The following is a 61600-nucleotide window of genomic DNA, read 5'->3' as shown; positions in this document are numbered from 1 at the left end:
GGAATGGCAGAGGACAGGGCTCGGTCAGAGCTGAAATTCTTCCTTCCCTTATAAAAAAGGGTGGGTGGGTGGGCGGGGGCAGTTCCTTGTACTGGGCCAAGCAAGAAAAGGGTCGTAGAAGGAAAGCTGAAAATGCCAGTTGAGAGAACCAGCTACTGGACACAGGTGGGATTACTCTGAGCAAACACCTTCCACCAGAGGCAGAAAAAGCGGCTACCTGGCCAAAAACCGGTTCATCCTTGAGTGGAAAGAAGAGCTTACAGGCAGAGGGGCTTCAAGCAGGGCTTTGATTTCCTCCTGGCTTGACCCTTCCTGCCCCCTTCACCCGGCTTGTTTCGTGGTTCCCCCCCTCCCAGAATGCTCTGTGGTGAGCCAGCTGCCTCCCCCCCCCCCCCAATTCAGCACTCTTTCTGGCGAGAGCAGGCTTTCTTAAGCAGGGCTTTGTGAATCCCTGGGGTTTCCCCGAATGAACGGGAATTCATTTTTATATATATTTTAAATTTGTTAAGCATTTATCGGGTGATATGGCCACATGTGGTCACGTTGACCCCTCCCTATGGCCCACGAAGGGCCTGGAAGGGGGTGAGGAGGGGAGGGGCCCAGATGGGCGCATCCACAGCTCTGCTTCCCAACCGTATTGTGCAGGATCATGGCCCTTCTGGGGTTTCTCGAAGCCTGAGGAATGTTTCGGGGCTTTCTCGAGGGTAATAAAATGGAGAAGGCTTGGCCACAGGGTTCCCCTCCGCTTCAACTGAGAGTCAGCGCCCACCCTGCCAGAACCAGGCTCTCCTCCTCAGTCCTGCCTCTAACTCCTCCGCCACGGTGGACGCCCCAGGTGCCCTTCCAGGGACAGCGATTTAGGAGGCTCCCTGCCTTCCGCCAAAACCAGCCCACCGGCTCAGGACATGGATGCTTTAGGATGCTTAGGCTGATCCTGCGTAGAGCAGGGGGTGGGACTAGATGGCCTGTGTGGCCCCTTCCAACTCTAGGATTCTATGATGTGGCGCTGCAGGGTCTCCCCTTCCCTAAACTGGGCCCGAGCTCTTTGACTTGGGAGCCCCTCCAGGCAAGCGTGTGCCCTGCGACTGTGCTGGCCCATAACAGAGAAAACCCATGGAGCAGCCTCCTTAGGGTACATCCCTGCAGCCTTCTCAACACACAACCAACCCTGCCCTGGCTGCCAAAAAGGGCTCAGAGGACAGCAGGGGTTGAGCAGACAGACCACGGAAACACTCGCCTCCTGACAACCGGTGCCTCCCATTTATGCTGCTTTTGAATTTAGATCCTGCTTTTTCTTCTTTAGAGATTTTTAAGCCGAGGCTGGATAGCCATCTGGCGGAGGCTGATTCTGGGAGGGCTCAGGGGGGTGGCAGGTGACAGTGGATGAGCGAGAGGGTTAGAATCATAGAATTGCAGAGTTGGAAGGGGCCTCCTGGGTCATAGGAGGGTTGTGAGTGTCCTGCATAGTGCAGGGGGTTGGACTAGATGACTCAGGAGGTACCTTCCAACTCTATTTCCTCATCTGGAACTCAGAGTCACTTTTCACATGGTTCCTCCCCCCCCCCCCCCCTTCACTGAATGCTCACCTCAGTCACCTGATGAGGGTACTTAGGCTGTGAGATGGTGCTGGGCCCAGTGGTATGCATGGGATTTCCAGGGTGGAGTGAGGGATTTGAACCTGGCCATTCCAGGCCCTGCCCCGTGCTGCCCCAGAGAGCCAGTTTGGTGCAGTGGTTAGGAGTGCGGACTTCTAATCTGGCGAGCCGGGTTCAATTCTGCACTCCCCCACATGCAGCCAGCTGGGTGACCTTGGGCTTGCCACGGCACTGATAAAACTGTTCTGACTGAGCAGTTCTATCAGGGCTCTCTGAGCCCCACCTACATTGCAGGGTGTCTGTTGTGGGGAGAGGAATGGTAAGCCGCTTTGAGCCTCCTTCGGGTAGGGAAAAGCGGCATATAAGAACCAACTCTTCTTCTTCTTTTCTCAAACACAAGCAGGGGAACAGCTCTCCCCCCCCCCCCCCAGCTGCCGAGAGAACACCAAGAATCGGAGACAAGAACGAGGCAGGCTCAGGGGCCGTTTTTTAAACTTTTTATCAGTTTTTATTTCTTTTTTTTTTGTATGTGTGTGTGTGTGTGTGTGTGTGTGTTTTCTCTCTCCTTGTTCTCGAGATGGCTACAACACCAGACGGAACAGCACCCCTTCCTGTCTCGACATCTGCGCAGGGCCCGTGACTCTCCCCCCCCCCAACCCCCCTCCCGAGTCGCAGCCGGATCGGTTTGGCAAAGCAGCCCGCCATCCCAGTCCTCTCCACAGTCCTCCCGCCCCCGCCCCCGGTTTTAGGGAAAAAAAAAACATATTCCAAACAAATTGAAACCAAATTTTCAAAAAACCCAAATCAACTGAAAAAAAAAAAAAGAAAAGAAAAATATATAATATAATATATATTATAACAGTTTCTCGAAGTCAGCTACACAGCAAGGGGGTGAGCCGTAGAGGAGCGGCGCTCCCGTTTTGCAGACCCTCTCTGGGGGGAGGCGGAGAGCGTCACGGCCCCCTTTCCGCCCACGGCCGGGGTGTCGCGCCCCACAGCAGACGCCGGCTTCGAGCCTTCTTTCTGTTTGGACTTGGGGAGGAAGAGGAGGGGCGGGCGGAGCTCTGGGAACCCGGAAGGAGCCTGCAAAGACCAGAGGCGCCCTCGCCCCCTCCTCCCCCCACGTCCCCACCCCCAGGGCAGAATCTGGGATTGCTAGACAGATACGATTTTTAATCCCCACGGATCCTTAAGTAATTGTTTTCATTTCACAGAAAGTTTTCTACTTCGCTTTCTTTTTCCTCTCTTCTCGCTTTGCTGCCAGGCAAATTAGTTTTCTATCGTTTCGTGGTTTGCTCTTTTTTTTTTGTTTTTTTTTTCAAACGTTTTTATTACATTTTTTTCTTTTTCTCTCTCTCTTTTTTTTTTTTTAAAGCAAGTCCATCTGGAAAGCAGCTCCCCTCCCCCCCCGCGATGCCGTGGGTCGGTGGCAGCCATCGATAAGTCGCGGATACGTTGCGCCCCCCCCGTTTTTTTTTTAAGTTTTCCTCTCTCTCTCTTTCACTCACGAGCAGGAACTTCACCGACTCGGATCTCGCAGCGAAGCGTCTCTTCCGGTTTGGCGGGACACCCCAGAGCGAGTCGGAGCCCTCGGCCACAATGCAGTTTGCTGGGTGGGGGACAGAGTCTCGGTTGTGTTTTTATTTCCTCTTCTGAAAATAAGACAGTCCTGGGGAGGGGGCAGAGAAAAGGGTCGGGGGGGAGTCAGCTTCCACATGCAACAGGCCTGGCCAAACTCACAATCCGTTGCCAGTTCAGGGCTGGGTCGCGTGACTCTGTTCCGCTAACAGGGACGCTTCTTCCGCTACCTTCGGGCAGAAAGCCGTTGAACCAGGGGAAACCTCTCCGTTAGCGGAACGGGCTTGTTGGGACCACAGCCCATCAGAAGCCAAAAACACAGATCCCGGAGAGAGAGAGAAGCATTGACAGATCTGGACGTTGACCCAAGATGCCTGTGTAGTGCTGCTAATTGGGAGCATGATGAAGCAGCTGATCACTTGGCCATGGGGGAAGACGAGATGGGGCACAACGTACTGGGAGTCCTGGATCTAAACGTGAGACACTTGAAGGTTTCTAGACTGCCCAGCCACCAGAGGTGTGCAAATGAAGTCAACCCGTCCAGCAAAAAGCATCTCTCTCACATGGTTGTGCAGTATTTCGAGTCCAGTGGCCCCCGAGAGATCAAACAAGATTTTAAGGGCATGACCTTTTGAGAGTCAAAGCTCCCAATTTGGACCTGACCAAAAGAGTTTTGATCCCCCAAAAGCTCACATTGTCAAAACCACCTCAGTCACTAAGTTGGTCCAAGACTTGAACACGGCTGCCCCTTGAAACGGTTGAACACACAAGATGCAAAAGGAAGAGGAAAACCTTCCCCAAATGCGAAAGTGGTTGTGGGTGGTTGGTTTTGCAGGTTGTGGGGCCAATGTGGTGGGGAAGTTTTAGTCCGTGATGTTTCGCCAGAGGTAGGATGTGGCAAGACGGTAAGACACCCACCACACGATCTGTGCTGCCTCCTCCCCCTCCTACATTGGATTTCTGAGGGGCTGGCGGGATAATGACCCCCGTGGTTTCTAATTGTTTAGGCCTCTGTTTTTAGGAGTTTGTATCGATGTATGTCCGGATAGTGTTTTAACGGGGTTTTATTGGGGTTTTTAATGGACTGTGTAACCCGTCACGAGTCTATTACGAGAGTGGCGGCCAATATATCAAAATAATAGTAATAATAGTAATAATAATAATAATATCCACCCTGCAAAGATGCCAGATAGTGAAACATCAGGGCTTTAAACGACCCGACCACCTTGGCCACACAGCCCGGAAAACGCTTAACCACCAGTTGACTTGAGCATTCACAGAATCCTAGAGTGGGAAGGGACCTCCAGGGTCATCTAGTCCAACCCCCTGCGGAATGGAGGATATTCACAACTACCTGCCCACCCACCATGATCTCAATTCCATGCTCAGATGTAGCCCCCCAGAAACCAGAATCCCCGACCAGTCCGGCCTGGGGGAAATTTGCCTCCTGACACCTAAGTGGTGATGGGCATTTCCCTGGGCCTGCAAGGAAGGGCCACAAGAGCCAAGCTCAGACCCAGTCCCTTCTGCCCCCCCACTCACCACCTTGCATGCCTAAGTTCACAGAATCAACATTTCTGCCAGATGACGAAGGAAGGAGAACCCACCACCTCACGAGGAAGCCTGTTCCAGTGCGGAACCGCTCTGTCATTCATTACGCATGGAAGTCTTTGTCAGGTGTTGTACCCCCCCCCCCCGCCCCCGGCCCCCGCCCAATCCCAAGCCCAGGACCCTGAAAACGGAGAGGGCCGGGAGCTCACCTGGGAGACAGGCAGACCAAAGGCGGCACAGGCTACCGGAAGAGCCTGGTGAAGTCCCTCAGAGCCCAGCAAACCTGTTTGCACTCCTCCGCGCTAGAGATGGAGGGGGGAGAGAAAAAGGGGTCTCAGTTTGGGGAGGGAGGACATTGCCCAGTCTCCGGTGCTCAGGGCTGGCAGGAGCCCAAGAGAAGGGAAGGAGGACATCGTGGGGTAGAGGACACCTGGGGAAATAACCTGGTCAGCAGGCACTTTGGAGTTAGAAAGTGTCATTCCAATGCGCTTCACCTTGTGCAAAGAGGCAACCCTCCCTGAGCCAACCGGGAAGGGCAGGCTATAAAAATATAAAATAATATTTGTTCCCCCTCCAGGACAACCGATTGGCCACCAGGTGAAACCACCCAGGAGAATCCGGGCTCCGAAAGCAGGGAGCAGGGCCTCCCTTCCCCAGGCAGGCCTCCGGAAGCCGCTCCGCACAGCCCAGGTCCGTATCAGCTGGGGAGCGAAGCCCCAGCTGTCAAGGGGGGAAGGGCAGGCTGCCTGCCTGCGAAGGTGGCTTCTGGGCGTGAGCCTGTCAGCACGGAGCAGAGAGGCAGGCCGGGGCTTGCCCCAGACCCGCCGGCGAAGGGACTCCCCACCCGCAGGTGGCTGACACAGCCACAGGTACGAAGAGGGACCTGGCCAGGTGCCGACATGCCCCAGTCAGCTGGGCTGTGCCGGCAGAGGCTGCAAAGCAGGCCCAAGCATCCCTCGTGGCTTTCCCCTCCCAGAAGCCAGGCGTAAGCAAGACCAGAAAAACCAGATTGGTGGCGGAGAAGAGGGGAAAGCCAGACCCCCAGGAAGAGCCGGGTGGACCGGGAACCCTCAGGTCTCTGGACGTTCTACCCCGGTCCTCTGCCCTGGAATTTCCTGTGCCCAACAGGCTTTGGTTTCCAGCAAGTGTCAGGCAGGCCCAGACGGAGGGGCACGACCCAGTCCCTTCTGCGCATGTGCAGGGCGCCGCTCCCCAGGAAGTCCTTCTGTACAAGCCTCTTGGAAAGGAACCAGAATTTTGCAGCACACCACGGCCATCCCTTCCAGTGAGCCTGGCCTGGGAGAACTCCTCCTGGGTGGGAGGAAGTGGGGCGTGGGGGCTGCTCACACACACACACACCCCTATCATGCTGCCTCGTTGGGGAGCTGGCTTTGCCCACGAGGGCACTGTTTGACCAACAATCTGGCCAGAGCCTGTTAAAAACACTTCCCCGCCCTGGTTTTCAGGAGGCTCAGAGGGGAATGCCGGCTTTTCCTGTTTCCCCAGAAGAGGGGGAGGCCTGGAGGAGGCCTTCAGGGGGTGTGAACTGCCCAGCCCTGTTCCCTGGACCATCCCCCAGACCCCCGCCCTGAAACTCCCAACCCCCCCAGCGCAGCCGCAGCTGACCTCGTGACCTGCTTGTGGAAGTCCGTCAGCTGTTTGTGGGTCACCTGCATGGCTCCCCCGGTCGTTTCCTTTGGTAAGCCCTTCAGCGAGTTCTCCAGCCAGCGGCAGAAGGTCTGGGGGGGGGGAGGCAGGGGGGGGGAGGACCAAAAGGACAAAAATAAAAATTCAACAAAGAGAGAGGGGTTCTCCCGCTATTTCCCAGAAGCTTGTCCCAGGCTGAAAACAAGGACGCCATCCCTTCTGAATTGGCTTTGTGGATGCCGAGTTTCCCACAGGCCCCCGGATATTCAGCGCAGCTTTGAACTTAATGATAAGAGCTTAGTTCCAGCACTCCCCCAAACCATGTGTGTAGCCAGTGCCGTCAAGTCACTTCGGGCTCAAGATGGCCCCATACATTGACATGCAATTTAGCACCCTCCCATTCCAGTAGCTGTTTCATTGCAAAGGAATTTCAAAAACAGACTGGAACAAGAGATTGCTGAAACACTCAGGACAACGGAACCCCCTGGCCTTAACAGAGATCTCGGCTTCTTATCTCACGACACCCGCTAAATTACTCCGTTCTAACTTATACCCAGAAACTCAAACTTTGTTGGGACTCAAACTTTGTTGGTTTGTTGGTTTTCAAGGAGCCATGGGACTCAAACTTCATTCTTACATTCTCAAGACACCTGTATGCTAATTTACTGCCATTCACAGATCAGTATGCTAATTTGCTGCCATTCAAAGATCTTAACTGCCTTAATCCAATCTCAACTATAATCACCCGGTTTCCTATGCATGCAACTCACCCTCTCTGGCAGTTAACACACACACACACCCATCTACCTATATGTAATGGTTGAGGAAATTTTGCTTCATTGTCTCTGAAGAAGTTTGTGTGCATACACCCTGAATAAATCTTTGTTCTGCTGCTTCAGCCCCACCTGAATCTGTGACCAAAATTTAGTCATTTTAGCTTCCAGGGAGAGTTTCTGCTTAATATGATCTAGATCTATCTTTTTGACAGGCCACAGTATCCCTTAAAGTTCTCCTCCAGCACCACATTCGAAATGCATCCACTTTCTTCCGGTCGTAGTCGTGGGGAACACTACAGTATGCATCAGGCCCCTTTTATGGCACAGCCTAAAACTCACTCAGCACTTCTCTCCTCTCCCAGGGCCAACTCTGGACTGGAGCCCAGAAAGCCTCTCAAGCATTTCCAAACAGGGCCAGAAGCTTGTTTCAAGTCCACTTTTTAAATATTGTATTCCCCTCAACTGTTTCCATATCTGCTTTGGTCTTTCTCTCTTGCTCGCTGCTGGCTTTATGGTATTCAACCTACAGACAGGTCCCTGCCTTCGTATTTCTCCACTCTGACCAACCCACGTCTTAGGTGCTGCTTCATCTAGCAAGGCTAAATTCTCTGCCGTTGGCCTGGAGGAGAGGAAGGCATCCAAACGTTCCCTGTCCTGAGTGCTCTTGTCCTTGCCAGACTAATCAATCTGCAACAGCAAAACATCCCGGCTCCCCTGCCCCATTCATGCGGCTGTCCGGGCACCCCGTCTCATTCCGAGGTTGTGCAGAAGACCCGGCTGCACTGGTGAAGCTCAGGCCCACCCCCTTCTAGAAGAAGGAGACCCAGCGATTTCAGCCCGTTGTGGTTGCGATTCCCATGTCAAGCCCTTTCTTGCCCCCAAACTGGAGAGCCCCTCTTGATCCATTTCATCTAATATTCGTTCCTTATTAACAGGCTGTTTTTTTCTGGTCAGTTAGTCCTTTTGCAGATTATGCCATTAAAGGATTATTGATTTTTCTCCTTTTTTAAATGGTGGTCATAACCTGTCTGTGGCTATTTGGGAGGGGGGGGGGAGTCTGATTTTAATGGCTTTAAAATGCCTGAAATCATGAGCCACCTTGGTGGCCGTCATAAGGGCAGAGAGACGGGAGGCAAGTTTTGGAAATGAAATAAAAGGGAGGCCATTCCGAACACATGTTATTATTGTGCGGTGAAAAGAGTGTGCCCATTTCCAGAAACGCTGGCGATGCCAGCCCACGGTGAGACTAGAGGTCTCCGTTTGCCAGCGATGACCCTGGAAGCCTCAGACTGCCAGTGATGTTCCGTGTCCGGACTGAGGCCGGCTGGGCGCCCAGCCATTCCGGGGCCAGCACCCACCATTCCCCCGGCCGGACTTCCACCCCTGCCACCTGCTCTGCCCCAGACCCCAGACCCATTCCGTACCGGCCTGTCGACCTGCATGATCTCCCACAGCACCTCGGCCACGTCGGGCAGGGTGTAAGGCGGCAGGCAGAAGCAGCTGGTGTGCAGGAGTTGGTTCACGAGCTGCTGCCCAAGCTGGGTCATCACCTGACCAATGAGCTCCTTCCGGGCCTCAAAGTCCTCTTCATGCTGGGGGGGGGGGGGGAGAGATGCAGGTGTGACCAACAGTGGGAAAGCAAGCAGGCCTGTTCCCAACTCCCCCCCCACCCCCACCCCACACACAGAGGACTACCTCTGAACCTTGGAAACTCTCTTTTAATTAACATGATTATTAGTGGCAACCAGATAAAATCCACCTTCTGTCCTCCGAACCCCTGGGTCTCTTCTTTCTTCTCTGCCTTAAGGGGAGGGGGGTGCCATTCCTGGGGCCTTGGCTCCCCTCTGTTTTAGGGTTCCATTTTTAAAACACCTCCCTGCCCAGTTCCCGCCCCCATGCTGCTCCACGTCTCGGTGGCTAGGTCAATGCTTACAAAGCAGCAAGGCACAAGACCCCCAAGGAAGCCTTCTGGCATGCTTATGCCTGCAATGAGCTATCGGAGCTCTCCAAAGACCCTCGGCCCCTGGAACATGCGAAGAGCTCCCCTGGGCAGACACAGAGTGCATTTCCCCCTCGCCACTGAAGAACCACAAGGCTGCCTCCCACGGAATCAGACACTTGGTCCATCCAAGTCATTACTGTCTGCACAGACTGGCAGCAGTTCACCCGGGTCTCAGGTAAAGGTCTTTCCATCACCTTTTCACTAGAGATGTCACAGCAAGGGCTGGTATACAAATAAATTAGAAGAGGAAGAAGGGTTCGTCGTTCTTAGATGCCGCTTTTCTCTACCCGAAGGAGGCTCAAAGCGGCTTCCAGTCGCCTTCCCTTTCCTCTCCCCACAACAGACACCCTGTGAGGTGGGTGAGGCTGAGAGAGCCCTGATATCGCTGAAGAAAAAGAAGAGTTGGTTCTTTTATGCCACTTTTCTCTACCCAAAGGAGGCTCAAAGGGGCTTACAGTCGCCTTCCCTTTCCTCTCCCCACAACAGACACCCTGTGAGGAGCCCTGATATTCCTGCTCGGTCAGAACAGCTTTATCAGTGCTGTGGTGAGCCCAAGGTCACCCAGCTGGCTGCATGTGGAGGAGGAGCGGGGAATCAAACCCGTCGCACCAGATTAGAGGTCAGCGCTCCTAACCACTACAACAAGCTCACTCTCAATTACATAAATGACCTGAATAAAGATGCCACTGGGGATTGAACCTGGGACCTTCTGCCTGCCAAGCAGACGCTCTCTGCCACTGAGCCACAGCCAGACCCTACAAGCTAAACTTCCAGAGTTGGACAGCTGACTTCCATGCAGGCTGGTGGCTGAGCAGTCTGCCAGTTGCCTGTTGGCTGGAGCTGGGGAGCTTCCCACTCATCCTCAGCCCCTGGAGCCACTTCCTTAGACTTTATCTATTCTATTTATTATATTTCTATATACCGCCCTCTCCAAAAGCTCTTGGGAAAGAGCTCCGAGTCCAGAAGATGGCAGAGTCCCCCCCTCCCCCCCAGGCCCTCCTTCCCCTGCCCCCCACTCACATCATTGGCCACGCCTGTGTGGACAAGATCACGCAGGAACTTCATGACGCTGCAGTTGGCATCGCGGTGGTCCAGGGTGGTGGCAGCAATGGCCCACTGCAGGATGGGGAGGATCACCTGGCTGCGGAGCAACGTGATGGGGCTGCGCTGGATGAACCTGGGCAGAGAGGGCCAATGAGAGCCAGGTTCCCACAGGGCGACAGACAGCCTGCCTGCCTGAACCTCTTTGATTTGGACAGAGGCGGCCACAACAGCATCCTGCTGACTACCAGGCCCAATTCAGAATCCTTGAGTTGGAAAAGGGCCACAGGGACCCTCTATTCCAGCAGTAGCAAAACTTTGGCTCTCCAGATGTCCATGGACTACACTTCCCATGAGCTCCTGCCAGTAAACACTCAGGGGCTCATGGGAATTGTAGTCCATAGACATCTGGAGAGCCACCTCTGATGTAGTCCAACAGCCTGCTCAATGCAGGCTGGCTCCATCTCCTGCAGAAGCCATCTTGTGGCTGCGCTCAGCACATCATGTCGGAATTCCAAAGGAAGGCTCAGCCACTGGGATTAGCTAGGCTGGCACACGCCAGGCCGAGGACTTGGGTACCTGGTTGCCAGCCGGAAGAGGTCATCCACAGTGTCCGGGTGGTTCTGGAGGCCATTTGGTTGCTCAATGAGCCGGAACGTGGGGACGCACAGAGCCTAGGATGAAGGACAGGTGAGAGCATTTAGTTGCCTTGAAACAGAACCCCGTCTCATCTACACAGGCCAGAATCTGCACAGGGAGGCCAGAAGAACAGTATAACCCTGCTGGATCAGATCAGGGGTCCATCTAGGCACAGAAGAGAATCATAGAGTTGGAAGGGACCTCTAGCCCAACCCCCTGCACAATGCAAGAAATGCACAACTACCTGCCCACCTACAGTGACCCCAATTTCATGCCCAAATGATCCCCCCACACAGACACCAAAAATCTCCAGAATCCAGCCTGGCCTGGAGGAAATTCACCCACCATACCACAGTGGTCATCAGCAATTCCCTGGGTGTGCAAGGAAGGGCCACAAGAGACAAACCCTGGCACATCCCTTCCTGCCCACCCACTCACCGTCTGCTTAAGTTCATAAGATCAGCATTTCTGTCAGATGGCCGCATGGCATCAGATCTAGCCTCTGCTAAAAAACTTCCAAAGAAGTCCCACCTCTTTTCTTACCCAGGGGCCAACCAATTCCTCTGGAGTGCAACAAGGCAGAGAGGCCGAGGCCTTCCCCTGAGAAGACCCTCAGGAGAGCCCTGCTGGGTCAGGCCAGGGAGGGTCCCTCCAGTCCAGCCTCCCGTCTCACCCAGGGGCCAGCCAGTTCCTCTGCAGGGCCAGCCACAGGGCAGAGAGGCCAGGGCCTTCCCCTCAGAAGATCCTCAGAAGAGCCCTGCTGGGTCAGGCCAGGGAGGGTCCCTCCAGTCCTGCCTCCCGTCTCACCCAGGGGCCAGCCAGTTCCTCTGCATAGCCAGCCACAGGGCAGAGAGGCCGAGGCCTTCCCCTGAGAAGACCCTCAGAAGAGCCCTGCTGGGTCAGGCCAGGGAGGGTCCCTCCAGTCCAGCCTCCCGTCTCACCCAGGGGCCAGCCAGGTCCTCTGCAGGGCCAGCCACAGGGCAGAGAGGCCGAGGCCTTCCCCTGAGAAGACCCTCAGAAGAGCCCTGCTGGGTCAGGCCAGGGAGGGTCCCTCCAGTCCAGCCTCCCGTCTCACCCAGGGGCCAGCCAGTTCCTCTGCAGGGCCAGCCACAGGGCAGAGAGGCCGAGGCCTTCCCCTGAGAAGACCCTCAGAAAAGCCCTGCTGGGTCAGGCCAGGGAGGGTCCCTCCAGTCCAGCCTCCCGTCTCACCCAGGGGCCAGCCAGTTCCTCTGCAGGGCCAGCCCCAGGGCAGAGAGGCCGAGGCCTTCCCCTGAGAAGACCCTCAGAAGAGCCCTGCTGGGTCAGGCCAGGGAGGATCCCTCCAGTCCAGCCTCCCATCTCACCCAGGGGCCAGCCAGTTCCTCTGCAGGGCCAGCCACAGGGCAGAGAGGCCGAGGCCTTCCCCTGAGAAGACCCTCAGAAAAGCCCTGCTGGGTCAGGCCAGGGAGGGTCCCTCCAGTCCAGCCTCCCGTCTCACCCAGGGGCCAGCCAGTTCCTCTGCAGGGCCAGCCCCAGGGCAGAGAGGCCGAGGCCTTCCCCTGAGAAGACCCTCAGAAGAGCCCTGCTGGGTCAGACCAGGGAGGGTCCCTCCAGTCCAGCCTCCCGTCTCACCCAGGGGCCAGCCAGTTCCTCTGCAGGGCCAGCCACAGAGCAGAGAGGCCGAGGCCTCCCCCTGAGAAGACCCTCAGAAGAGCCCTGCTGTGTCAGGCCAGGGTGGGTCCCTCCAGTCCAGCCTCCCGTCTCACCCAGGGGCCAGCCAGTTCCTCTGCAGGGCCAGCCACAGAGCAGAGAGGCCGAGGCCTCCCCCTGAGAAGACCCTCAGAAGAGCCCTGCTGGGTCAGACCAGGGAGGGTCCCTCCAGTCCAGCTTCCCATCTCAAATAGGAGCCAACCAGTTCCTCTGCAGGGCCAGCCACAGGGCAGAGAGGCCGAGGCCTTCCCCTGAGAAGACCCTCAGAAGAGCCCTGCTGGGTCAGGCCAGGGAGGGTCCCTCCAGTCCAGCCTCCCGTCTCACCCAGGGGCCAGCCAGTTCCTCTGCAGGGCCAGCCACAAGGCAGGGAGGCCAAGGCCTTCCCCTGAGAAGACCCTCAGAAGAGCCCTGCTGGGTCAGCCCAGGGAGGGTCCCTCCAGTCCAGCCTCCCGTCTCACCCAGGGGCCAGCCAGTTCCTCTGCAGGGCCAGCCACAGGGCAGAGAGGCCGAGGCCTTCCCCTGAGAAGACCCTCAGAAGAGCCCTGCTGGGTCAGGCCAGGGAGGGTCCCTCCAGTCCAGCCTCCCGTCTCACCCAGGGGCCAGCCAGTTCCTCTGCAGGGCCAGCCACAGGGCAGAGAGGCCGAGGCCTTCCCCTGATAAGACCTCAGAAGAGCCCTGCTGGGTCAGACCAGGGAGGGTCCCTCCAGTCCAGCCTCCCGTCTCACCCAGGGGCCAGCCAGTTCCTCTGCAGGGCCAGCCACAGGGCAGAGAGGCCGAGGCCTTCCCCTGAGAAGACCCTCAGGAGAGCCCTGCTGGGTCAGACCAGGGGTCCATCTAGTCATTAGACTAACCCTGCTGGATCAGAACAAACTTAGAGTCCAGCAGGGGCACCCTGTTTTGTTTTTTTTTTTAATTCAAGGTATCAGTTTTCGTGTGCATGCCCACTTCCTCAGATACAATGTCATGTGCTGGCAGGGGCTCATGGGAATTGGAGAGCCACAGTTTGGCCAGCCCTGATCCAGACTGAGCTGCTAAGGAAGTGCCCTTCCAGTGCAGTACTAGTTCGACCAGCACTGTGGTCCAGGCTTCCCGAGGTCACCTTGGCCACGTCGCCTGGCATGCCCAGACAGACCCCGGGGCAGCAGAAGGCAGGGCCAGGCCCTGAAGGACAGACTTACCTGCAGCATGTCGAGCAGCCCTTGCCGACAGCCCTCCTCCATCCCGTACTCGTCCACCAGGATGCTGCCCAGGTAGAGGAAACAGGAGTGCTGGTGCTCTTGGTAGACGCCCACCATCTGCCGAGGGAAGCAGGCCGGTCAGGGGAGCCCCAGCACCACTCACTGAGGAGCAGGAGGCTTCCGGTCTAAACAAGTTCAAGGCCCATCAGCACAGGGAATGACGCAGATTTTACAAGTGTTGTTTAAGCAGCAGCTGGTGCCAGAGGCCAAGGGTGACTGAAGGCCAACTGCAGCCTCGGCCACGAACCCTCAGCAGCTTGACACCCCCGATGGCGAACCCCAGATCTGACTGCTAGTTGCTGCGGTTAGAATACCAGGCTACGATCTGGGAGACTCGGGTTTGAATCCCCACTCACTCGGGTGACCCTGGGCCAGCAACCCACTCTGCCCAGCGTCCCTCACAGGGTCGTGGGGAGGATAAAATGGAGGGGAGGAGAACGAGGCAAGCTGCTTTGAGTCCCCACTGGGGAGAAAGGAGGGGTAAGTGAATACAAGAAATGACGGATCTAAATTATGATGGCCTCAACAGAGATACTCTTGCTTTTTGTCTCACTCACTCTCCCCTCCTGCTCCTCTCCCTCCCTCCCCATTCCAGTTCCTTCCTTCCTTCCTTCCCTCCCTTAGCCCTGAGTCTTATTCTCCTTCCTTCCTTCCTTCCTTCCTTCCTTCCACCCTGTCTTATTCTCCTTCCTTCCTTCCTTCCTTCCTTCCTTCCTTCCTTCCTTCCTTCCTTCCTTCCTTCCTTCCTTCCTTCCTTCCTTCCTTCCTTCCTTCCTTCCTTCCTTCCTTCCTTCCTTCCTTCCTTCCTTCCTTCCCTCCCTTCTTTCCATCAATTCTATACCGCCCCTCTTGGTCACCCGTCTCCGGACAGAGAACAGCAAGCATTCCTTGTATATCGTAAAACGAGTAAGCAACAATATCCATAAACTCTAAAATCGCCATGAAAAGGATCCAGGAGGCTACCTGCGTGACCAGCGGCTGCAGCAGTGCCGCTGAACCTTTGCCGACGCAGCGGACGGCGAAACGCAGGCACCGGCAGCAGCGCTCCACGATGCGGTTATCGGCACGGTGTTTGTTCAGGGTCTCTGACAGGACTGGCCAGATCTAGGCGGAAGGACGACAGAGGTTGACCAGCGGGAGAGGACCGGAGGGCCGCAAGCAGGGCACGGCACCCCAAAAAGGCTCCGAGGTGCCAGCCAATCCCACCCCCACCCTCCAGCACTGCCACGCCCTCTTATTCCGTGCTGCAGAGAAGAAGACTGCAAAGCCTGATGCAACAAGAGGGACCCTGCGGGTGAAATCAGCACTAGCAATCTGGAACGAATCCAGCCCCAGTTGACTGGAGACTTTCAAGCGGTGGGCCAGGAAGACGGAGAAACTGGCAAATGGAGGGTGGCTGCCCTGGGAGGGGCACCCCCACTTTTAAGGGCATATATCCCACCATGTAATGAGCCTCTTGTGGTGCAGAGTGGTAAGGCAGCCGTCTGAAAGCTTTGCCCATGAGGTTGGGAGTTCAATCCCAACAGCCGGCTCAAGGTTGACTCAGCCTTCCATCCTTCCAAGGTCGGTAAAATGAGCACCCAGCTTGCTTGCTGGGGGGTAAACGGTAATGACTGGGGAAGGCACTGGCAAACCACCCCGTATTGAGTCTGCCATGAAAACGCTGGAGGGCGTCACCCCAAGGGTCAGACATGACCCGGTGCTTGCACAGGGGATACCTTTACCTTTACCTTATCCCACCATGTGCATCACCAAACCTGACCACGACAGCCCTACGGGGCCTTGGTCTAAACAGCATCAAACGGCAGCCCTCCCCCATCCCGGCCCCCCTCACCTCCTGGATGACTTTTTGGCACGGATGGGTCTGTCCATTTTCTACAATGGGGTTGGTATGCCTGAGGAAAGAGACGGGGACAAAACCCAGTTGGCATCCAGCCTGGCATGGAACCACCTCGCGTGGCCCTTCTGACTCCAGCCTGGTCAGGGAAGAGAGCAGAGCTACTGTTCCTGCTGCCAGGGCATGGTTCAGCCTGGGGCCGGCACACACATCCCTCTTCTTCAACCCCAAATGACCCCTGTCCTCAACCCAAAGGCCATATTTAAGAACACAGCCCCAGGACGCACGCTCCAAAGATGAGAAACCAAGGGACACACCCAGGTGTGGACTAGCCACACCTGAACCAAGACACCTTCTCTCTCTCTCTCTCCCCCAAGCAGAGGCACCCAAATTTAACCCTGTGTTGCTCCAGGGACAGGGGTGGAGAGGGACACAGCCTGAGAAGAATGCTTGAAGTCAGGAGACGGGGCACGATGCAGGGAGCCCAAGGGAATTAGTACACGGAGAGTCAGCTTGGTGTTGTGCTTAAGAGCACCGGCTTAGAATCTGGCAAGCCGGGTTTGAATCCCGCTCCTCCTCCACAGGTAGCTAACCTTGCGCCCATCACAGCCCTAATAGTGCTGTTCTCACAGAGCAGCCCTGTCAGAGCTCTCTCAGCCCACTTACCACACAGGGTGCCTGTTGTGGGGAGAGGAAGGGAAGGCGCTTGGGGACACCTTTGGGCAGTGAAAAGTGGGGTATAAAAACCAACTCTTCTTCTTCTATGCCAAGCCCCAGTGGGAGTCGGAGGGGGCTTTGCTAGATTAGGGGCTGTGACTCAGTGGCAGAACATCTGCTTGGCATGCAGGAGGTCCCAGGTCCAATCCCCAGCAGCTGCAGCTAAAAGGACCGGGCAGAGGGTGACGTGAAGGACCTCTGCCTCAGATCCTAGAGCAGGGGTAGTCAAACTGCGGCCCTCCAGATGTCCATGGACTACAATTCCCAAGAGCCCCCTGCCAGCATTCGCTGGCAGGGGGCTCCTGGGAATTGTAGTCCATGGACATCTGGAGGGCCGCAGTTTGACTACCCCTGTCCTAGAGAGTGGCTGCCAGTCTGAGTAGACAGTACCGGCTTTGATGGACCGAGGGTCTAAGGGAGCTTCCTGTGTTCCTCAGAGACCCAAGAGGGAATTAGCTAAGCAGAGAGGAGTGGGCGCCCAGGGCTCAAGCAGCAGCAGAGCCAAAGGCCGGCAGGGTTTCCCCCACGGAATCCTAAGGAGTGCCCATTTCTGTTACAGGGTCCTCCATTCCCTCCCCCACCTGTTTGCATGTGCAGAACTGAGAGTGAGACAAGGCAGGCCAGCACAGCACATGAATCCAATGGCCACGGTGGTGCGATTCCCAACCCCCCTTACAGGTTTCAACCTTAGAGTTTCCCTCTGCCCGGACAATCAGAAGCAGCAACCCGCCAGCCTTGCAACGCATCAGACGTGTCCCCGAAGACAACCAGCAGCTCCGCGTCTTACCTAAATATAACAGCAAGGCGATCGAGGGGCACGGTGGGATCTGAGGAGAGGCCGTTGCTCGGCTCCTGAGAGAGCAGCTGGGGAAAGAGAAGGGTCGTGGTGGAGGAGGGCCTGGAGACGCCCAGCACAAAGCAGCCGAGAGCCAGCCTTGGTCTCTCTTGGCCGGCGGTAACTTATGGGGGAACGATGGAGAACACGGGGCTGGTGCTGCAAAAGGGGGCCCAGGCCCTCCCACATCCAACAGGAGCGTCATGCTCAGTTCATCCAGGTGCCCTCCCCTGCTCAGCTCCCACCAGAAGCAGCAGGCGAATGGAGGACGGGAAAGGCACCACACCATGATGGCCAGGCCCTGAGCTCTGCTGAGATTCACATGATCGAGAGGATTCAAACCAGAGCTGCAATTTTCTGTGACAGCTTGGAGTTCTCGGGAACATCGGAAAACACAAGTGTTTGTGACGTGCTGGCCTCGCTCTTGGGTGTCGTTCTCTGACTCTTCGGACTTTAATTGATATCCTAAACTTCTTATCAACCCCCACCCCCCTCCCGCCCCGGAAAAACCTGCAGCCACCCAAAACCGCCCGCGTACCTTTTTCAGCGCCATCACCTGAACGGCACAGAGTTCACTAAGACACGCTGAGATCTTCTCCAGCGGAAGCCGGGCCAGCACCAAGGCCGTTCCTGCAGGCCGGGGCAGAAAGAAGGAAAGAAAGAAAAAACTGAATTAAAAGAAGAAACTTTCAAGAGGCCCATGACAGTTTGTTTGTTTATTATTTTATTTATGGGATTTATAGTCTGCCTTATCTTTGGGCGCTCCGGGGAAGGGGAGGTGTGAGATTTTACGATTCGATGCAATCCCTGAATAAAAGTTTAAAGCAGTACAAGTTTGACAATAACATCCAAATATTTATTTTAATATTTACGACTTTCCACCCCAATCAACAGCAGCCCTCAGTGGTCTCAGGCCGGGGAGGGGGGCTTTCCTTGCTCTGCTGTCTACGATCCAGGGGCTGAAAGGAGAGGGGGAGCACCAAAAGCACACGTTCTGGCACTGCCTCAGACCAACCTGCCTGGCCATTAAGGTAAGCTTGGCTGTAATCCCAGGAGAGCTCCAGCCCCCGCCTGGAGGATGGCAACACTTTCAAAGCAGAGGGGCTTGAACATAGCCACACTGCGTCAACTGAACCACCCCCGCTGGTCTGCCAAGGGCAGTCTCGCCGCCTCTGGATGGCCAATGGACTCCCCAGAATTGCAGGCGGGGGTCCCTCTATCCCCTCCTGCCCTGGTTTTATTTAAGGGGTGGGGTTTCATGGCTCAGTGGCACAGCAGCCAGCTGGCCCAGCCACGATGCCTAGCATCTCCCATTAAATAAAACATTTAAAAATATATATATTTTATTGATACAGAACAGATTACAGAACAACGAATACATATAAGGAGAGAGAAAAATAGTAAAAGAAAAAGAAAAAGAAAAAGAAGTATGCTGTGATTTAAAAATGACTCCCAACTCTACTTACAAAGGGGCAGAAGGTACGTCTGCCTGGCTATTGCTGGGAGCCAGAAGGAGCATGCACAAGTCTCCCGTTCAGCAGGCACTTCACCGGCTGCCCATCCCTTTGCCTGTAACCTACCAAGCCCTTCCCGGCCTGGGTCCCTCATATGTGCAGAACGGCCTCTCCTCGTGCTCTGCCACAGGAGCTTCAGCCGTGGGAAACGGCTCCTTGTGGAACGGCTTGCCCGAGGAGAGGAGGAAAGCCCGCACTCTCCTGGCTCCCTGCAAACTATTCAAGAGGTCATTTCTCTGTGGGCAACAGGGCTGCAATGCACAAGAAGTCTTTACAAACTAGGTAAAGGTTAAAGGTCACCCCTGTGCAAGCACCAAGACATGTCTGACCCTTGGGGTGACGCCCTCTAGCGTTTTCATGGCAGACTCAATACGGGGTGGTTTGCCAGTGCCTTCCCCAGTCATTACTGTTGACGCCCCAGCAAGCAAGCTGGGTCCTCATTTTACCGACCTCGGAAGGATGGAAGGCTGAGTCAACCTTGAGCTGGCTGCTGGGATTGAACTCCCAGCCTTATGGGCAGAGCTTTCAAACGGCTGCCTTACCACTCTGCGCCACAAGAGGCTCTTTACAAACTAGCTTGGATAAATGATTACGGACAGCTGCGTGCTATAAGGAGGGCCCTATTTATGTCACTTCTGCACCGCTAAATGTGTCACGTGAACATCTGTGCCCTGCATCCGCTCTTTCAGGTGCATCTGGTGACGGAAGTTCCCATTTTTGGGTGATTGTGTTGACTCGCTCTGTGTAACCCGCCTCGAGACCCCGTGAGAAAGGCCGGCTGCGGACGCTGCAGATACATCAACAGTGCCGGGCAACGTACCTTTGAGGAGCCCGACCGCGGCCTCCGGCGAGAGCATGAAGGAGTCCAGGGAGCGGGCGATTTCCAGCAGGCCGCTGAAGTGCTGGGCCATGTGGTCCCGGCACACGGAGCAGATGTTGTGGATGGCTTTGGCGGCGACCGAGGCCAGCTGCTTCTCACAGAGCCCCTTCATCAGGAAGCCGAGCACCGGATCTTGTTTTGGAGGGGAGGGGGGAGACAGGAAGTGGTTAGCCAGCGGGAATCCCTTTCCACTTTGCATAGATCCAAAGCAGAACAATTCGCCAAGCCAAAAAGCCAGGAACGGACCACCAGTGGCCAACGAAGTGGCGGGAAAAGACCTTTTAGCCCGTTAACCCGCTGGCCTGAACAGGACCATGCCCCTTCTGGCATCAAGCACAGCTGGCATTATTTCAATGCCTCTAAAGCAGGGGTAGTCAAACTGCGGCCCTCCAGATGTCCACGGACTACAATTCCCAGGAGCCCTTGCCAGCATTCGCCAGCGAATGCTGGCAAGGGCTCCTGGGAATTGTAGTCCGTGGACATCCGGAGGGCCGCAGTTTGACTACCCCTGCTCTAAAGTCTAGAAGCCGTGACCGGGATTGGCCCAGGCTAGCCAGGAATTAAGCAGGGGCCACTGTGGTTGGCATTTGGGAGGGAGACTGCAGAGGAATTCCAGCAGAGCTGTGCAGAGGCTGGCAACGGCAAACCACCTCTGCATGGTTCAGGGGCAACCCTTTAATGCTGTGACTGCCGCCAATCAGCCCCTGCTGTGCTATCGGATGACAGCTGGGGGATATATGGAACCTGCTCCTGCTCCTGAAGGTGCTTGCTTGCTAGATCGAAAACCAGGCCCTGCGGGGAGAGGGGGGGGGAAGAGAGAGAGCACGTCCCTTGTGACCACTCACCAAGGAAATGGGGATTTCTGTCCACCACTTCGCTCATCTCGCCGACCAGCTCGATGCTTGTGTAGCGGACAGCCACGTGCACCGTTTCCGGAAGGCGCACCACGCCGTCCAGCACCTCCACCAGCGTCGGATTGTTCTCCCTGGGAGCAGGAGGCAGCGGGTCACTCACAAGAGTCAATGAACAGCACCGAAGGACCAAGGAAACAGCAATATTTACTTGTGAGATTATTTCCCCGCTAAGCTGAGCCCTCTGGAGTCAATGGATTTAGAAGGGTGGAACTCTGTTTAGGATCCAGATTCAAATCCAGGGCACAGACTTTAGGGAAACCAAGCTTCCTTTGTCAGACACAAGTGGAGAGGAAATCCCTCTCTGACAAATGGAGCTTTGACTTTCAGAAGTTATACCCTAGAAATCTTGCTGGTTTCTAAACTGGTACTGGACTCTTCGACTGCAGACCTGTTTAGGGTGGCTCTGTTTGCTTTATACAAAAACCGGCTTTGAGTGTGCTTAATACTAAAGCAAGACTGAGAGGGGATCTGATAACCGTCTAAGTATTTAAAAGGGTGCCATATGGAGGATGGAGCAGAATTGTTCTCTCTTGCCCCGGAGGGACGGACCAGAACGAATGGGATGAAATTAATGCAAAAGAAATTCCACCTAAACCTCCGGAAGGAGTTCCTGACAGAGCAGTTCCTCAGTGGAACAGGCTTCCTCGGGAGGTGGTGTGTTCTCCATCTTTGGAGATTTTTAAACAGAGGCTGGAGAGCCATCTGACAGAGAAGCTGATTCTGGGAAAGGTTCAAGGGGGTGGCAGGTGATCGTGGAGGAGCGATAGAGTTGTGAGTGTCCTGCATAGTGCAGGGGGTTGGACTAGATGACCCAGGAGGTCCCTTCCAACTCTATGATTCTAAGAGAGCTTCAAATTGCAGCACCCAATGAAAACCACGGCAGATGCAGAATATAGTTTCTGCTATCCAAGAGGTAGGGGAAAAGGGACAGGTGAAAAAAGAGCACACACTTTTTTCAAGCAAAAAAGGAAGAACGTGCGTTATCAGCACACAAACTGTTATGCACCCATAACATGGCTAGCAAGAAATGTGAAAACTGATTTAAAGTTTGTAATGCTGGAAACCCTGTTCTTCCCATCGCTCCTATACATTAGGATGCATTATTGGTGGACAAAATTAGTCACACTTGGAACAGAATATCCGTTATTTCTCAGCTCTCTGAAATCCCCATTGCTGCCACGGGAAAAAGTGAGAAGTCTTCAGGGGAAAGAAACCACACACGCTTTTTCCCTACTTTGTCTCCCCGGGCTCCCACCAAGCTTAACTGCAATGCGGGGCGTGTTCTTGGCTGCCCTTACTTGAATGGAAGGGTTTTCCACTGGAGGATCAGGAAAGACTGACAAACACCCAATGTCCTTCAGTCGGTGGGTGGTTCCGTTTCCTCTTCAGGTTTCCCTCTTACCAGGACTTGTCTGGAGGGAGCTAGTCCATTCAGCTCCACCTCCTGCGGCAGCCATTTTGGTTTGGCTCCACCTCCTGCGGCAGCCATTTGAGTTTGATTCCACCACCCCCTCTCAAAATTCCAGAGATGCCTGCAGGCTCAGAACGGGTGGGGGCTCCTGCCTTTGTGTCTACCAGTCCAGTGGGCAGAGTCCCTTCCTCCTTCCCCTCTTCACTTCCACACACATAGTCACAGTGGAAAGAGGCAGAAAGAACCAGACCGGGAGGGAAAGGCCTGAAAAGACAGACCCCACGCACTCCGGGCCACTTCCTCCCTTCCCAAGGCAGATGCAAAAGCAGGATGAAGCACAGTGGTGACCCGGCTGCCGTGGCCTGGCGTGGCGCGTGGGCATGTGCCTCTGGGCTCCCCGGTACTCACTGGTCAACGCTCTTGGCTATGGAGGCCATGATGAAGAGCACAGCTTCCGTTACTTCCCAAGGAGGGTTTCCTTCCTTCAGGGTTGCATAAAGCTGCGGAGAGAAGGGGAGGACAGAGGCTGAGGACCGGGAGGGGTTTCGAGCAGCGAGAAAGGAGAAAGGGAGGCAGGACGGGATCCCGAGCCAGCTGGCCCAGCCCTTCCGCACCTTCGTGGGGACTCCGGATCCGTGGAGTCACGCCCAGGAACAGGGGCTTTTGCACCCGAAGCTTTGGGAGTGCACAGGCAGCCAAGAACAAATGTCCACGTGGCTAGAGAACGGGGCCACTCTGCAGCTGGTCGCCACCAACACGTGCATGCAGGCAAGGGCCGGCTGGAGAGGAGGGCGGGATAAGGAACAAGGACCCTTTGGGATCTCTGCCTGCCCCCAAACCAGAGGAAAGCGCTGGCGCATTCCAGCCACTCAGAACGAATGCGGACCACAGAAGATGGAAATCCCTTCCCCCTTTCCCCACCTGGGCAAAACATTCCACAGAGCCGACCAGGAAGATCAAGTCCTTCACCAGGTCCGACACCCTCATCCGGAACTCTCCAAAGTCGTCCGTCTCCTCGGGAATCCCTTCCTGGCAGAGGAAATTGGGGGGGGGGGGGTTAAAGCAGCATGTGAAACGGGCGGGAATCAAGTCTTAAACCTACTCGGAGGAGGGGGAGCTGCTAGCAAAGAAAGTAACGTAGCCCGGAAGCTGGATTTTATCCCAGGCTCACAGCAACGGTTCTCAGGATATACAGGCATGTCCACACTCATTCCTCCTTACAGTCTCATTTCAAAAAGGAACCCTTACAGATTGCTTCTTCCGAAACTGAAAGCAGCAAAGAATTTAAGTTACAACTGCTGGGTTTTCCCACTGGAATGCATGAATCTGCCCGACACGGAATCAGCTCACTGGCCTGTCAAGGTCAGTATTGTCTACTCAAACTGGCAGCTGCTCTCCTCTTACCTGATCCTTAACTAGGGATTGAACCTGGGACCTTCTGCATGCCCAGCAAAGGTTCTGCCGCTGGGCTATGGTCCTTCTCCATGGCTCTCCAGGGTCTCAGGCGGAGGCCTTTCCCCTCCCTTCCTGCCTGGCCCTTTTAACTGGAGATGCCAGGGATTGAACCTTGTGCCTTCCTGCAGGCCAAGCAGAGGCTCTGCCACTGAGCCAGGGTCTCAGGTCAAGGTCTTTCCCATCCCCTCCTGCCTGGTCCTTCTAACTGGAGATGCTGCCGGGGATTGAACCGGGGACCTTCTGCCTGCCCAGCAGAGGCTCTGCCACTGACCCAGAATCTCAGGTCAAGGTCTTTTCCATCCCCTCCTGCCTGGTCTTTCTGACTGGCCATGCTGGGGATTGAACCAGGGACCTTCTGCACGCCAAGCAGATCCTCTGTCACTGAGCCCCAGAGTTCCCCCCCCCCTCACAACCTCACAGAGGGGGCCCTCAGAACTGTTAGTGCCGCTGCTGAAAAGCATTTCCGCGCCACAGGGAAACGTCCCAGCACTGATCTGATTCAGTTACATCAGCAGAGGAGTGGTTCTGCAGTACGCTCCGGAGGGAGCAGAAGGGGAATGGTTTTATTGCAACACATAGAAGTGTGGGGGGAACAGGAACTACAAGATAATGGTTTGGGAGGGAGGGGCTATGGAAGAGTGACAGCCCACATCATGGCTCTGCATGCCAACGAGCTCGGCTGTGTTGACTCAGTTACTGGGGCAGGTTCCCTTTTCATGCGACTTAACAGAATATCTTCCTGGTCAAAGCAAATGGCTCAAGGTCCTCATACAAACCGGGCAGGGTTGCCAACTCCAGGCAGGGAAATTCCTGGGGATTTGGGGTGGAACTGGATCAAAGTGGGGTTTGGGGGAAGTTTGGGACCTCGATGGGGCTAAAGGACAGAATCCACCTTCCAAAGTTGCCCTTTTCTCCAGGAAAACTGATCTCTGTCATCCGGAGATCACTGAGGGATGACTCTCTCCAAGGGGGAGCTGGGGATCCCCTGGAATTACACTTATGGAAGTCAGTCCCCCTGGAGAACACAGCTGCTATGACCTCGTCCCCACCCCAGGCTCCGCCCCTAATCTCCAGGGGCTTCCCAACCTGGATCTGGCAACTCCCCCACCTTCTAGTTGTGGCCAGGAAGGACACCAGAACCAAACAATCAGCTAGAATTCCGGGAGATCTCCAGGTTCCGCCTGGAGGCTCCTAACCCTACCAGTCAAGCCACAAGAACCGGGGCCTGGAGCTGCAGAAGACGGGATTGTTTTTTCCCTGACACAGCTCTTCTTCCACATGCTTGGTTCCTTCCACAAACCAAACCAGACACTGTCTGCAATTTGCAGTGGTACCGGCGTGTGTGTGTGTGTGTGGGGGGGGACAAATGGCAAGGACAGCATCTCTGCCCAGAGGTATGTGAGAGAGCTGTACCTACAGAAGGAACGGGGGAGGACCAATGCCAGGGAACCTCGGGTGGGAAAACGGCCCTTCCCGGGACGGGCCAACGGTTGCTTGGCCTGTGTCTCCCTGCCTTGCGGGGCCAAGAGGAAGAAGAAGAAGAAGAAGAGTAGGTTCTTATATGCCGCTTTTCCCTACCTGAAGGAGGCTCAAAGCGGCTTACAGTCGCCTTCCCTTCCCTCTCCCCACAACAGACACCCTGTGGGGTGGGTGAGGCTGAGAGAGCCCTGATATCACTGCCTGGTCAGAACAGCTTTATCAGTGCCGTGGCGAGCCCAAGGTCACCCAGCTGGTTGCGTGTGGGGGAGTGCAGAATCGAACCCGGCATGCCAGATTAGAAGTCAGCACTCCTAACCACTACACCAAACAGGAAAAGGTGATCCGGCATTTCCGCTTGAGGGCAAGAAAGGAGACTGGCCGGGCTTACGTGATCTGGGTCCAGCTGACAGTGCCGCGCCAGGGCATGGAGCAGCCTCTGGATGTAGGACTTAAAGATGCTGTGGATGACGGCATCTTCCGTCTTGTACAGGTGTTCCCCCAGCCGGTACCAGAAGTTGAAGGAAATCTCCACCACCTGTTGAGGGGCAGAAGAGCGCTTTGAACCCCTGGCCTCTTCTATCAGCAGGCCACACAAGGAGCTGTGACCGGGGCCTCCTCTGTCCAGCGTCTCTGCAGCCCACCCTGACAGTCCACCAGCCATTCATTCCATCTTGTCTACCTCGCAAGGACGCTGTGCTGATGCCGCCGACCACCGGGGCTGTGTGTGTAGGAGGGGGGGGGGAGCCTTCCTACCTCGTACTGCGGGTGGCCCGCACAGATCAAGAGCAGCTCTATAGTCCGCAAATCCCCCAGGCCGTGGCCAGGAGTGCAAACGATTTTATCCAGAAACGTCTCGCAGAGTTCGGTGAAGATACGGCAGTAATTCAGAACCCTGAAAGAGAGGAGTGGGGCAGCGTGGGTCACTGAGTGGGAGTCGTTGCCATGGGAAAGCCCCACGGTGAAGGGGCACACGCATTAAACAGAGCTGGGAGGGACCTCGAGGGTTCATCTAGTCCAACCCCCTGCACAGTGCAGGAAAGGCCCAGCTACCTCCCGTCCCCCCATCCTTCAGTGGGGAAACAACAGACAAAAACCAAAGGTGATATATATAAAGGGACTGTTGTTCTTGCAAGGCCAGATAATGATTAAGGCACACATTTCTTATTTATCTTGAGTTGCGACTCATATATAAAAAATAATGTACAAAAGTTAATTCACAACAAAACGGTATCTTCCTTTCTCGTATTTCGCTCACCTTCCTTGTATTTCACACCGATTTCAACTCCAAAGGACAACTCCCCTCCCCCACCATTTCGCAATTAGCTTTAACAAGGGAAAGGTATGGGCGTAGGAGATATACTGGAATCTCTCCTACACTCATGTATTTCCCTTGATGTGAAATGGAAGTATGGATTAAATTTGCATGGGGAATGGGTTTATATCATTGTATTGTGGGATTTTATATGTAACCCGTCGCAAGCCAGTTCACTGAGACGGTGGGATATAAATTCATAAGTAGAAGAAGAGCTGGTTCTAATATGCCACTTTTCTCTACCCGAAGTAGTCTCAAAGCAGCTTCCAGTTGCCTTCCCTTCCTCTCCCCACAACAGACACCCTGTGAGGTGGGTGAGGCCGAGAGAGCCCTGATATCACTGAAGAAGAAGAGTTGATTCTTAGATGCCGCTTTTCTCTACCCGAAGGAGCCTCAAAGCAGCTTACAATCACCTTCCCTTTCCTCTCCCCACAACAGACACCCTGTGAGGTGGGTGAGGCTGAGAGAGCCCTGAGATTACTGAAGAAGAAGAAGAAGTGGTTCTTAGATGCCGCTTTTCTCTACCCGAAGGAGTCTCAAAGCAGCTTCCAGTCGCCTTCCCTTTCCTCTCCCCACAACAGATACCCTGTGAGGTGGGTGAGGCTAAGGGAGCCCTGATATTCCTGCTCGGTCAGAACAGCTTTATCAGTGCTGTGGCGAGCCCAAAGTCACCCAACTGGGTGCATGTGAGAGACTGCAGTATTGGACCCAGCTCACCAGATTACAAGTCCACACTCCTAACCACGACACCAAAGAAAAAAATTGTGTGTATTAATTGTTATCTGCCTTGAAGAACAACTGTCCCTATGCTAGAGGGAGGCAAAATAATTTCCAGGATCCCTGGGTCACTCTGGCTTAGGAGAAAATTCCTTCCTGATGACCCCAAAGCGGCAATTGGTCACCATTACCCCAGGCCACAAGAGTCGAGCACTGGCTCTGCCCTTCTCTCTTGGTCTAAGTCCCCAGAACCAGCACTGCTGTCCAATGGCCATCTGGCCGCCGCTTGAAAACCTCCAGAGAAGGAGATCCCATCCCCTCTATGGAATCCTGTTCCACTGAGGAACCACTTCAGCTGTCAGCAAGTTCTTCCGGATGTTTAACCCAAAACTTCCTAATGTGGCTACTCACTTGTCCAGATCCTCCCGGGCCACAGCCATGTGGTAGGCCGTCTCGAGAGTGAGCACGCCCTGGAAGAGCTGCAACGCCAGGGGCAGGTTGGTCTCCACGTTCTCAATGGCGTAGAGCGCCGAGCAGACGCAGTCCGAAGCGGCTTCGTGAAGATTCGACGACGTTTTGTCCTGTTGCTGGAAGGCGACAGAGCGTAAGCCAACTTAGGACACCTGGAGGGGGGACCAGATTCTCTGGCCGCTGACCGCTGGGGCTGGCTCTCTTGCTACGGATCCCGTGGTCAGCTACGTCTCCCTTCCTCTAGGATCAGAATGGCTGGGTGCCCAAGGGTACGCAAAAGGGGGCTGCCCTCCCCAGCAATTCTACTAACTGTCAAAAGCGGGGCAGGAAAATGGAGACTGTAACTCAAACCACATGCCTGCCTGCTCATTCGAAGGTGCTCAAAGCACCACATTTAGCCAGGTGGCTGCAAAACCACGTAAAAGACTTGCAGTGGGGTGGGGGGGGGAAGCATCAACAGTGAGTACAAACAGGGGGGTGGGGTCATAAGCCAAGCCAAGCTTTGGGGACCCCCAGTTCTGTAGCAAGACACGGGTAGAGAGCACAGCTGTGTCTTTCCAGAAGTACTTCCCCCCCATGGCTGACCGTTCCGGGGGACTGGAGGACATACCAGGACCTCGAAGAGCAGCGACAGGAGCTTGCTATTGGCCATGAAGGTGCTGTCCAAGACCCCCAGGTTGAACCAGCTTCCCAGGCAGCGGAAGATCTTGATGAGCATCTTCTCATCGTTGCCGGCCTTACCTACGCAGGTCACCTGCACGGAAGGTAAAGGTGATGCACGTCAGGACAAAAAAAAAAATTCCCCACTTCAAGAAGAGGCTGGTAGAACCTGAACATGCCGATACGGGGAGGGGAAGAGATCTTGGGGTCCAAGAAAACATCAACCTAGTGTGCTACAGCGGTGAAAAAGGCATACTTGACGTCGGAGATACTGGGGAAAGGAGTCATGTAAATCCCTGCTAGAAACTGATTTCTGGCCCATAAATGTAAAGGGTAAATCAGAACGTGGGAAATCTTCTGGGAGCATGGCTCCACTTCCGCAATTCAATCAATCAATCAATCAATCAATCAATCAATCAATCAATCAAACTGTATTACAATCGTTCCTACCAAGTTATATGAAGTCAATACAAAAAGAAACCAAAAGAATATGGTCGTTTAATGTAATACAATTTAAAACGGATCATAAAATAGAACTTAAAATTATGCTACTTTAGAGCAAGGGTAGTCAACCTGTGGTCCCTCCAGATGTCCATGGACTACAATCCCCATGAGCCCCTGCCAGCAAGCGCTGGCAGGGGCTCATGGGGATTGTAGTCCATGGACATCTGGAGGACCATAGGTTGACTATCCCTGCTTTAGAGCATCAGATTTTTATGGCGGTTAACGTTAACGTGAGGTCTATGATCTCTCAAGTAAGTTGATTAATAATAACTTTTCTTTTGTATATCTAAACAGGCCTTTTTTTTTAATGTAGTGGAAATGTGGATGGCTCTTAGACTCATGGCTCTTAGAGTTTTGGGCAAAAGTTTATATCACTGTGGAGTCAATGTGGGGTCGTATATTTTCAAATGATGATTATATTTTATTTACTGCTTTTTGTATCAATAACTCGTGTTGCATCCTATATTTCTATCTTTATGAAAATAAAAAAATCATTACAATAAAAAAAAAAGATTTTTATGGTGGTGGCACAAAACTTAGCCAGCTGAGTTGTCACCTGGGGAGACTGATCACTTAGCAGCCTCTTTGCTCGGTCTACATCATGATGTTCTGGCAACTTTTAAAGGAGTGGTTCGATCAAGGGGCTACGAATGTCTACATAAGCCGGGCAGTGGAACAAGATATGCTCTCTTGCACCAATTTCGCCACTCCCACAAAAACATTGTCTCCGTGTAAGGGGAATGTTCTCATAGCGACCCTCTCCAAGAGCTGAAGGCAAGACGGAGAATCTTGCGAGGGTAAATGCCCTGCAATTCCATTCTTTACTGCGCTGTTCACTGACAGAGCCGAGTGCGAGTCCAGATAAGACCAACCGAGTTCCCTGGCTGATCGTGATACTTTCTGGCAGCTTTCCGATTTTCTTAACCCTCTTGCCTCTCCTACCGCACGAGACGTTGCCTGATCCAAAACAGATCTTTGGTCCCTCGAAACCAGCACTGACTGGGAGTGGCTCTGCAGGGTTTTCTGCACGGATATTCCGTTTGGCTGCAGGGTATCACTCTGTGTAATCTGCCTTGGCTCTCAGCGAAAACCGTGGGCTATCGTTAAAGTAAACACATTCCTAGATCTAAAGGGCAGGGTGCCTTAGGGGGACAAAGGGCAGAGGCCTGAGCTTCATGTGGCTCTTTTGGGAAAACAAAGGGCTGGCCCTTCCCCCACCCCTTGACGATGTCATAAGAACAGGGACGGGTGGCGCGCACAGAGTCCTAGCCATGAAAGTGGGGTCGCTGTGGGTGAGCAGGTAGTTGTGTCCTGCATAGTGCAGGGGGTTGGACTAGATGACCCCGGAGGCCCCTTCCAACTCTAGGATTCCGTGCCGAGAGCCTCGTAAGTGGCTAAGCCACACACACCCCGGAGTGGGAACGCCATGAGTGGCCACCAACTTAGAGAGCGACGGGGAATCCGGGAGCCACCCGATGGGCAGTCTACTGTGAGGGATTCGGTCGGCAGCTGGAGTCACGAGGGACGTGGAAATGAAAGCTCAGCAGAAGCCGGCCGAGGGAAAGGGGCCCTGGGTGCTGTCCTCAGCGATTCTGCCTCCGGTACGGACAGCCCGCTGGCCTACCCAAACCCCGAGCGGCAGAGGAAGAATTCTCCCCTTAGATCAGTTTTCTCCCTTAGCAGCAGGTACCTGTCCATTTATTTCCTTTCTGCGGCACCTCTGTTTTCACTTCCCTGGCTTAGCTTGGCTCTCTTTCTCTCAATTTAATACATTTATTTTCCTGTTATTAAGAAGCTTATTCCCCTTCGTTTGTTTTGGGTCCGGATCTCGGCCCTGGTATAGGCAGGTTACAGGCCCAGGCCATTAAGACCCCACAACGCATGTGTTTTCTCTTTGATGGCAGGAGGATGTTTTTGCTGGCCACAAGGGCTGCACATCTGTTGCCAACATGAGGATCCAGCAGAAGTCAGCTATGTGGGCTTGGTGAAAGAGTCTCCACCTGGCCAGCCGGAGACCCTGAAGAGCCGCGGACAACGCTCACCTTGAAGGACCGGGGGCCTGATTCAACATGGGGCAGATTCATGCATAATGTGGGGTGGGGGTGGGGGGTGGACGCAGCACAAGGGCAGAGCCCTTCTGGGCATGCAGAAGGCATCGCGTTCAGTCCTGAAAAGGGCTGCAGGCAGCAAGTAGGTGAAAGATCTCAGCCCAGGAGCAGCTGCCAGTCAGAGCAGACAATGCTGAGCTAGAGAGGCTTGATTATGCTGGGGCCTCCTCCCCCAAGAAATCTGCTTCCAGAGCAGACTTAGCAGGCTGAAAACCAGCCAAGAAGACAATGGCTCAACAAACCAGCAGCAGGTGGGCAGAGGCATCCCACCTCTTTCTCCAAGAAGCAACCTAGGTGGCTCTCCTCTCCTCCACCTCTCCGTCGCAACAACCAGGCGAGGTAGGCCAGAGAACAACAGGGCCAGGCAGGGACTGATTCAGTGGGAGCCAAAGGCAGCCCTCTGAGGACTGGGTGGTGTTTGGCTTGCCAGCCCTGTCCCCCGTGCTCCCCAGCCCCCACCCCAGGGATCTGCTGGGCGGATGCCGGCCTACCAGAAGCGAGACCACCGTGCTGGAGTAGAAGGCCAGGTCCTCGATGATCTCCGTGCGGCGGTTGGCTCCGATGCGCAAGGACCGGCTGTGGACTTCTTCGGGCAACACCGTCAGGATCTCCAGCAGGAAGGGCAGCGACATCACGTCGTTGTTGTACCTGACATTATGGGGGAGGGAGAAAGGGGAGAAGTGAAAACGTGGAACGCTGCAGGATGGGCACACAGCTCTGCCGGGGGAGAGCCCGAAGACCACAGCAAGAACAGAAGGGGCGCTATCATGGACAAGGCGAAGGGGCACCCAGGTCCCCTCCCCAGGGGCCAGGGGCCAGCAGAGTACATGTCAGGTTGGCTTCCCTCAAGGGCGGTACTTACTTTTCAACCAGGGTGTGCACGCAGCCCTTCCAGGAGGCCATCTGCAGGGCGAGATCGGCTATCGCTAATGCCAGCTGCAAAGGGGAGAAGGGGAGAGCGGCCGGTTCAGGCAAGGCCGGTCACCCAGAACATGCCTATCTCCTCCCCCCACGACGCCACCCAAAAGAAGAAGAAGAAGAAGAAGAAGAAGAAGAGTTGGTTCTTAGATGCCACTTTTCTCTACCCGAAGGAGGCTCAAAGTGGCTTACAGTCGCCTTCCCTTTCCTCTCCCCACAACAGACACCCTGTGAGGTGGGTGAGGCTGAGAGAGCCATGATATCACTGCCCGGTCAGAACAGTTTTATCAGTGCTGTGGCGAGCCCAAGGTCACCCAGCTGGTTGCATGTGGGGGAGCGCAGAATCGAACCCGGCATGCCAGATTAGAAGTCGGCACTCCTAACCACTACACCAAACCATGACATGCCCCCCACCCCTCAGTCCTGATGTGGTTTCAGAAGAACTGGAAGCATCTCCCAGGCTCCCTGGAAGCATCTATCCAGGAGACGGTAGATGCTTCCAGGGACCTCCACCCCAGGTCCCTCTCCTCTGAACACAGGGCCCCGCTGAGGTCGCCCAGGCAAACCCCGTCCCCTCAGCGCTCGAAGCCAAGCGTGGCTGGCCCTAGGCCCTTTCTTCCCGATGCTCACCTGGGTGACGATGACGGGGGACATGTCCTTCAAGTTCTGGATGTGAGACAGTAAAGAGTCCCGCAAGGAGACGTGAGAGTCCGTCGGGAGCTCGTAGAATGAGGTCTGGATTTTCATCTTCATGGTTTGGGCTGCAAAGTAGCAGGACTCCACGTCCTGCCGGATCTGCAGCAACTGATCCGAAATCTCCCACGCGTGGACCTGGCGGAGGGAAGGCAATATAAGACGAGAGCGTCAGGCCGAGGGAGATTTAGCGGCGGCTTCACACGAGACGAAGACCCTTTTACAGGCAAGTCAGACTGTGGGGGCGGGCGGGGGGGGGGGGGCAATTCTAACCAAGTCTCCTGAAAAGCTGCACACCGAATGCCGAAGAGCTTGTACGAAGTACAAAAATGTGTTTTCTAACACCAGTGTTGGTAACTGTCACAGAAATTCAGATAAGGCTGCTTTTATTCACAAGCAAGATTCTAGTCCTCAAAATCCTGGGATCTCTGACCTGGCTTCTAGAAAGGACTCTTTCAGTCAAGATGAGGGGACAGAACTTCTGTACCTCAGGGAACTCTCAAAACCTCTGTTCAGATGGTACCCCCACCCCCCATGGAAGCTCCCTCCAGTGGTCCACCGTGGTGGGAAACTTTCCCAGTGGGAAAGTTATGGGCCCAGATCTCCAGCTGGGCAGTTTAGACAGAACAGCACCAGCCACAGAGAAGTCCAAACAACCCCCCCCCAAGAGACCAGCCCCTCACCCACTATTTCAGACACGCCTCTCCCTCTTCCCCTTCCCCTTAGTACCTTTGATAGTCCCTCGGCCACCCAGTCTGCTCACCTACCAACCATGCATCAAAGAATTAGCAGTGTCAGATTTTGTACCTGGAATTTCAAAGTGGTTTGCAATCATCTTCCCCTGCTCTCCCCACAACAGACACCCTGTGAGGTAGGTGAGGCTGAGAGAGCTCTAAAAGAACTGGGAGTGGACCACAGTCACCCAGCTGGCTGCATGGGGAGGAGCTCAAAGCGGATGAGCTGGAGTAGTGTAGCGCAGTGGTCAAAGTGCCAGACTCACATCTGGAAGAGGCAGGTCCGAATCCAAGGAAGCTCACTGTGTGAACTTGGGCCGGGCATGCGCATACACACACGCAGCCGAACCCTGGAACACAGGGTTGTTGCAGGAGAACAGAGCCAGAGTCCCAGAGCACCTGAAAAACTAACAAACCTTGTGGCACTTTAGGAGCTTCTGTGAGTCCCGGAGTCCCAGAGTCCCAATGCAGCAAGAGGTCTAAAGAGACTCTGGATTCCCCGTTGGGGAAGGAAATAAATGAACTCTCCTGCAGCCAAGCAGGTTCACCAAAGCAGCTCCTTAGGCAGCCAATTCTACCTCCCAACTATTCTGTGAAAATTCTTTCCTGATATCTAGCCGATATTGTTCTCCAAGTAGTTTACACCCCTTACGGCGGGTCCTGTCCTCTGCTGCCAACAGGAACCACTCCCTGCCCTCCTCAACCGGTGGACCTACAGATGTCCATGGACTACAATTCCCATGAGCCCCTGCCAGCGTTTGCTGGCAGGGGCTCATGGGAATTGTAGTCCATGGACATCTGGAGGTCCACAGGTTGACTACCCCTGCTCTAAATAACAACCTTTCAAATCCTTCATGAGATCCTCCTTGTCTCTCTCCTCTGCCCCCTCTCCGTTTTGTCCACGTCCTTTTGGAAGGGAGGCCTCCAGAACTGCACACGGGACTCCAGGGGGGGTCTGAGTAGGGTTCCATACTCTGGTGCACTTCAGCCACTCCCGCGAGCACCGCTGGGCGCCTCAAGCTGTGGTGTTCCCCAAAGCAGCCGGAGGACGCAACCCTAGACCAATGCGGTATACAGCGGGACTATGACATCGTGTGATTTCAACGCGATGCTTCCCCTTGATGCGGCCCAAGACTGCACATCTAAACTGTAACTTGTCCTGACCTGGCCGGCCCAGGTTTACCCGGTCTTGTCAGAACTCAGAAGCTAAGCTGAGTCGGCCCTGGTTAGTCCCTGGGTGGGAAACCACCAAAGGGGCTGCTGCTCAGAGGCAGGCCAGGGCAAACCAACTCCGACTCTCTCTTGCTTGGCTCATCCGACGGCGGTCGCCGTAAACCGGCTGCGACTCGCCAGGGCTTTTCACCGCTCCATCCTGCCTTTCGCAGATGGCGGCAGGGAGGCGCCCTGACCTCGAAGGCCCAGATCCGGGAAGCTGAGCAAGGGCGGGGATCGCCTTGGGAAGTCGACAATGCAGAACGAGGCTGAAGCCGCTCTTTGCAAGAGCAGAGTTGAAATGCTGATTTCTCAAACAAAAAGGGAAGAATCCTTTGGGCTGCCAGGCCTCTGTCTTAGGCCCTGCGGATGGGTGGGAGGGTCCATGTCCGGCACCCTGCCCTGGAAGGACGGGTGAGTAGCCCTGGGCAGCCCCGATGAGATACCACACCAATCTGGCTTCTTCTGGACAGGGCCCGCATCCTGATCTCAGGGACAGGCAAGCTGCTGAAGCAGGAGAGAAGTGGTTGCCAGCTTTCAAGTGGGACCTGGGGATCTCCAGGGATCACAACCCATCTCTGGACGGCAGGGTTCATTCCCCTGGAGAAAACAGCCTCGGTGGTGGAGGGGAAAAAGGAGAAAACGGCTCCCTTGGGAGGTGGGCTGTAGGACATTAGGCCCCTCCCCAAAGCCCCTCCTCCCCAGGCCCCACCCCCCCCAAATCTCCAGGAATTCCCCAACCTGGAGTTGGCCACCCTAAGGAGAGGGTTGGGTTGCTAAACCAGCGGCAGGGAAAAGTTGCAAAGGTTTCATGAGGTGTGCAGGAAGACGGACCACAACTGGGTGTGCCAAAATGAGCCAGGAAAAAGAGAAGCCAGAGCCGTCCGCGGGTGTCTTTACCAGAGCAGCTGGGAGCCAGCAGCCTCCAGGGAAGGCGACCGAGACGCTTCGAAGGGGGCCTGCCTCCCACCCCGCCTTGTCACAAATCATCAGGGCAGGAAAGTGGGTCAGGGAGCTTCTGCAGCACCCGTTCGTCAGGAGCACCGGCCACGCTCCGCGGCGTTCCAAAGACCTGGCAAGACTCAAGACCAAAACGAGGGCGCCTCTGCTTGCAACGGGCCACGATTCCTCAGAACTTCGGCACGCAAAGACACACGCCGTCAGCAGGAAATCTCAACATGGCCGCCACAAATGTCTCTGTTCCAATCGGCTGCCTCCGGGAGATATTTCCTAGGGGCTCTGGCTCAGCACTCGTGCACCTGCATGGCACACACGAAGTCCCAGGTTGGATCCCCGGCATCTCAAGTTAAAGCTCAGTCTGAGCCCCTGGGGACCTGCTACCCGTCAGAGCAGGCAATGCTGACCTTGAAGGATCAATGCACTGAATCAGAGTGAGGCAGCTACAGGGGGGAGTGTCATTTAGGGGATGTGCTGCAGTTCATCTGCTTGGTGTGCAGAAGGGCCCAGGCCCAGGTATTTCCAGCTGCAGAGTCTGGCAGTACGCACATGCGCGGTGCAATCAAGCAGCCTCCAAATTCAGGCCACTCCACGAAGCAGAGTCCTCCAAAACATGCTCTGCTTAACAACCTTGCCCAGGACTTCCTCAGCGGAGCCCCTCCACCTCCTCTCGGGCCTTCTGCTTTCCTGGCCAACTTCCATTTTTCCTAGTACGACAGTCTTTCCCAGCAATTCCCGTCTTCTTATAATGCGGCCAAAATACTAGAGCCTCCATTGAGTCATTTGAGCTTCTGGGGGGAAATACAGGCTCGATTCGACCCAGGACCACAGCATTGGTAAAACTCTCTTCCAATGCCCCGTTTCAAATGAATCTGCTTCCTTCCTGTCCGTTTTCTTCACGGTCCAACTTTCAAGCTGATGTAGAGTGACGGGGAATACTATGGCACACGTTATCTTGGTCTCGGTTGCCAGACCCTTACAAATCTGGCAGGAGGTTGAGGGGGAAGGCCTCCACCTGAGATCTTGGATAGCAGCTGCGGGTCTGAGTAGACCAGGCTGACCCTGACAGACCAAGAGTCTGTCAGACCGAGGCAGCTCCCTGTAGGCCCGGCTCGGCTGTTCATCTCTCCAGCCTTGAGGTTAAGTGGAGGTTATGGGAGGGTCTGGACGTTCCTGGCTAACACCCCAATCTAGCCTACTAGGGTGCAAACTGGTCCACAGGGGAGCAGTAGCTGCACATAAACTACCCAGGCCGTTGGTCCGTCTTGGCATAGTGGTTAAGAGCAGCAGCTTCTAGCCTGGACGGCCGTGTTTGATTCCCCACTCCTCCTCCACATGCAGGCAGCTGGGGGACCTTGGGCCAGTTACAGTCCTGACAGAGCTGTTCTCAAAGAGCAGTTCTGTCAGAGCTCTCTCAGCCTCATCTACCTCACAGGGTGTCTGTTGCGGGGAGAGGAAGGGAAGGCGATTGTAAGCCACTTCGAGACTACTTTGGGCAGTGAAAAGTGGGGTATAAAAACCAACTCTTCTTTATCAGCCTCACACGGTACACTTTGACAGGCAGCTCTCAAGCAAGGGGCAGCTCTCTCTCTCTCTCATATTCAGGCCTGCTCTCCTCTTAACTTGGAGGCGGCAATGATTGACCACAAGCTCTGTGGCATGCCAAACAGATGTTCCCCCACTAAACTACTGCCTACCACTACCACTGGGCTGTTTCCTGCACTGGAAACAACCTCACAGGGTTGTTGTAGCTGCTACCCCAGACCCTGGTGAAGCCTTACCTTCACCCCTAGGTATTGAGGCCTACTGTAGAACCACTTTTTAACCATAACCACGTATATTCAAAAACTCACATTACAGTACAACTAGGCCAGAATCCTTTCCCCTGATGTGCTCGCTTTCTGCAAGCGTTTTTTCCTTCCTTATGGCAGAGCATTCAGGCATTTGAGCCTTGCCCAGGAGACCCAAATGATCTAGGATCTTCATACCTGGCGAACTGCCCCTGACATTTGCGTCCTCATAGGGCTCCTTTCAGGTTTCCTTGCATTACGCTTTTAATGGGTGTCTGCTAATATCTTAACTACCGTTAGCCACCTTGAGACCGTGGCAAGAGGCTCCGTATTAAACTTATGATCTGTTCCACATAATATATTTCTGGTAAGGCCTTGGAGGAAGAGCGTGTCTTATGGCTTAAATGCCACTCAGCGCTTAACACCCACTCAGGGCAGCTGTCCCGCCCCTGAGTGCCTCCTCCTCCAACCGGCTTGCCTGTCCAGCGGCCAGCCAATCGCCTTCTGTCCCCCACCCCTGATCACCCCCTCCTCCTTCCACTTCGCTCTGAGGCTCGGAGGCTGCAGATCCTTGCCACGTGAGAGCTGCCCCTGCCAGTGAGTTCCCTGCCAGCTGCCTGCAGCCTTCCCAGGTCCTAGGGGGAGGCAGAAGCCGTCCATAGAGTTCTTCCACCCCACCTCCCAAATCTAGTGCCCGTTGTATTCCTGAATGCAACGGGCTTGGCCTCTAGTCGTAATAATAATACCAATCACAAACACGTTTTCTACCTGAGCCCAACTATTACGAAACTGGCTTTGCGGAGAAGCGTCTACCTGAAGGCATCGTGGAATACCTATGAGCCACTCCTGTCCCGACAGGACTTTCAGGGTGTGCCTGCGATCCTCTGCAGCCGGTTCCCTCCCCCTCCCTGGCAAAATGGCCGCTGCCTGCCGCTGCGACTCAGCTTCAGGAGGGGTTTGGCTGCTTCTTAAGAGGATCTGGTTTCTGAGTGACGGGACGGTTGCCTGGGGAGGAGCATTCCAATCCCCTACAACAGCAGCGCTCGCTCTGCCGCTCACAGCACCAGGCTCACGTTTAGCGTGGCTCGGTGGCAGAGCGTCCGCTTGGCACGCAGAAGGCCCCAGGTTCAATCCCCGGCACCTCCACTAGAGGACCTGGCCTTGGGTGTGCTAAGAGAGCTCTCGGCCCGAGACCATCAAGAGCAGCCATCGCTGACCTTAGTGGGCCATTGGCCTGAATCAGCATCAGGCAGCAAGGTGCGGTGGCAAAGGTCGGCGTTTTCTGGAGAGCCGGGTTTGATGACCTGCAGCCAGGTGGATGGCCTTGGGCTAGTCACAGTCCTGATGGTGCTGTTCTCAGAGAACAGTCCTGTCAGAGTTCTCTCAGCCCCACCCACCGCACAGGGTGTCTGTTGTGGGGAGAGGAAGGGAAGCCGCTTTGAGACTCCTTCTGGTGTGAAAAGAGGGGTATAAAAAACAACCCTTCTTCTTCAGGTGCTCAGTAGCAGAGCACCTGCCAAGTTCAAACCGCAGCATCTCCACTGAAACAGTCAGGTGAAAGTCTGCTACCGGACCACAGAGTGCTATGGCCAGTCTGAGCAGACAATACTGACCAAATTTATTCATTTACTCGTGTCAAAGCCCATTTTAAAAATGGGCTTTGAAAGGGGCGACAGGCAGGAGGGCGAAAGGGAGTGGAAAGCCCCCCCCCCCACGAGTACCCTCCCAGCAGAGGGGAACCTGCAGGCCGCACAGCCCTGTTGCAGCCTCTCTCCTCGTGGGCACAAATGGAGGCTGCAGCAGCAAGGCTTCTAGCAGGCAAGGAGGGAGGGCGGGAGCTGGAGGGGGAGGGCCAATCAGGGTGGACCTGGACAGACAGGGCCCCGGACAGTCTCCTCCCAGGAGGCTGTTTCCCAAATATATAAGGGAGCGAAATACTGTAAGGATTGGGTTTATGGCCCGCCGCTCTCGAAAACTGGCTCGAGTCAGGTCACACAGAACAATCCATACAATAAAACCGATTAAACCCCCAATTACTACTATACAACAAAACCTTGACAAATGGCAAGAAAACCATGGCCCTCCTTAAAACAGGAGAGCCCGTGCAAGGGAAACATGGAGGGGAACCAAGATGTTCGCACCAAGATGTTCAGGCACTGGCCCCGACCATCAGCCTGTCAGAAGAGCTCCATTTTGCAGGCCCTACGGAAAGCGGGAAGCTCTCCTCCGGGAGCTCGTTCCACCAGGTAGGGGCCAGGACCAAAAAGACCCTGGCCCTGGTCAAGGCCAGATGAGCATCCCTGCGGCCCGGAATGATCAACAAGTTGGAGCCCGCAGAGTGCAAGGCCCTGCCAGGGACATCAGGCACAAGACGGTCCCTCAGGTATGTGGGTCCCAGGCTATGAAGGACCTGGGTCTGAGTCGCCAGGAGGCAGTTTCATGAGGGAGCTCCATCCCATGGCTCAGTCGTGGAACATCTGCTGGACAGGCAGGAAGTCCCAGGTTCAACCCCTGGTATCTCCAGTCAAAAGGACTGGGTTACAGAATCACAGAATCCTAGAGTTGGAAGGGGCCTTGCAGGCCATCTAGTCCAACCCCCTGTTCAACGCAGGATAAGCCCAACGCAGGTTCAGCCCAAATATCACCCAGTGACGGGAAAGACTTCCCCCTGAGACCTTGGAGAGCAGCTGCCTGGAGAGCCTGTCAATTCTGCTCATTTCAGGCAGATACTAATATTGGTCAGACCCCCTGGAACCAAGTCTGAGTCCAGCAGGGGCACCTTTAAGACCCGCAAGGTCCAATTCTGGGCTTAAGCTTTTGTGGGCAGGCTCACCTCTTCATTCAAACACAAAAGCCCTCTTTGGAGCAGGGGTGGGGAGAAGAGGGCCTTGGGCTTGTCCGGTGCCCTGTGCCAAGCGACACAGCTGCTTTGAATCCGTGCGCAAGCCCCCGTTCCCCCCTCCTCCCCAACAGACCGTGTTCTTGCACCGGCTGGCAAATGACGCCTCGATCCATGGCCTCTCACGTGGGGCAGTGGAAGAATCTATTGCCCTGCTCAGCGTTGGACTGGGCCAGCGCCTGCGAACAAGGACCTTCCACTCTCTGGCCTGTGCTGACTGAGTCTCTTTATCTGCACTTGCAGCCCGGATGGAGATAACCAGGCTTCTGAGCACGTGAAGAGTGATTTCCAGGCACAATCAGGAGATGGCAAGAGGAAAGGTGCCGCTCTCTCCAACCCAGACCGGGGACACGCAGAGGAAGCTGCCTTACACGGGACCACACTGCTAGTATCTCAGGGTCAATACTGTTGACTCAGGCTGGCAGCCGCTCTGCAGGGTCTCAGGCAAATGTCTTTCTCGTCACTCCCTGCCTGGTGCTTTTGACTGGCGATGCCAGCGACTGAACCTGGAGCCTTCTGCGTTGGCACAGAACTCAGCACCCTCTGGGTCAGGGGCTCCCTCGCCCCTTCCAGCCTCCAAATGGCACCAGAAGCTTGCAAAACGGGCACACCCCCTTTGTTCACCTGCAGACCGACAATGAAAGAATATCTGCGAAAGAATACCCCCAAAAGATTAAGTGGGGTAAAAATATCTCCATCCAAAAGGGGGACAGAATAGAATTTCACCTCTCGGCAACCCTCCTGTTTGTGTTCTCCGAAAACAAATTGTTTGGCCTCGGAAAACCTTCCCGCCAGAGTGCCAAGCCCGGGTGCCAATGCCATGGAAAGGGCATAACTCTGGAGGTGGACTGGCACGGTCCCCCCGCACTCTGGCGTGTGAAAAGCAGCAGGGCAGTGCCTGGAGGCCAGCTCTGACAGCCAAAGAAAGAGCAGATGCGCTCCAAGAGTGTCTCCTTCCACTCTAAACCAAAATGGGATCTTTCAAGTAGGTCAGGCACCCCGCCCCCGTCCCGCCAGCCCCGAGGAAGAGGAACCTGGGCCAGAAACAGCTTCTTGGACCTGCCTGGAATTCATTTAGCGACATAATTTCACAACTCAGAGAGGGAAGCACGCTAGAGGGAGATCAAACACAGGATCACAGAGCTGGAAGGAGACGTAGAGGCCATCTAGTCCAACCCCAACCCCCCATCCCGCTCAGCGCAGGATCAGCCTCGAGCAACCCTGACAAGTGTCCAAGACTGTCAGGGAAGGAGGAGCCACCTCCCACGCAGCTCATTCCACTGACCTACTGCTAAAAGATTTCTTCCTAATATCTGCCCATAGTTTAAAGCAGGGGTAGTCAAACTGCAGCCCTCCAGATGTCCATGGACTACAATTCCCAGGAGCCCCTGCCAGCATTCGCTGGCAGGGGCTCATGGGAATTGTAGTCCATGGACATCTGGAGGGCCGCAGTTTGACTACCCCTGCTTTAAAGCCACGAGTGCAAGTCCTGTCCTGGTCTGCCTTTAAGGGACGGCCTTTCAAATACTTCAAGAGAGCGATTGTGTGCATGTCCCGTCCCCCCCAACTTCATGGGGCAGGTGCAAGACGAAGCCATCCGTTTTTGCAAAAGGAATCTCTCCTAGACTAGATTCATGGCCATCACGGGAGCCTGGAAGAAGTCACCATGGCAGGACCCACATGATCTTTTTGCTTGTGTCTCGCGCTGTGATCCAGCACGGCCTCCAGAGACGGAAATCTGATCCAAGCACTGGAATCTGGAACCCGAAGTCAGGTTCACACCAGGCTCTTTGTGGAATGATTAACTGGTCCCCGAGGCAAACCGCTTAAAGGCAGACGGCCTTACACTGCTTGACAGAGCACTTAAAAGCAGGAGAAGCAGCATGGAGCTGAAGGATACGGCCCGTATTCAAGCAGGGTGCCCCGGCCAGCACCCTTTCGCCTGGAAAAGCAGGTTTCCGATGACGCAACGGGAGCCAAAAGTACATTTCCCAGCAAGGGGGAAGAAACCCAAGAGCGCAGCGGAGACACGATGGGCTTTGGGAGCCCGGGAAAGCCACAACTGTGGCCATAACGGGGCCTCTTTTATGGCCGATCTCATGGGGGAGCCATGAGGATGCCCTTCTGTGGATTTCTTTCTATCCCACATTTCTCCCAGAAGATCGTCTGCCCCTCCTCCGTTCCCGTACGACGATCCCGTGAGGTAGGCCTGACTGAGAGTTTGTGACGGGCCCAGGTTCCATGGCTGAAGACAAGATTTGAGCCCCTGTTGCCTGGGGCTGCAAGTTCGGCACTCTAGAACAACAAGAAGAGTTGGTTCTGAGATGCTGCTTTCTCTACCCGAAGGAAGCTCAAAGCGGCTTCCAATCCCCTTCCCTTTCCTCTCCCCACAACAGACACCCTGTGAGGTGGGTGAGGCTGAGAGACCCCTGATATTCCTGCTCGGTCAGAACAGCTCTATCAGTGACGTGGTGAGCCCAAGGTCACCCAGCTGGCTGCATGTGGGGGAGCGCGGAATCAAACCCAGCATGCCAGATTAGAAGTCCGCACTCCCAACCACTTAACCAAACTGGCTCTGCCCTCTATCTGCTACCCGCACAGGGACACCCATTCAGCGGTCTCAGGATGAGAACAGATGATTGGTCATTCTAGGAGGGGTCCTGGCTCAGGGGGGAAGCAACTCTGCTTGGCCGGCAGAAGGCCCCAGGATCTGAAAGGCCTGAGACTCATGGAGAACTGCTGTCGGTCTGAGTGGACAGTACTGACCCAGAAGGACTGAGTACTCATTCAACATACAGCAGTCTCATGTGTTCATGGAGAGCCAGTTGTGGTTAAAAGCAGGAGCCTGTAACCTGGAGAGCTGGGCTTGAGTCCCCGCTCCTCCTCCTCTTCATGCAGCTGGCTGGGTGACCTTGAGTCAGTTACTGTTCTCTCAGAGCTCTCTCAGCCCCAACTACCTCGCAGGGTGTCTGTTAAAGGAGGGAGGAAGGAAAGCCTATTATAAGCCACTCTGAGACTCCCTCAGCTAGGAAAAAGCGAGGTCCAAAAAAACAGCTTCGCCTGTTCAAGCAAGCCTCGGATTTGGGGAGAACTCAGGAAGCTGGGAAGATGTGCTTGGCGGCACATTTTGAGCTACTGACCCCTCAACAACAAACTCCGAGGCCACAGGCTTCACTACCCGTGTTTTGTCCAAAAAAAGCAGCTCTTCACAATGGTGAGCCCGTATTGTTTTGCAGCAGATCGATGCCCTAAGTAAGAGCTCCCTAAAGCCCTCCTCGTCATCAAAGGGGCCAACAAAGTTGACCAAACACAAAACGAAAATCCTGAGCGCGGCAGGGAGATGCGTCCGTTGTCTGTGGTCAGCGTTTCTCTTTCATTTCAGCCATCGCGTCCTCGTCCCCCCCCCAGACACATTTCTTTGGCCCCCGCTCTGCCACGAGTAGAGCGTGTGCATGGACGGACAGCAGTGGCCACAGAGCTCTACTGGCGCTCCACCTATGACCCTGCAGCTGCCGTGTGTTTCATGCCACCCCCTTCAAAGGCAACTGGGCTCATTTTGGCTTCCCTCCTGCAGAATCAGGAGAGCTGCAGTCCAACTGCACTGTTTCCTTTCCTCACTTCACACCAGCCTGGCGGAGCAGGCCCGGCCAAGAGGCAACCTTTGGCCAGGGACTTGCATGCTTCTGGTTGCCAACCTCCATGCTGGCTGAGCCCCCCTCCCCCTGAATTACAACTGATCTCCGGACAAGAGACGAGTTCCCCTGGAGAAAACGGCTGCTTTGAAGGGTGGACTCTATGGTATTATACCCGGCTAAGGTCCCTTTCCTCCCCAAACCACACCTGTCCCAAGCTTCACCTCCCCAAATCACCTGGAATTTCTGAGGCTGCATGCAACCACCTTTGGCTGGTGCACCAGTGACTCCCCACACCCTGTAAGAGTCACCAATCAGGATAAGAAGATGAAGAAAGGCAGTCCCCTCGGCCATACAGACTTCACTTACAGGGTCACGGCAGGACATGTTCAACTGAGCCCTCCCTCCCCCTCCCGGGGCCTGTAAAAGCTAGAATTGATACAGGGATGGATTTGAAGAAGTGAGCAGTCAAAAGCTCCTCTCCTGCCACATGTCTTTAAGTTGCTCCTGGACTCTGGCTCTACTGCTATAGAACAAAGCTGGAGTCCAGGGACACCTTGAAGACCAACAAAGCTGAATTCTGGGGATAAACTTTGGCTTCTCTTTGGCTACATGGTGCCTGCCCACGAAAGCTTACAGCCATAATTAAGCTTGGCTGGTCTTCGAGGTGCCCCTGGAGTCAAACCCTGTTCTAGTGCTTCTGAGCAAGACGGTGTCCCACCTGAATCCTTTGAGTTTTCCTTGCAGGATCTGTTTTCCACACCTCCGATGGCAACTCAACCTGGTCTCTGTGACTGCACCAGTAACGCTGCAGCTTGTCTCTCTAGAATGCAATCTATTTGCAAGCAGGTGTAGTCCTAGCAGGTCCAAGGTACCTAAAGGAACACCTCCACTCCTCAGAGTAGACCAAGTTCTGCAGTTATTGAGGGGGAGGGGGGTGCTTGAGTTTTGCTTGAGAAATGTTCCTGCATTGTGCAGAGGGTTGGACTGGACGACCCTTGAGGTTCCTTGCAAATCTATGATTCTAAAGATTTACAGGAAAGCTTTCCTGGCTGCCTCACATAGACTCTGTCATAGAGCACAGCTCTCCCTCCCGCCGGAGGTGTGCCTGCCTACCTGCCTTCCGGCAAAAATTATCCCGAAATGGGTTGGGCGGATCGTCATACGCTGCCTGACAGTATAAACTAGACCGCACTTTCAACCGTGGTTTGATGTGTTTGAAAACTGTTAGCATTTCTGTTTGCCTTGCAGGCCACTTTGTGTATTTGGTGAACAGAAAAGGCAGGGGATAAATTTTCCTTTGAAAAACAAAACAAAAATGCAGACAGTTTTGCCAGAACCCTCAGGGCGCATACAGGGCTGGATCCTGGATAACGGATCACTCAGAAATCTGCTCCTCCGTGCTCACAGCAGGCATAAGTCAAAAATACGTTGACAGACTCAGGTAGGCCGTCACATTGGTCTGAAGCAACAGAACAACGTTTTGAGACCAGGGGCATTTTTTAGAACTGCCAGGTGTTATTCTGGGAATAAACTTCCGTGTGCATGCAAACTTCTGAAGATACATGTTGTTTCCTGCTGCCCCAGAGGGTCAGACCAGAACCAATCGGCTGGAATTAATCCAAAAGAAATTCCATCTCAACCTCCGGAAGAAGTTCCTGACAGTTAGAGCGGTTCCTCAGTGGAACAGGCTTCCTCGGGAGATGGAGGGTTCTCCTTCCTTGGAAGTTTTTAAGCAGAGGCTAGAGAGTTATCAGACAGAAATGCTGAATCTGTGAACTCAGGCAGATGGGGAGTGGCAGGGCAGAAAGGGTTATGTCTGAGACAGTCCACAAAATGGGGCATTTTAGAAGCCTGGAACCACCAGAAAGAACCGAGGCAGAGCATAAGCGTTCATATGACAAGCTGAGCAGTATCGAAATGGCACAATAGGATCCTGCTTAGAATAAGCCACGCAAGGCGGTATAGGCCACAGTCCCTAATCCAAGCGGGTCCGAAAAAGCCATATAGCACAGTGCAACCCTATTGTTCGCGCAGAAAAGCTCTCTTGAATAGGGCACTGGTATGCAGGACTACTCCGGTGTAAGCCCCTGAAATCAATGGGCTTAGACCAGAATACCTCGACATCGCATGGCCCTGTGGGAGCTGCAATCGCCTTCCAAATATGCAGTGCAACAGATTCGCACTGCATCACCGATGCGTTGGCAGCCCGACAGACTGTGCAGGCCCCAAATGTCTGGACCACAGCCGGAATCCATATCCTTCGCCCAGTTTACCCTTTTGGGCCCGACACTCATTTATTTCAGGTGACTGGCGGAAGCCCAGCCCCTCGGCTTTTAGCACACATCCTGCCACTGCATCCTCTCATCCGGCAAACAGGTTTCCTTCCCTACTTCCGTCCAGACCCACCAGGCCCTCCTTTTCTCCAGTGCATCCGCCTGACAAAGCAGGCTCCTGTCTAGTTCAATTCAAGCCACAATGCATGTAAGGGAATCGCAGAATCAGAAGGGACCTCCAGGGACTAGATGACCCTGGAAACTCACAACTACCTGCTCACCCACAGTGACCCCAATTGACCCAAATGATGCCCCCCACCCAAAAAAACCCCAGAATCCCTGGCCAGTCTGGCCTGGAGGAAATTGGCCTCCCGACCCCAAAGTGGCGACCGGCATTTCCCTGGGCCTGCAAGGAAGGGCCACAGTCCCTCTGCCCACCCACTCACAATCAGCCTGCCTGGTGGCAGGAGACGGAGCCATTTCCCAGCGAGAAAGCGTTCAGCCTAGGAGACGAGGGGGCTAGTCCTCGTCTATCCCTCCCTGTTTTTTCCGAGAGCAGTGCCTGGATCCTCCAGCCATTCTCAAGTTACTCTGAACGACGGTATGACCGGCCTGAGGTTACCCAGGGGGCTGTTATGGACAGCAGAGGCTCAAACTGCAGCCCCGCTCTCCTAAACCACGGCTCTGATTTCAGTCCTATTTCCATCCAGCTTGGAGATCTTCCTGAGAAGTCTCCTGCAGGCTCCATGAGGACTGTGGGGACAGTATCGCCTCCCCTCCTGGGGAAGAGCGTCCCACTATTAGGGGCGGGTTGGCCCTCTGGGTTTCCGTTCTCTCTCAGCCTTCCCTTCCCTGACGCGATAATAAAATAAGAGAAGAGGGCACCACAAGAATTGAGCCCCTCCGGGGGAAGGAGCAGAAGAAACATGTCATAAATCAAAAAGAGAAATGGCGTTCAATCTTTCCTTTCCAAGGCCTGCTTCTTACGGCGGTTCTGTATGTTCAACTAATCTATTCATGTAATTCGCCTTTCTCCCAGTTGTGGCCCCAAAGCGGCTTACATCATTCCCCTCCATTGCACCCCCAGAACAACCCTGCGAGGTAGGTCCGGCTGCGAGCATGAGACTGGCAGAGTGGGGTTTGAAGACTGGGCCTCCTAGTCCGACCCTCTTCACCAGGATGTCGCCCTTGCGCTCTGAGCTGATGTGGGAGCCACAGTTTCTCAACTGGCAAGTTTAGGAGAACCACAGGCATGTCGCCCAGTAAGAAGCTGTGCAGAGCATTCAGCCTTTGGGTGCGTTAAGTGCCCTCCAGTCACTTCTGACCTACCAAGCCAGCTTGGTGTTGTGGTTAAGCATGGCGGCTTCTAATCTGGGGAGCCGGGTTTGATTTCCCACTCCTACACATGCAGCTAGCTGGCTGACCTTGGGCTAGTCACAGTCCTGTTCTGTTGGGTTAGTCACAGAGCTGATCTCACAAAGCAGTTTCTCTCAGAGCTCTCTCAGCTTCTGGAGAGGAAAGGGAAGGTGATCGTAAGCCACTTTAAGACTTCTTTGGGTAGTGAAAAGTGGGCTTTAAAAACCAACTCTCCCAGCCCTCCTGGGAGATATTCATCTGGCCACGAAGTTGAAAAGCCAGAGCCAAGAGGGGTGTGGAGAGGTGGGACCAAAGGCATTTCCCAGCAATGCGCAAGAGGGACATGCTCAAGATCTAAGCCAGGGGTAGTCAAACTGCGGCCCTCCAGATGTCCATGGACTACAATTCCCAAGAGCCCCTGCCAGCATATGCAGGCTTATAAAAGGGATTGCCAAACAGTGACTCTCCAGATGTCCAGGGACTACAATTGAAGGGCCTTTTTAGTCCTGGCCCCAACCTGGCGGAATGTGCTCCCAGAAGACCCGAGGGCCCTGCAGGAACTCTCTGCATGCTGCAGGGCTTGTAAGACTCTTCCGCCAGGTCTATGGTTGAGGCCAGGGCATGGAAGATCAGATGGGGCCCCCCGGAAGACACTGCCACCAGGCCAGATTATCATTGCCAGTGGTAGTCCCCTTGGTGCACCAAGAGGCAGCCCCTATGGACCGTGTGTGTTTGTGTGTCTGTGTGTGTGTGGGGGGGATTTAATAGGGATTTTTAATGTGGATATTGGGGGTTTTTATATGGGGGTTTTGTCTTGTAACCCGCCACGAGACAGCTTGCCGTGAATGGTGGGAAATAAAAGGTAAAGGTGTCCCCTGTGCAAGCCATATCTGATAAATCTAAATAATAATAATAATAATAATAATAATAATAATAATATACCATTGACAGCTGTCCTCTCTATAAACATGCAAATCTATACAGATATGAAATGACATCTGCACGCCACTAAACAAACAATTGCAACATCTTACCCTCTCCTCCCCACACACAGGAAAACAGAAACAATGCACTACTAGGATTTAAGATATTAATTGTTTTTCATTCTATGATTTTAAATCATGTTTTATGGTGAAAGTGGCGGGCTGCTCTGAGCCTTTGGGGAAGGGCAGCGTATAAATTGGATTTTAAATAAATAAATATAAATATATTTTGAGTCCAGTGGCACTTTTAAGACCAGCTCAGTTTTATTCTGGGTCTAAGCTCATATCTGAAGGAGTATGTACGCACACTAAAACTTACACCCAGAATTAAACTTGGTCGGTCGTAAAGGTGGACTCAAACTTTGCTCTGCTGCTTCAGACCAGCACGGCTCCACACCTGAATCTGCCTTACCCAAAAGCCAGTCCCCCAGTGCTGACCCACACGGCTTTCCGTTCCCACTGCCCAGGATGGCTGAAGCTGTGTATGTTCTCAGCTGTGCCAAAACCACACACAGCTCATTCAGGTTCACTGATCGTTTCAGAGCACCTCTTAACTTCACCGGTCCAGGAAAAGGTGGGCCTGAAGGAGAAAGCTATTTTTCTGTGCTTTATCATGCACATTAAATACTTTTCACAACTCGGCAGAAACGCAGGAGGCTGTAAAAAAAAAAAATCTGCACTTTGTCCTCATACAGCAGGAAGCCTGAGCCAAACAGGGCAGCCCAACTTTTCCCACCCTCTGCGAAGGACAGCTAGGCTCCTGCCCGAGCTCCCAGCCTCTGGGTTCGCTTCAGTTACGCTCTAAACGGGCCGACCCTGTTTCAGGGCCATCGGAGGATGCAAGCGCATGGCCGGAAAGGGAAGTGGAAGGAAGCAGTGTCTCCCCCTGGTGTCCCGACGCTGGACAGAAACACAGCATGGCAAAGTTACAGGTAAGCAAAAACACCAGGGCAGAGATCTAAGATGAACACTTCTGGCCCTGCCATCTGAGCAGGGACGAATTCCTTCCTCTTGTATTGTTACCCTCTAGCTTGCAACATGCCCCTTAAACCCAAAACGCCTTTTGAGGCCAAAGCGAGCACCATGCTTTGGTGGCACAGCGATGCACGTTTCTGCCAGGCTCAGTCCAGAATCCTGCCAAGCGCTGAGAAACCCCCGCCGGCTGATGAAAGATGTTGCAACAATCTGCCAAGTGACACACGGAAAAAGGGGAACAGCAGGTTCACACGCCTCCCTGGATCTGGCCCTCAGGGACAATGGGGACCCCTGGGGATCCCGCCCATCCCCAGGCCTGGAAAGTTGCAAATCACAGCCTGGAGGGGAAACCGCTGCGCCTCCCCTGAAGCACTCCTCCAAGCAGGGCACCACCTAGGGATGCCAGCCTCCAGGGGGGACCTGGGGATCCCCTAGAATTGCAGCTCACCTCCAGACTTGGAGAAAATGAAGGAATTGAGGGGTGGCCTCTAAGGCACAGCACCCCCCGGAGGGCACGCTCTACTGTACATCTCCCCCTTTAGGGATGCCAGCCTCCAGGTGGGACTTGAAGGACCCCCCCCCCCGCCCAGAATCCCAGTTCATCTGCAGGCCACAGTTCCCCTGGAAGAAAAATGGCTGCTTTGAATCCTAGAGTTGGAAGGGGCCTCCACGGCCATCTAGCCCAGCCCCCTGCAGAAGGCACGAAATTCACAAGTACCAGAACACTTGGGAGAACTCCCTAACCTGGTGTCCCGCGGGGGTTGCCAACCTCCAGGGAGGGCCTGGAGACCCCAGGCTAGGGGTGAGGCGAAAATGGCTGCTTTGGAGGGAGGGCTCTGGCGCTGAACCTGCCCCCGGTGGGTGGGTGGGTGGGGGCAGGTGGCCAGCGGGTCGAGCCAGGCCAGGCTCCCTTCTCCCCCCGCCCGGGGTCCTCTCCCTCCCTCCCCCCCCCGCGCAGGCGCAGGCGCGCTGGGCTCACCGATCTCTGGAGCTGGCCGAGCCAGAGGCTGGCGCGCTCCTTGCCGCTGGGGTCCGGGTCGTGGTAGAGGGCCTGCACGGCCTGGTAGACCACCTGCAGGCTGGGCTTGTCGCCCCCGCCGGGCCCCGGGCAGCCGCCGCCCCCGCCGGGATCCATCGCCGCCGCCGCCGCCCCTGCCGACGCCGCCGCCCGCCCGCCTGCCTCAGGCCGCCGCCGCCGCCGCGCCCATGGCCGGCCCGCCAGTCCGTTACCGGGCAGGAAGCGGGCGGGGAGGGGGCCGGTGTCCCCGGAGGACGCTCCCCCGGAAACCACGCCCCGCGCCCCGCGTTCCCACCCCCCCCCCACACACACACACGCCCCGCCCGCCCGCCCGACCGAAGAGCCCCGCGCCCCGCACGACTAGCCCCCCCCGCACGCCGCGCCCTCGCTCCCGCACGCCCGCCCGCACTCCGGCACGCACGCACGCCCGCCCGCCGCTCCCGCCCGGAACCGACGGCAAGCGACGACGCACTTCCGGCGCCACCGCCAAAGGCGTCCGGGCGGCACCGCGCGCCATCCCGGAAGTGGCCCGCCCGGGCAGGGAAAGGGGCGGGAGGCCCAGGAGGCCCCCAAACACACACCCAGGCCTGGGGGCTGTGGGGGACAGCCAGGAGAACCAGCCAGGAAGGCGTGCAAGAAAGGGGAGGCCCTCAGCCCCAAGGCAGAAGGGAGTGGGACATGAGCACCACACCATCAGAGTCCGGTGGCACCTTTAAGACCCACCAAGGTGGACTCAGGGCGGGAGCTTTCGAGTGCAGACACAGAGTGCACAAAAACAGAGTCCAGTCGCACCTTTAAGTGACCAACCAAGATTTATTATGCCGGGTTCGATTCTGCGCTCCTCCCCCACATGCAGCCAGCTGGGTGACCTTGGGCTTGCCACGGCACTGATAAAGCTGTTCTGACCGAGCAGGAATCTCAGGGCTCTCTCAGCCTCACCCCCCACCCCACAGGGTGTCTATGGTGGGGAGAGGAAAGGGAAGGCGATTGTAAGCCGCTTTGAGCCTCCTTCGGGTAGGGAAAAGCGGCATATAAGAACCAACTCTTCTTCTTCTTCAGTGATATCAGGGCTCTCTCAGCCTCACCCAGCCCACAGGGTGCCTGTTGTGGGGAGAGGAAAGGGAAGGCGACTGGAAGCCGCTTTGAGTCTCCTTCGGGTAGAGAAAAGGGGCATATAAGAACCAACTCTTCTTCTTCTTCTTCTTCTTCAGTAATCTCAGGGCTCTCTCAGCCTCCCCTCCCTCACAGGGCGTCTGTTGTGGGGAGAGGAAAGGGAAGGCGACTGGAAGCCGCTTTGAGCCTCCTTCGGGTAGGGAAAACCGGCATATAAGAACCAACTCTTCTTCTTCTTCTTCAGTAATCTCAGGGCTCTCTCAGCCTCCCCTCCCTCACAGGGCGTCTGTTGTGGGGAGAGGAAAGGGAAGGCGACTGGAAGCCGCTTTGAGCCTCCTTCGGGTAGAGAAAAGGGGCATCTAAGAACCAGCTCTTCTTCTTCTTCAGTAATCTCAGGGCTCTCTCAGCCTCTCCTCCCTCACAGGGTGTCTGTTGTGGGGAGAGGAAAGGGAAGGCGACTGTCAGCCACTTTGAGCCTCCTTTGGGTAGAGAAAAGCGGCATATAAGAACCAGCTCTTCTTCTTCTTCCGTAATCTCAGGGCTCTCTCAGCCTCACCTCCCTCACAGGGTGTCTGTTGTGGGGAGAGGAAAGGGAAGGCGACTGGAAGCCGCTTTGAGCCTCCTTCGGGTAGAGAAAAGCAGCATATAAGAACCAACTCTTCTTCTTCTTCTTCCGTAATCTCAGGGCTCTCTCAGCCTCACCTCCCTCACAGGGTGTCTGTTGTGGGGAGAGGAAAGGGAAGCGACTGGAAGCCGCTTTGAGCCTCCTTCGGGTAGAGAAAAGGGGCATCTAAGAACCAACTCTTCTTCTTCAGTAATCTCAGGGCTCTCTCAGCCTCTCCTCCCTCACAGGGTGTCTGTTGTGGGGAGAGGAAAGGGAAGGCAAATGGAAGCCGCTTTGAGCCTCTTTCAGGTAGGGAAAAGCGGCATATAAGAACCAACTCTTCTTATTCAAAGCGGAAGCTTTCAAATGCAAGCACTCTTCCTCAGGCTAGCAGGAATGGGTGTTCGTGCAATGCAATGCAATTTGTCAGTAGGAGCTAGGGGTCTATAATGAGGATCCACTTTTTGTGCACGGTGCTTTGCATAGTTCTGGAGTTGGACAGATCCAGGTGGGGCCTGGAGATTTACAGTCATTTTCCAGACTAGAGAGGTCATTTACCTCAGAGAAAATGGCTGCATTTGGAAGGCATTAAGGCCCACTGAGCTCTCTCCAAGCGTTGCGGGTCCCAACCGTCAGCTTCCCCTGGGGGAAACGGCAGCTTTGCTGGGTGGATCTCTGATGCGTATATCCTGTTGATGAGGCCTCTTCCTTCCTTGGGCACTACCAAGCTCCAGGAGTTTCCCAATCCAGAGCTGGCAACCTTAAATTTTATTCTTTAGTTAGCTAGCCATTTTATTTCCATTAAGTCCACTTTTATTTCGGTGTTCAAGGTTTAAACAGAGTGAGAACCCAGTTGCCTGGATGGGACAGTCGATACGATACAATAACATTTATTGTATATAGCCAAAGGCCATTGCAAAGCTTAAGTAAAACAATATGGTGCAAATATAAATAATACAATATTTCTCCAGTATTGCATATATAAAATTGTAAGCATGAGTTACAAGAAGAAATAAAAATGGTTTATCAAGGTTGAGACTTCTATAAAAATGCTTTGGCTTGGATCTTTCTGATGGCCAAAGCAAAAAGTGCCACCCTATATGAAATATAGGGATTGATAACTGATAACAGATAGGTGACTTTGTCAAAATCAGAAATGGGTATGAGTTTGGTGGTAACTTGGCAAGGAATTTGCCTCTGGGTTCAGAGTACAGGGGACAAGCTAAAACATAGTGGGGCAGGTCCTCTACAGATAGATTTCCACATATACAGAGGCGTTGTGCTATGGGTATTTGGGGATATCGCTCAGAGAGCATGGCTGGTGGCATCATTTCAAACCACAAAGATGTTAGGGCCATTTTCAGATTATGTGTTGTTATGTTTACTAAATATGATGCTCTAGATTTGTCTTTTTTAATGGTTTAATACCATGGGGCTGATTGTGATAGCAGAATTGAAGAGTGATCAATCAGTGAATCAGCTTTGAGCACCCAATCACGTACATCAGAAATATAGGATGGGACAGTCAGTGAACAATGCATTAGAGATCAGGGAACAATGCAATAGGGAACAATACAATATGGATCAGGGTTGTACAGCCAACCTGGAGTCTAAAAGACAGAAGTGGAAGCAAAGCACAAGTATTAATATCACATTACATGATGCCAGAATCACATCCTAGCTTCCAAGTATCAGCAAGCTATACATGGTATAGCTAATAGCTGATCCAAGTAATCCCCCTTCCCACAAGTATGTAGCCTTCTGGGATGCCTGACTTCAGGAAAAGCCTTCCATTGAACCCGGAATGGAGAAAGGATATCAGAGTGGTGACATGCTGGTGCAGCAGACTGAATCACGCAGAAAATGGGGCATGCCAGACAAGGCCTCACGCTAATGTTCTGTTCTGGGTTGGTCCCTTCAGAAGATCAGTGGCTGCTAAAGGGAACCTCTGCACTCAGCCTCTAAATACCAGTGCCAGGAGACAATATCAGGGAAAGGCCTTGCCCTCTATGACCTGTTGCTGACCTTGCAGAGGAACTGGATAGCCACTGGGATGGACCAATGGGCTGATTCAGAAGGGCTCTTCTGATGCTCTTGTGAAAGCCTTGGCCTCTCTTCCGTATTGTTGGCCCTCCAGCGGATCCGTTTAGACCTTGTGTGAAACAGGATGCTGGGCTAGATGGATTTTCACTGGTCTGATCCAACAGGGTTCTTGTGATGTTCTTATGAAGACCTTGGCCTCTCTGCCCTGTAGTTGGCCGGCCAGACTGTGAGACAGGATGCTGGACTGGATGGGCCCTTACTGGTCTGATCCAGCAGGGCTTTTCTTGGGTTCTTATCATGAGAAGTCCTCAGCCTCTATGCCCTGTTGTTGGAACTCCAAAAGAACTGGTTGGCCTCTGTGAGACAGGATGAGGGAATACATGAGGACCATTGATCTGATCAGGGGGACACACACACTATCTTGGGTTTTTTTTATGTATAGCTTTATGAGGATAGGGTCTTAATGGGTTTTATAACTGATGTAACTCACCTCAAGTTTATGGGGAGAGGTGGGCTAAAATATTCTTAATTAATTAGTTTGTACAATTATTTTATTGGAGATTAATTGAGGGGGTTTAATGGAAATTGTTGTATTTTGTCTATTATCTTTTTGTAAGCTGCCTTGGGCTGACTTTGTCGGGAGGGGCGGGGTATAAATTAAATTATAAATACATAAATATTCTTTGAGATGCCAGAGATGGCCTGCAATGACACACCCACTGCAGGTATGAACCAGCTTAACAAAAATAGCAATTGGTCTCCGTATTGTTCTTGATTTTACTCTTTAAGTATTTGAAAGGTTGTCACTTGGAAGAGGGCAGGATGCTGTTTCTGTTGGCTGCAGAGCAGAGGACACGCAGTAATGGGTTTAAACCACAACGATATAGGCTAGATATCAGGAAAAAAATGTTCACAGTCAGAGTAGTTCAGCAGTGGAATAGGCTGCCTAAGGAGGTGGTGAGCTCCCCCTCACTGGCAGTCTTCAAGCAAAGGTTGGATACACACATTTCTTGGATGCTTTAGGATGCTTAGGGCTGATCCTGCATTGAGCAGGGGGTTGGACTAGATGGCCTGTCTGGCCCCTTCCAAATCTATGATTCTGTGATTCTAGTTCAGCAGTGGAATAGGCTGCCTAAGGAGGTGGTGAGCTCCCCCTCACTGGCAGTCTTCAAGCAAAGGTTGGATACACACTTTTCTTGGATGCTTTAGGATGCTTAGGGCTAATCCTGCGTTGAGCAGGGGGTTGGACTAGATGGCCTGTATGGCCCCTTCCAACTCTATGATTCTATGATTCAACTTGAATTTTACATTACTATATTTCATCCAGGATTTTGTGGCGTCTTGACCTTGTGGTTTCTTTTCATGTCTACAACCTAAAATGACTGCATAATTAGGATGGGGTTTGGGAAACTATTTTGTGGCGGCACACACATACCTCCCGGTCCTCACATGCCAGAAGCACGGACAGGTTCAACAAGAGAACAATATTTATTTGTTTGTTTGTTTGGATTTTTATACCACCCATTCTTTGCGGCTCTGGATGGCTTACATGGAACGCTGCATAAATATACATGGAACATTATAACAATCTATAACATTATATAATTCTCTATAGCAGTGGTCCCCAACCTTTTTATCACCGGGGACCACTCAATGCCTTTTACTGAGGCCCGGTGGGGGGGGGAGGGTAGTTTACTCCTCTACTCTCAACCCCTGCCCTAACGCTCTCTGATCGCTCTGGTAATGTTTAAACATCCCTTCAAAATAAGATACAGACACACCACAACAATGAAGTGTGTTGTAAAGGGCTGGGGGGGATGAAGTAAAGGGCCGGGGGGGGGAGAAGTCGTCCTTCGGGGCCCACCTCCAATTAGTCAAAGGACCACATGTGGTCTGCAGCCCACAGGTTCGGGATCGCTACTCTATAGAACATCACGATCTGACAGTAACAATTACAACACAACATGAATAACAGCATGAGTCCAGTGGCACCTGTAAGCCCAAGAAAGTTTAATTCTGGGCATAACCTGGAGAAGTGCCCATGCACCTGAAAGTTTATGCCCAGGATTAAACTTTGTTGGCCTTACAGGTGCCCCTAGACTCCAGTTGCTTCACCTGAATCTAAGCCCAACAAAGTGGAGGGATCCTGCCCTAGACAAATGCATCCCAGGACCCACCATCACACACAGGTGTCTCTTGGCAGCTCACTGACTATTTGACCTTGGCAAGTCACTGACCTCCTCATCGGAGAACAGTCTGGGCCGTTCTCTCAAGCTGGACATTTAACCAAGGCTTGATTTTGCTGGTTATCAAAATGAAACTTCTGGACGGCCCTCCTTACTCATTTGCCTGTTCTGGGTTGGGAAAGGATTGCATAATACAGAATCTAGAAAACATACCACAAGTTTCATTTACAGAACTATGAATATTAAGCTGGCATATCAAAATATGTCATACATATTTTTCAGAATACCTATTGTCGTTGTCATCCCCGAGTTCATATTTCTATCATGTATATATACCGCATGTAAATCAATGGTTTCTATCTTATCAATCAATATAATCTAGTGTTGGGCTCTATTTTCTATTAAAAACCCAATATTGACTTGTTTTGCATCGAGCATGTCAGTTTTGCCATTGACCCACATCCCATCGGTTTATTTAACCACTCTGCAAGATCTGGTGAGGATTCTTTTTTCCATCTTATGTTTTTAATAAAGATCAGTTCCCCCGTCAAAAATGGCAGCCGCTGAGGTCCACGCCCTCCCCAAACCCTGCCCTTCCCTGGGCCCACCCCCCAAATCTCCAGAAAAGTTTCTACTCAGAGTGGGGAACCCTTGGCACTCAAGATGCGGTCAAAGGACTCTTTCTGGGGAGTGCAGCTCAGGGCTTCTTTGCTAGAATTCGCCACACTTCAGCAGCTTTATCTCGGGGGGATGCCAATTCCCCAAACAGCATCATCTCTCCCTTCTGCCCCAATTCTGAAAACCCTTCCGAGTGTTTTGCAAGGGCCTTGGGAGGAGGTGGAGAGGGCCATTGTGCTGGAGCCCGGTTTCCAATGGTTTGTTGCTCCCTGTCTTCAGAGTTCCAGGAAGATTTTGTGTCCTAGACTAGAACCCAGTGCTTAATTTACAGATTATTTAATGGGGATTTAATAGGGGTTTTATTGGGGTTTTATTGTTTTAGAATTTTATGTGTAAACCGCCACAAGGCTATGACGAATGGCAGTATAGAAATTTAATAATAAATAAATAATTTTTTTATTTCAGGTATACAGTTTATCTGACAAGGTCCAAGATCGTCTGAGAGTCATGGAACCGCCAAATCTCTGGTAAACATGAGAGTTGATTGATTTGGATTTTTAGAAATTTCATTTATACCCAGATATTCCCTGATGGGAACCCAGTGTGGTTTACATCGTTTTTCTCTCCACTTTATCCTCACAACAGCCCTTTGAGGTAGGTTGAGAGTGTGTAAATGATACCGTAGGTCAGTGGTGTATCACATATGTATAAGTCTTTGTCTTTTTAACAATGTGCCAATGTGCATTTGATGTTAAACGTGAAACCCTTCAGGATAAATGTGGGGTTAAAACTCTGCATCCACACCATTTCTTGTATGTAGACAGCCCCCCCAAAAAATCTCAAACAGCTCTTCACCCACAATAATACAACATTTAATTTGGACATGGACACTGGTACTAGAGCTTGCAACAAACCCAAATGCCAGCTTTGCTGCCACATACACCATCTCAGGCTTATTCACATGCTCATCTTCTAGCATTGTATATGCCATTAATTGTCAACAATGCTCTTCCATTCTCTGCACAGGGCTAACACATCAAACCCTCTGCCAAAGGATAAAGGTAAAGGTATCCCCTGTGCAAGCACTGGGTCATGTCTGACCCTTGGGGTGACGCCCTCCAGCGTTTTCATGGGAGACTCAATACGGGGTGGTTTGCCAGGGCCTTCCCCAGTCATTACCGTTTACCCCCCAGCAAGCAAGCTGGGTACTCATTTTACCGACCTCGGAAGGATGGAAGGCTGAGTTGACCTTGAGCCGGCTGCTGGGATTGAACTCCCAGCCTCATGGGCAGAGCTTTCAGACTGCATGTCTGCTGCCTTACCACTCTGTGCCACAAGAGGCTCTTCTGCCAAAGGATGTTGTTGTTGTTAGTTGCGAAGTCGTGTCCAACCCATCACGACCCCATGGACAATGATCCTCCAGGCCTTCCTGTCCTCTACCATTCCCCGGAGTCCATTTAAGTTTGCACCGACTGCTTCAGTGACTCCATCCAGCCACCTAATTCTCTGTCGTCCCCTTCTTCTTTTGCCCTCGATCACTCCCAGCATTAGGCTCTTCTCCAGGGAGTCCTTCCTTCTCATGAGGTGGCCAAACTCAAATACTTTGGCCAAAGGATAAATGGACACAAATCTGAAATAAAAGATCACAAGACTGAGAAACCTGTTGGACAATGTTTCAGCCTCCCAGGACATTCAGGGGCAGACCTCAAGGTAGCTCAGGGGCAGACCTCAAGGTTTATCGCAGAGGAACTTCAGGAACAGGAAAGGGAAATGGTTGAGCTGCAAGTTATTACAACGCTCAAAACCATGGGATCTCCAGGACTCAACAGGGATATTGGTTTCTTATCTCCCTGCATATGCTAACCTAATTCAGCCCTTACATCTGCATTCTTAATAATCTCCCAGAAGGACCATATGTACTCTTTATTTCATTTTGTTTCTTACTTGGAATAATAGAATTGGATAGTAGATTGTCATGTAATGTAATGAATAGTAGAATGTAATGTCATTTAGAATGATATGTATTTCTCTGTTCAGGGAAGATGGGAGACAACTGTACAGTCAATTGCCCCACTTCAAAGACACCCCCATGCTTGAGAGGAGACAGGTGGAGCATAGTGGCAGGGTCTCCATTGGTTGCATCTTCCCATTTATCTCCAATTTTGACAGATTTGCTCCCTACCTCAAAGTATGGTTGGGTAGTTTCCATTCCATCAGGTTCTCTTTTAATCACCTTCTAGTTCCACAGTTGGGAATACATCTGTCCCTTCATCTTGATATTTTTATTTCCTTTACTATGTTTCCCCCCCAGAGTTTAGGCCAAATGAATGATGACGTTATAAACTTGGCTCGTTCTTTCTGTAAGGCCCCCTATACCCAGTTAACATCTTCCTCATGCTGTGTACTGACCCACAAGTCCCTCTCTGTTTATATATGTGACCTTGTACTTTCCACTTCATTGTGTCTGATGAAATGTGCAGTGCACAGGGAAATCTGCACCCTGCATAAAACTTTGTTGACCTTCAAGATGCTGTTGGACTCAGAGTTCGTTCTGCTACTTCAGACCAACATGGCCACCAACACAGAATCAAAGAACAATATTGGAAGGAACCTCACGGGTCATCTAGTCCAACCCCCTGCGCTATAAGTAAGAAAGGCTTATTCCCTGCATGCACAAAGAACAGTCCAGTGCACATGGCTTAAATGTGAGAGATGTGAACTGCACCGCAGGGATGCCATCTTCCAGGTGGAGCCTGGATAGGGTTGCTAAACTCCAGGCCGCGGCTGGAGATCTCGCAGGATTACAATTGGTCTCCAAGCGACGACAATCTGTTCTCCTGAAGACAGTGGCTGCTTTGCATGGCATTAAACACTGCGCCCCCCTGGCGTCTCTCTGCACCCCAAGAACTGCCATTCTCAGGCCACATCTTTCTGCACCCCACATCCCTGGCGAGCCCCCTCCCATCGGCAGGCACCGCCCACAATCTCCCGGCCTGGAGCTGGAAACCATCCCCTTAGGGGCGCGGCCTCTGGGACCCAGCGGACGCCGCGGGAGAGGCCTGGGGGGGGTCTGGCGCCGTCCGCAGGTGGCCGAGGCTCCTGAGCGTTCGGCGCGGGGAGCGAAGGGGCGGGCGGCCAATGGGCGGGGGGGCGCGGGCGCGGCGGGCCAATGGGCGCGCGGGGGCGGGGCGGCGGGCTGCAGGTGCAGGTGCGGCCATGGCCATGGCGAAGCGGCCGGCGGCCCCGCAGGCGGAGGACTTCTCGTTCGTGAGCCCGCTGGTCAAGTACCTGCTCTTCTTCTTCAACACGGGCTTCTGGGTGAGGGCGCGGGGGCCCCGGGAGGGAGGGAGGGATGGGGGGGTCGCCGTGGCCCACCTGGCAGGAGATGCCCACGCTGCGGTGGAGGGCGAGGGTGGCCGGGGGTGTCGTGGACCCCGCCCCAAAAAAGAGGCACTTTGCTGCAGGGGAGCTCGTCTCTGGCGGCTGGAGATCCCGCTCCAGTCCTCACCTGGAGGATGGCAACTTGGGGGAGGGAGAGAGATGGGGGGGTGGTCTTGCAAGGCAATGTTGGGGAAGGAGGGCCTGCGGCTGATCCCAAGAGCCCTGGGTTCCAGTGATGCTTCTGCAGCCAGCCGTTTTGTCTGCCTCAAGGATGCCTGGAGGGAGGGGTCGGAGGGCAAGCCCAGGGCCCTTCTGCATGCCAGACTTTGAAGGTTGGCTTTATACCCCACTTTTCACTCTCTGAAGGAGCCTAGATGCGGCCGACAGTCGCCTTCCCTTCCTCTCCCCACAACAGGCACCCTGGGAGGGAGGGGAGGCTGAGAGAGCTCTGAAAGAACTGCTCTGGGAGAACAGCTCTGATGGGACTGATTAGCCCAAGGTCGCCCAGCTGGCTACAGGTGCTGGAGGAGAAATGGGGAATCCAACCTGGTTTTGCCAGATTAGAAATATTTTTCAAAGGGGATTAGAGAGATGGGAGGCTGGACTGGATGGACCCTCCCTAGCCTGACCCAGCAGGGCTCTTCTGAGGGTCTTCTCAGGGGAAGGCCTCGGCCTCTCTGCCCTGTGGCTGGCCCTGCAGAGGAACTGGCTGGCCCCTGGGTGAGACGGGAGGCTGGACTGGAGGGACCCTCCCTGGCCTGACCCAGCAGGGCTCTTCTGAGGGTCTTCTCAGGAGAAGGCCTCGGCCTCTCTGCCCTGTGGCTGGCCCTGCGGAGGAACTGGCTGGCCCCTGGGTGAGACGGGAGGCTGGACTGGAGGGACCCTCCCTGGCCTGACCCAGCAGGGCTCTTCTGAGGGTCTTCTCAGGGGAAGGCCTCGGCCTCTCTGCCCTGTGGCTGGCCCTGCAGAGGGGGGGGGGAATCACTTGGACATCAATTTGGGATCACTGTTGGAGGGCAGGTAGTTGTGGGTTCCTGCATTATGCCAGGGTTGCACTAGATGACTCTGGATGTCCCTTCCAACTCTATGATCCTATGAAAGCAGGGCTGTTCTGACGTTCTTCTATTGCTACCTGTCACAGTAAGGATGCTCCAGGTTCTGTTTGAGATTTGTTTCTTTTAGGATTTCTGTTGCCCCAATCCCCTTGTGCTGACTGTGCTCAAATTACTCTATCGGATCGACCTTGAGTCTCAGGGAGAAATAAGCCCTATCTGACGGAGCGTGCAAAAGCTTCTAACTTGAATAAAACATCTTTGACCTTAAAGCTGCCCCCGGACTCAAGCCTTGTCCTGAGAAATAACCGAATAATGGTGTTGACAGGTTTAGAACTGCTGCTTCCCATATATGCAGCACAATTGGGGAGCTGGCCCTTTCTGCTTGTCGGCTCTTTCCCACGACGTGTACCTTTGTCCCAGGTGCCCGTTCTTTCCTCTGCTCTCAGTCGCTCCTGGGAGCCGCTAATCGGCTTTCCAGCTCGCCGGCAGATTTCGTTTCGACCCCGTCCGCTTGGATCGCGGCCGGCAATTTTCCTTCTGCTGCTTCTGCACTTCGGTCAGGGCTTAATTTGAAGGTGAGAGACAGC

General features: G+C 54.0%; 2 protein-coding genes across 3 annotated transcripts in view; one reads left to right on the top strand and one right to left on the bottom strand.

Annotated features, from left to right (window-relative positions):
• Window positions 1–2080: 2080 nt before the first annotated feature.
• On the bottom strand, window positions 2081–50159 carry TNPO3 (transportin 3). Its single transcript, XM_077340418.1, has 23 exons — window positions 49975–50159; window positions 32119–32319; window positions 31433–31506; window positions 31062–31218; window positions 27909–28052; window positions 27239–27414; window positions 25552–25690; window positions 25187–25333; window positions 22786–22893; window positions 22273–22364; window positions 20385–20524; window positions 19480–19671; window positions 17684–17775; window positions 17098–17174; window positions 15591–15651; window positions 14720–14860; window positions 13697–13813; window positions 10770–10864; window positions 10170–10326; window positions 8572–8739; window positions 6351–6463; window positions 4934–5026; window positions 2081–3264 (listed from the first exon to the last, which is right to left on the bottom strand). Exons 1-22 carry the CDS (start codon window positions 50128–50130, stop codon window positions 4966–4968), a joined length of 2808 nt encoding a protein of 935 aa, XP_077196533.1. The 5' UTR covers window positions 50131–50159; the 3' UTR covers window positions 2081–3264; window positions 4934–4965.
• A 9598-nt stretch (window positions 50160–59757) lies between these two features.
• TSPAN33 (tetraspanin 33) overlaps window positions 59758–61600 on the top strand; it is a 15488-nt gene continuing 13645 nt past the window's right edge. For both annotated transcript variants that reach the window (XM_077340421.1, XM_077340422.1), the window contains exon 1: window positions 59758–59895. In XM_077340421.1, the coding sequence (XP_077196536.1) occupies window positions 59794–59895 (102 nt within the window). In that variant the 5' untranslated portion in view covers window positions 59758–59793. The remainder of the gene's footprint in view (window positions 59896–61600) is intronic.

This window comes from Paroedura picta, chromosome 5, assembly GCF_049243985.1.
Source record: "Paroedura picta isolate Pp20150507F chromosome 5, Ppicta_v3.0, whole genome shotgun sequence".
NCBI lineage: Eukaryota > Metazoa > Chordata > Lepidosauria > Squamata > Gekkonidae > Paroedura > Paroedura picta.
Note: the sequence above shows the minus strand (reverse complement) of the source record. Positions and strands in the feature narration are given on the sequence as shown.

Bases quoted from the DNA above. Each gene is read 5' to 3' on its own strand.
- TNPO3 (XM_077340418.1), bottom strand. From the start codon at position 50,130: ATGGATCCCGGCGGGGGCGGCGGCTGCCCGGGGCCCGGCGGGGGCGAC. The intron at 17,175-17,683 runs GTACGCGGGCGG...CTCTTTCCCCAG, and splicing joins AGGTGATGGCGCTGAAAAAG to CTGCTCTCTCAGGAGCCGAG. The intron at 8,740-10,169 runs GTGAGTGGGGGG...CCCCCCCCCCAG, and splicing joins ACACAGGCGTGGCCAATGAT to CATGAAGAGGACTTTGAGGC.